Raw genomic sequence first — 70,104 nt, 5'->3', positions numbered from 1 at the left:
TCTTAGGTTGGGGTTCTAGGGGTCTTCAACTTCCTCGTTCTTGGTCCCCCTAAATGTGACTGGGCCTCCCAGGCAGTAGCTTTGGGGCACACCTAGAGGTTGCCTAGAGGTTCTCAGCCCTAGCAAGACACCCGTACCCAGTTGATGGAACCACAAGAATTGGATCTGAGCCCCTCCTGGGGTGCCTCTAGTGAGCAGGCAGCGTGGAAGGGTGACCTCAGTGCCCGGCTGGTCCTCTGGCCTTGGGAGTAGGGTCAGGAGCCCCAACAATGCCTCAGTCCAGTGTCATTGATTAAGTAAATAAACATAACGTTTCCTGTGCTTATGGGATAAGAGTCAAACTAGCACACATACACACATATCTCTTCTTATGCAGGGCAACTGTTTTAGTTTTTGATTTTTGGTTTTGGTTTTTTTTTGGTACAACCGGTTTCCAAACATTTCCTTCCATCACTGTTTTGTCTTTGAATCAAACAAACTTGATTTTCCAATTATATAAAATTAATTTAAACAAATTAAATACACTATAGTGTTCTACCTTAGAATATCAGTTACCCAGGCACTAGAGAAGAAAGAAGAACAGAAGAATTTTCTAGAAAAGCAGAGGGTAGGTACTCGTAGGACTGAGGGAGGAGGCTGTGATTGGGAAGGGGCATGGGGATGCTTCGGGGTGCTTCTAGGGCTGGCAAGTTTCTACCTCCATTCCTGGGAGGGGATTATGGTGCTGCTTAGAAGTCATCATGGACACAGGTCCAGACTGCCGCCTGGTGGTGCTTCCATCACCCTCCAAGATCTCCAAAGTGGGAGCTGACTCTTGAGTTGCCAAGTTCTCTCTCCCAGGCCCTTGGGTGCTCCCAGTGGAACCTACAGCCAAGAAGGAGAAGCAGAGGAGATGCAGAATCAAGGGAAGGAGGAAAAATGAAAGGTTCTCTGAGTTTCTCTGACTGTGTGTGGTAGTTCCTCTTGGCTGCCAGGCCAGAGGCTGGAGAGGTCTCCTTCTCCTTCTAGGCTACTGATGGTGGCATCCAGAAGGAGTCTCTGCAAGGGCTGCTATGGCATGGCATTGCATCCCTCTGTTGACCACTATGACTCTAGAATCCCCCCCAGTCACCTCCAAGGCCTGGTGGGCAGCCCATGGGGAGCCCACCTGAGCCCAGCCTCTCAGGGTTCCATGACTCCTCTTCTGGCTGGCTTCCTCCAAACCCATGGCCCCTATGCTCTCTCTAAAAAGAACCCCCAAGGGCATCTAAATTTGTGCCTTTTATATCTAATTCCTCTTGACATTATTTTCAAATCCTACTGCCAGATTTACTTATAATTAATGATGTTAAAACAGTGAAGTACCATTTTTGCCTATCAGATTGGCAAAGATTAAAGATCACAAACATCAAGTGGTGGTAACAATCCAAGAAGTACAAGTTGGTATAAACTTTTCAGTGGATGATTTGGCAATATCTTCCAACATTTAAACTACGCACGGCTTTTGACCCCTCCTTTCCCCTGCCATATATGGATGTGTCTATCTACATTATACCTTTATTAGGAGGAGATACTCAGCATAGCATTATTTGAAACAGCAAAAGCCCTGAAACCATCTAAATAACTACAAAAATAGGACATCTGTTAAATAGTGTGGGTCACATCCAAACAATGGAGTACATTGACTATTAAAAAGAATGAGGCTTTCCAGTGTTAATGACATGGAAAGGTGTCCGTGATTTATTGTGAAATTTACAAAAGCAAGTCACAGAATAGTGTAGTGAATTTTTTAAAAAATCAAACATATAAAAAATAGTGAAAGAGAGTAAAAGGGAAAGGAGAAAAAATGAATGGGAAATATCAGAAAGGGAGACAGAACATGAGAGACTCCTAACTCTGGGAAACGAACAAGGGGTGGTAGAAAGGGAGGTGGGCGGCGGTTGGAGTGACTGGGTGGCGGGCACTGAGAGAGGTACTTGATGGGATGAGCACTGGGTGTTATTCTATATGTTGGCAAATTGAACACCAATAAAAAATAAATTTAAATAAATAAATAAATAAATAATCAAACATCATGGATATGTATCTATCCTCCTAAATCCAAGTAGAATAGCATCTGGATGACACCAAATGATTCCAACAGCATTCCCTCTGGTGAGTGAAACAGGTAGGGATGCAGTAAGAACAAATGACTTCCATAAGACTGGAAATTATCTACAACACCTATGCATTGTGTTTATAACTTAAAAGGTAATGAGGACATTTATTTTTTTAAGTAGGCTCCACGCCCAATATAGAGCCCAAAGTGGGGCTTGAACTCACAACCCTGAGATCAAGATCTGAGCTGAGATCAAGAGCCAGACCTTCAACCGAGCTACCCAGGTGCTCCAACAATTTTTAAATTTCAATTCTGACAGTTAATAGATCTTCCCCTTCCCCATTGCCCACCCCCTTCCCAGCCCTCCAGAGCTTCCCACTTCCTGAAATATAAGGAAGTTCTCTCACCTCCCAGGTAGGGGTAAAGATTTAATTAACAGACTACTCAGCAAGCAGGAAGTGCACTGACAAGATGTAAACAAAGGGTGTGCCTCCTAAATAGCCATTGGTCCCTCTTCCCCTCCCCTGCTTTGCATTCACAACTTTGTGTCTCTCTTCAGCCCAACCATTCCCCTCAATGGAGAAATCTTTGAATTTGGTGACTACAGTTCCCTCTACAACCACCATCGGCTGCACATTCTCTGGGCTCTGTGTAGCTCACTCCTTCCTCAGCAATTCTGTGACATTTCCCATGTGTCAGGAGCCCCTTGAAGATTAATTTCACCTGAAATACAAGCTCTTCACCACAGCCACCCCATCCCTGGGTTTCCACACTTGGCCTGCTCCATCGCCTCCTTGGAAGACGTCCCTCCCGTGGGGCCCCATTTCTAGAGCTTCCCTTCCCTGTCAAGGCCCATCTCCTTTTCCTGAGACTCATTGTTGACTCTTCTCTCCCACAAGATGGTGCTTTCCTTGGGGAGACTTCAAGGAACTCTAGTGTTTCCAAGATTTACACAGCCTGGAACTGGAAGCATTCAAGATTTATTGATGAAGTTGAGAGAGAAAAAGCGAGGAAGAAAGGAAGGGAGGAAGGAAGGAAGGAAGGAAGGAAGGAAGGAAGGAAGGAAGGAAGGAAGGAAGGAAGGAAGGAAGGAAGGAAATGAATGAGTTAGGGAAGGAAATAGGAAGGGAACACTTTCCATTTTTGCCATGGGGTGGACAACTTATTTCATTTCAAATTTGGTCCTCAGTCTTGATTTTTCTTTTTTAACTTTTCCTTTCTTTTCTCATCCTTTGCCGCTCCCTTCAAGACTTTTTGTTTTTTCATTGGTCCCTGCCAAGGTCTCTTAGGGTCTATCTTTCCAGCCCATCTGTCTCAATAATAACAGCAGCCACGTATTAAGCTCTGTGCCAGTGAATACTGTTTACTACCTCGTAGGTCCTTGCCTGAATACTTTGCCATAGGTATTCTCCCCATTTTACAGAGAGAGAAGTTGAGGCTACTGAGGCGGAGCTGGGATTTGACCCTTAGGTTTATCTGGTACCAGAGCTCTGCCCACAACTCCAGTGCTCATATGTACTCTACTTCCCTACACAGCCCAGTGGGGCCACATTCACACCCATCACTGTGGCCTGACATCTGCTTGGACTTCTCCCAAGTCCTGGCATTTCCCAGGAATTTGGGAATTTGGTGGCTGCAGTCCCTCCCACAACCACCACCCCAAGCATGCAGGCTGACTTTTTATACTATTTGCCATACCTTCCTCTGACACCTGTGAACTCCATGCATATGGAGACTTAAACCACACACCTGTGCAGGTCTCACTGCACATGTCTTGGCTGTACCACTGGTGCCTGGCACAATGCCTAGTGCTTAGTAGGTGCTCAGTAAATATATTTGGAATGGATGAATGGATGTAAATATTCCTCTTGATCTTCCTGAACCAAAAGGAGAGGGGTCATAAATTTGGCTCTTCACTGTTAAAAGATTGCTGTTGTGGGTAGGATTGTGTCCCCCTCACCCAAATTATATGTTGAAGCCCTAACCCCCACCCCAGTACCTCAGAATGTGGCTCTATTTGGAAAAAGGGCCTTTAAAGAGGTGATTAAAGTAAAATGAAATCATATGGTGGGCTCTAATCCAACAGGCTAGTGAATAAGAAGAGATTAGGCCAGAGACATGCATGCACATAGAAGAAAGGCCATATGAGGCCACAGCAAGAAAGTGACCATCGACAAGCCCAGGAGAGAGACCTCAGAAGAAGAAGCCACACCTGCCAAAACTTTGATCTTGGACTTCCAGCATCCAAAAGCATGAGAAAATAAATTTGTTGTTTAAGCCACCCAGTCTGCAGTGTTTTGTTTTGGCAGCCCTAGCAAACTAATACAATTGCCAATCTCTGTCCCAAACCGTGGCAGAAGCGATGTCAAAGAAACATTTTTTTTTTTTATGGTTAGCATTTCCCATTCACATAAGCCAGAAAAAAAATTATACTGAGTATGCGTTTCATGGTGCTTTGAAATTCAAAGTGTATCTATGTGACAGACCTAGCTGTAAGAAAGCCCTTTGTGAGGTCATCATGCCACTCTTGCCAGATCTGCACAGATGGAGACATGCAGGCTTTTAAAATCACTTGAGGAGACACCATGCCTCACTTTACAAGTCCTCTTTTAAGAAACATCATTAGCAGAAATCCATTTGATAGCATCAGGAGGAAGCAATGTCTCCAATATTTGAAAAGCCTGAGATCACTGCAATATGATGGATTTAAGACCATATATTTTGGAGAAACTGATATTGCTGAAAGTCTTCTAACTGGAGAAGAAGATCTTAGTGATGGGTACTTCATGCACGCTCCAACTTGGTGTATTGTGCATGCTAGTAGTAGTCAAGGATGGGTGCCTTGGAAGTATCGGATGTTCCTAAGAGATGAGTTATGCATCAAACGGGAAGAGAGCCTCTTCTTTGAGTTTTGCGATGTGGTGAAGAAGGCCTATGGCAAGTGTGCCATTGTGGTCAAAGAGAGAAGGCAGCAGGACAAGATGAAGCCAAAAGAAGACACAGAGCTGGAGGCCCAGGTCCGTGTCCCATCAGTCATTAGCTTAATGAGCATTGTGTGTTGCCCTGAGGTAGCCAAGTCCTGTGGCCATGAACTACTCTCTTTGCCTTCCCCTTACAATTACCTAAACCCTCTAGACTCAGCCTGGTCTTCTCTGAAATGGTTTATCATCAATAACAGAAAGGAGTTTTGCTTGCAGTACATTGACAATGTCTATTCTTACCAGTATATACTTCTCAGCGATTTAATTAGCAAGGGGATTGGAAGGATAAACTCAAGCAAATGGAAAATACTAACCAACAAAGTACGTAGATGGGAAAACTACTATCTTGGCAAATTTTCTTAAGGGTGACTCCTCTAACAAGCAGTTGGGACCATGCTATGGGCATAGTCTTTACCAACTCTGCTGGGCTCGACTCTGGACCCAAAGATACTCCAACAGCGGCCTCATGGGGATGCTGTGAGGACCAAGGTTTCTAAGGCTGCTGGCAAAGTGCTGGAAAAATGCTGTAAGTTTACTGAGGGTTCCATTAAAGCCTGTTGGTAAATTAGGATCTCGACTCCCATCTTGTTGAGGCCACCTTGAGAGCTATGCTAATGGGAGGATGACAACTAGTCCAGCCCAAAGGAGTTCGATGGTGAGCAGGGGTGAGCAGAGCTAAAGGTTGTGTCATCAAAATTTAGGTCAGAAAGAAAAAGAGCCAAGTGTGTAGTCACCAAAGAGTTGGAAATGGCGTGCCAACTAGTTTTAGCCAACCAAAATAATCCACAGGGAGCCAGTTTGCCATGAGCAAGATAAGTGGTCCAGACAGCGGCTGAGCAGGCTCTTTGCTTCCCATTGCTTGGAGAAAACAGTGTCAAAGTTGAATGAGAGACATCCGAGGTGAAATCCCATCCAGATGCTCCAAGGCAAGTTTGTGGTCCCAATAAGGCAGCTGGAGAGCTGTAGTAGTTGATTGATTCACCTGGGACTTGGTGGGTGAACAGGTGAAGTGAGCGGGGTCTGTGGAGCCCATTTATCCAATCTTTCAGCCCAACACCTCGAATCCTACCAGGAGTTCGTTAGACTTTGCCATGGAGTTGCATCTTGGGGCCCCGAGAGCCAAGACACCTGTGGCCAGGCACAGCACACCTAACTCAGGTTTAAAGCTGCTGCCAATGTGGGCTGTAAGGATTTGTGGGTGGTATTTTTTTTAACTTTTATAGAAAAAGACCTGCCTCCAATTAACCATATCAGAAATGTCACTCCCACTGATATATGTTGAGGCAGTAATTTTACAACAGACATAACTATTCCAGAGGGTGTCAAAAACAACTCATGAAAATTTCTGCCTAACTCCTAACAGAATTGCCCATAGATAAGATTGTGAGGCCAGGTTCCTGATAGCCAGTTGCAGAAAGCCTCAGATGATTTGCTTGTCTTCCTGTCCTGTTTTCCTCCAGAGCCTCCCTGGATTTTTTTAGAACTATGTGGTCCGATGAATAGAGATGTTCAGTGATTTTCAGCAGTCAAGTGGTGGACGTATCTGCATCGTTTTGTTGTCGTGAGTTTTATCCGGGGAATGAACCAGTTGCAACTGCAACCACCAACCCCCCAGAACCCGGCAACCGCAGTTGTTACACACCTCACGTCACAGCCAGCCAGCTATCTTGTCTCCCGTGGCTGCTGTAACAGATTACCACAAACGTGGTGGCCCTAAACGACAGACCCTTACTGTCTCCCAGTTCTGGAAGCCAGAAGTCTGAAATCCGCTCCACTCAGCTGAAATCGAGGTGTGGGCAGGGCCGCACTCCCTCCCGAGGCTCTGAGAATCAATCATCCCTCGCTCTTCTGGCTTCTGGTGGCTGCTGGCATTCCTTGGCTTGTGGCCACACTGGTCCAATCCCTGCTTCTGTAGCCTCATTACTTTCTCCTAATTTCCCTCTGCCTCCCTCTTGTAAAGACACTCATGGTGCCACTCAGGTCCCATCTGGGTAATCCAGGATCCTCTCAAAATCATTAACTTAATCCCATCTGCAGGGATTCTTTCTCTACGTAAGGTAACGTTTCACAGGTTCCAGGGATTAGGAGCTGGATATCTTTGGGGACCATTATTCAGCTGACTGTAGATGCTAGAAAGTCTTCTGTCAACTGAAATACAGCGTTCTCCACTGGGATTAACCTGGTGAAACAGCTCTTACTGTGTGGTACGCTTCTGTGAATCTTTTTTGCTGCCTGTTTCACCTATGTTTTAGAATTTAGGTTCCTTGAGAGCAGGTAATAGGACTTAAACCTCCTTGGTGACTTCAGGACACTGGCACCGTGCAGGCCCCAGGGTAACTAGCCTGGGTTTGAGGGTATGAGTGTGCTTGGCCCCTATATCACGCTTATGACACATCTACCCAAGATCTACGTAGTAATAAGCACTCACAGCTATACCTCCTTAACTCATTTAGTCCTTCCAACAGACTGTGATGGAGGAGCCACTGTTCTGTGTTTTAGATGGGGTAAACTGAGGCGTGGGGAGATCATGTAACTCACTCCAATGTGGAGGAGCTAAGGTTCAAACCCAGTGTTCACACAAACAAGCATTATTCATGCTGCTTCTCTACTATAGGGCAGTTCATTTAATCCCATAACCTCCCCCCTTGGAGGCTCAGGCATTACAGGTGAGGAAGCCGAGATGTTTTGAGGTCACGCAAGCCAGTCAGACTCTAACACCCACGTACCTAAGCACCATGCTTGGCTTTGTTACTGGAGCCCAGCGTTTTGTTTTTCTCTCCCACACTTCACGTGGCAAAAGGCTCACCTCTGACAGCTGACAAGGCGCCCGCCTCCAAGTGGACAGCACAACAAAAAGATATTTCAACACAAAATTGAGCAAGAAGCAGGATACCTTGCAAGGACATTATTTTGCAATGAGGGGGAAAGAAATGGAAGGGTTTTAAGGGTCTCAGACAAATAAGATAAACCAAGAAGAGCTATTTTTTTTTTTTTTTTTGAAAACCAAAATGATCCAAAAAGTCAAGTTGAGGGTCCTATTCCCTTGGGACCTTGTTTACTCATTAGGAAGGCGAGGAGGGGAAAGACGTCAATACAAGGGAGATCAAAAGGACCTCCTTTAACGTGTGATTTAGTTACATAATACTGTATGCATAATTAAACGCTGCTTAATACTAAGCATGGAAACTTCCAGCAGGAAGTAATGGAAAGTACACTGGGCTTTGGGAAGTGGGTAAACCTCACTGGAATCTTAAGTTTCTAGCTTATTAACTATGAGGCTTTAGACAAGTTACTTCACTTCCCTGAGGCTCGGTTAACTCATTGGTAAAGTAGGGTTGAGGACTTTAAAACACCCAGCACAAGCCATGCCCCTACACCGTGACTGGCACCTCCTGAGTGCCCTGCATGTTGAAGCTCCTATTATTCTTTTTTTTTTCCTGGGATCTAATCTCACCTTTAGTTTTTTAATTTTTTTTTATTGGAGTTCAATTTTCCAACATAAAGCATAGCACCCAGTGCTCATCCCGCCAAGTGCCCCCCTCAGTGCCTGTCACCCAGTCACCCCCAACCCCTGCCCACCTCCCCTTCCACCACCCCTAGTTCGTTTCCCAGAGTTAGGAGTCTTCATGTTCTGTCTCCCTTTCTGATATTTCCTACCCATTTCTTCTCCCTTCCCTTCTATTCCCTTTCACTATTATTTATATTCCCCAAATGAATGAGACCATATAATGTTTGTCCTTCTCCGACTGACTTACTTCACTCAGCATAATACCCTCCAGTTCCATCCATGTCGAAGCAGATGGTGGGTATTTGTCGTTTCTAATGGCTGAGGAATATTCCATTGTATACATAGACCACATCTTCTTTATCCATTCATCTTTCGATGGACACCGAGGCTCCTTCCACAGTTGGGCTATTGTGGACATTGCTGCTAGAAACATCGGGGTGCAGGTGTCCCGGTGTTTCATTGCATCTGTATCTTTGGGGTAAATCCCCAGCAGTGCAATTGCTGGGTCGTAGGGCAGGTCTATTTTTAACTCTTCGAGGAACCTCCACACAGTTTTCCAGAGTGGCTGCACCAGTTCACATTCCCACCAACAGTGTAAGAGGGTCCCCCTTCCTCCGCATCCTCTCCAACATCTGTGGTTTCCTGCCTTGTTAATTTTCCCCATTCTCACTGGTGTGAGGTGGGATCTCATTGTGGTTTTGATTTGTATTTCCCTGATGGCCAGTGATGCGGAGCATTTTCTCATGTGCTTGTTGGCCATGTGTGGTCTTCTTTGGTGAAATTTCTGTTCATGTCTTTTGCCCATTTCATGATTGGATTATTTGTTTCTTTGCTTTTGAATTTAATAAGTTCTTTATAGATCTTGGATACTAGCCCTTTATCTGATAGGTCATTTGCAAATCTCTTCTCCCATTCTGTAGGGTGTCTTTTAGGTTTGTTGACTGTTTCTTTTGCTGTGCAGAAGCTTCTTATCTTGATGAAGTCCCAATAATTCATTTTTGCTTGTCTCCCTTGCCTTCATGGATGTATCTTGCAAGAAGTTGCTGTGGCCAAGTTCAAAAAGGGTGTTGCCTGGGTTCTCCAAGAAGCTCCTAGTATTCTAATCCAGGCTGAAGGGCCAGCTAGTGTGCCCGCAAGCAGACCTGATGTCACTGACCTCATCTCCTTTTCTCTCTCTGAGGGAAATTCTTGCTGCTTTTTATCACCACGACATGATGAGAGTAGACAAATCTTAAGACACTTTGATCAAAGGAACTTTGTTCTCTGGCATTTCTTTTAAGACCATCTGTGACAGGTCAGGCAGCTAATGATAATAAGAAGTTTCATCTGGTAGGGTGGACAGGGAGGGTGGTGAGCATAGCCAGGACTCCTCAAGAGCAACCATGTGCGGTGCTTACATGAAACCTAACAGTAGGTAACAAGGCACAGCAATCCTGCGTCTGTGGACAAGTCCTCTGGAAGAGGTTTCATGATGTTGGTGGCGCCGCTGTCCTTCTGAGGTTAGTTGATGAGTCATCCCATCCTCTCTGGACCTCACCTTCACCAACAACATCCCCACCCCCTCTCCATGGCACGGTGACTCCCAAAGAGGTGGTGTGTTGGAATGGGCTGTCCTAAAATGAGCCCAAACATAAAACAGGAAAATGCAGCTGGATGTCCAGTGGATCCTGTTTTGTTTACCCAAGGAAGGTCCAAGCTCAGCTGGGCTGATGGAGCCGCACCTGCCCAATCGGGGCTCAGTTGCCTACCCAGGCGGTACATGCTCCTTCCATTTGTGATTGTTTTCTACATACAAACCGTTTTTACACACTTGACCTCATTCAGTTTAGATGATCATCCTGTACATAGGCAGACCAGTGATCATTAAGGTCATTTATAAATGAAGACAAGTCCAGGCAGTAACTGACTCACCTAGGGGCATGCACCCCTGTAGTGATGGGAGGGTCAGAACAAGAATCCACGTCCTCTTATCAAGGATCACCTGTCTCTAGCAGGCTTCATGGGTTGGTTAGGATTAGGTCAGGTTGTGAGTAGTGGACACCTAACCACAGAGATAAGAAGGTACCCCACCTCCACCGCCAAAAATTAAGAAGTGCCAAGGTGCTAGTTGAAGGCTGATATGTTGGATCCATGAGCCTCAGGAATCCAGATCCCTATCTTGTTTACTCCACTGTCCTAACCTGGTTCCATCCTCACAGTCCCAAATGGCTGCTGAACAGGCCATTGCATTAGCATTTTGGGCAGCAAAGAAGGAGAAAGGGAGGAAGAAGAGTTCATCAGTTCCCTTTTTTAAGGGGCCTTCCTGGAAGTCCCGCATAACACTTCCACTTAAAGCTCATTGGCAAGACTTAGTTGCAAGGAAAACTGGGAAATGCAGTCTTTTATTTGGGGAGGCACTGCGGGCAGCTAAAATCAGGGTTCTGCTACTAGGAGAAGAGAAGGAATACTGAGGTAGGCAACTGGCAGTCTTGGCCACATTCCCTGCTCCCCTTCCTTTTGGTGTTACAGTCATCCACTCATCAACATTCCAGCACCTGCTATGTGTGGTGGGAAAAGGGGTCCCAGTGAAAACAAGCTCTGGCCCTCGAGGCAGTCAGAGTCTGGTGGTGGGAGTATCTCTCAGTCAGTGAGATGTTAGAGGTTTGGGTGGTGGGGGCTCCGAGGCCAGGGAGTGAGGTGCTGGGAATGTGGGACAGAGCTATAGAAGACACGGCGGGGACCTGAGACAGCGTGGGGGTCTCATCACAGGGAGAAAAGGCCAAGGCACGCGGGAGCTCGAACAAGTGTGTAGGATCTAACCCCCTCACACTCAGGGTGGGGGGGGGCGGTGAGAGTGAGTGTGTGAGTGTATGTGTGAGAAATGAGTGTGACCATGTGCGAGTTGTGCATACATGCGTGAGATTGTGTCTGAGAGAGGCGTGTGCGTGAGATGCGTGTGTGACCATGAGTATATGTCGTGCAACAGTTGTGTGTGTGACTGTGGGCGGGCTGTGAGTATGTGGGTGAGCTGTGAGGGTGTGACCATAGGAGAATTTTGTGCATGTGAGAGTCGTGTGTGAGAGAGATGCGTGGGGGGGTGTGAGACGCCTTGTGAGTGTGTAAGACTGTGAGAGAGAGTGGTGTGTGTGAGCCCATGTGAGAGTTGTGAGTTTATGTGTGAAATGTGAGTGCGTGAGCTGTGTGGCAGAGGCGTGCATGTCGTGTGAGGTGTGTGGGAGCGTGCGTGCGTGCGACACGTGGCTGTGTGACGGAGGTGCGTGTGTTGGGAGGAAGGGGAGCAGAATGGCAGGAAGGACGGGCGTGAGGCAGGGCCAGGAAGGGGGAGGACAGCCAGGCCGGGCTTCCTGCGGGGCGGGAAGACGCCCTTCCCCGTCTAAGCTGTGGGGTATCACTTGTCCCACTGAGGGCGTGTGGCCTTCCAGGGCCCACAGGGGAAGCCGCCCCCCCACACTGGACGTGGTGACAGCCGGGCCCCGGGGCCTCTGACGGGTCACCCATCCTCACCCCCAGCCTGGCGCCTTCGTTCCTGGGCTCCTGGGCCAGGCCTTCAGGCTGCTCTACTGAGATGTCCTCATGGGGAAGGCTTGGGGACACTGCCCCGCTCTGACCCAGTCCCCAGTCCTTCTCCGCTCCTGAACCTTCCTCCCCGCCTCTCTCCCTGCGGCCTAGGCTCCCTAAAACTGCTAGCACCTTCCCTTCAGGGAGCCCAGCGGCTGCTGGTCGGTGTGGACCCCACTGACCCCTGATGGGGGATCCTGAGGGGACACGGGGCAGGGCCAGCTGACCCTTCCTCGGGCTGAGACTCTTGCTTGTGCTCCCTCGGAACCTCCGAGAAAGCACTTAAAGGCTGAACCCTTCCATCTTGGGCTCGCTCCCTGGATCAGCTACTCTGGCACCCGACAGCTGGGCTCCCTCCCAGCTCGGCCGAGCTGCTGACACCCAGGCACCCCGAAGCGGGGAGACGCCACCGAGGTTCAGGGGCACAGGGAGGAAGGTGCGTCCACCTGAGCGGAGAAGGCGAGGAAGAGGGGATTGCGGAGCTTGGCCCCTGGGGACTCTGGTCACCACACTGGGTCCCCGCTGCCCCCGCAGCCCCCCCACATTGGGAACAGAAGGCCTTGTGCCAAACCAGAGGGGAAACCAAGGCCAGCAGCGGGGCTTCCAGGAGCCTCAGTGCCTGGTCCCCAGATGCCCCCATCCGTCCCCTTGCCCCCCTGCAGCCTTGATCATGCTCCTGCTTCCTCCCACCAGAGAAACCTCCCCTTCCGTCCTGCCCTCCCCTGGGCTCCCGGGGTCTCCCCCCCCAACCTCGGGAGGTTGTGGCCTGCTGGGGAGCTGGCCTCACAGGACACTTCTTCTACAGTGTTCCAGTTAGCAGCCGTGTTTTCTGGGAAAGTACCTCCAAATTTGAGCCAATGGAAAAAAAACAAAAACAAACAAACAAACAAAAACAAAACAAAAAACACAACAAATCTGAGCCAATGGGACAAAGTGAATTGGAAAAAAAGAATCCATACATCAGCGAGTGTCCCAAACACTGGGAAGCACAAGGAAAATACTCAACACATGATTTGAAAACTTGCCGGTTATTCTTAACCAGCACTTGGTTCAGTGACGTTTCTGCCCTGGCTTTGTAGACACCACCTCCCCCACACGCACACACACGCACACACTTGAAATAATAATGCAAGTGGCACCATTTCTACCCCTCCCAGCCCCGCAGCTCACCGCAGCCCGGCTTCTGCCCCCATCATGCCGCTCACGCTGCCCCCTGAACCCCGGCCCCCAGCCACTCCGAACCAGGACTCGTGCCCACACCCCCTTTCCATCCACAGGAGCGAAGGGTATGGGCCCCAGGGCTGATCTATGGAGCCTAACCTCTGTCTCTGCCTCCTGCCACCTGGGGGCCTTAGACGGGGCGATGCACCTGCGTGCCTCAGTTTCCTTATTTTGAGCAAGGGATAATGACAGCCGGTGGAGGTAACAGAAATAAAGCACGTGGGGGAGTAAGAGCCGAGAGAGGAGTCATGCCACCCTCCTGTCTCCTGATTGTCATCCTCCCACCCTGGATGTGCTTTCCCAGACTCAGCTTCCTGGGGCTCATCTCCCTCTGTTTAAAGCTCAAAAGAAGGGGCGCCTGGGTGGCTCAGTCAGTGAAGCATCTGCCTTCGGCTCCGGTCATGATCTCAGGGTCCTGGGATCAAGCCCCATATCGAGCTCCCTGCTCAGCAGGGGGTCTGCTTCTCCCTCTCTCCCCCTCCCCACTGCTTGTTCTCTCTCTCTCTCTCTCTCTCTCTCAAGTCAATCAACCAATCTTCAATAAAAAAAATATATAAAGCTCAAAAGAAGGTCCAAGGACCACCTCATTGGGACCCTCTGAGGCTGTTCACAGCACAGATTCCCACATGTTCTGAAGCGGGGGTGGGGGGGTCCTGGAGTCTGGCCCAGGAATGTGCATTTTAAACTGTCTCTCTCGTGTGTGCTCACAGGGGAGAACCCATCCTCAGTTCCCCTTTCGCTGCGGACTATCATCCCCCGACTTCCCTCTGACACACAGGCGACCACGGGACAGTGATGTCAAGCAGCATCCGTGTAATCAAGTCAGGGGAGACACTCTGCTGTCGAGGCCCAGGCATCTGGAATTCGTCGGGAGTGAGTCATTTAGACGGCTGCGTTTCCCTAGAGATGATGATTTGGACACTGTCTGGGGAGAGGTGACCTCTTTCTAAAGCACCCGGGATTTTTTTGTTGGAACTATTCGGTTCCTGAAATACATTACAGGTGTCTCGGCCTCGTGAAGCAGAGGACTTGAACACAGTAGAGCCTTTCCTTAGGCTCTACGATGACTAAGGTCATTGTTGTGAACATAACGTCCTCTTGTGTGGTGTTCCCGGTGTGGGGCGGGGGCGATCGTACGGTGAGTTCTCAGGACCCACCTGCTTGGGCAAGACCACTTCTCTTGCTCTAAGGTACTTCAATACATGGTAAGCTTGAAACCAATGAAAAGGTGTTAGGACGTGTCTAATTAGAGATTAAAGAGGATCTGTGTAAGGGATCGTGGGGCTTCCCTGTGGGTAGAGGACACAGATTTCGGTTTATGCTCTCTGAAACATCTCTCAGCTATGGGGTGGTGCTGGTGGTGGTGGTGGTGGAGGTGGTCTCCTTATGGATTTGCTCACAATTATGGTCCAGAGAGGTGCTAGCTCTCCATGGGGCGGGGGTGTCCCGGTTGTGGGCTTTCCCAATCTATCCACCGACATTCGCTCATGCATGCCTGCATCCAACCAACCGATTCTTTAAACTCAAACTATAAATCTACTGACGTCAAGTGTATGGAGTGGGAGCATCAGTAACTCCAAGTGGTGTTAATCGTCTCCTCCTAGTGGTAGAAGACAGTATATGAGAATGGGGACTGGAAAAACAACAACAAAAACTCGTGTGCACAAAAAAACAAAAACAAAAAAACCCACAGGTGCAGTCAATGTTAGGGTCAATCTTTACATCATCTTCTACCAAATTTTCCAAGATGACCCCACGTTCCACGATTTCCAAAACCAAGTTTTAAGTCCCTCTAGAAAAGCACCTGTGTTTAAAATAAACATGACCACCTACTGCTTAGGCATATTTAGATTCTCCAGGAAAACAGCCACCCTCCTCGGATTTATGAGCACACAGCAGGGAGTGCACGTGGGAGGGAGGGTGCCCAGAGGTACCAGGTGAGCTGCCTGGTATCCCGCCAGGCATGCTGGGAGCCAGTGATGCCTTAGACCTGCAGAGAGAGAAAGAAGCAGAGTTCCCAGACCAGGGTGGGTGGGTCGCCTGCAGGGCTGCAGAGGGCACTCCTGACAAAGGCAGGAGGGTTGGCCATGGAACCAGAGTCAGTTCTGGCTCCACCTGAGCAAGTCAGGGAAGTAGGGCAGGGGCAGGGTGCAGAAATGCTTGGGCATTACCCTTCTGTTCTGGCACCTGTTCACGTTCCATGAGACCCAGGCCACATTGACTATTTGGGGATTTGTAGCTTGTTGGGTCAAGATCAATTCTGTACTTAGAATTTGGTCCTATGTGAACTCTGCTTTCTAAATTGTGATTAAGAGTATCTAGCAATCACAGTAAAACTTAAGAAAAATAGAATTCCTTTTTTTTAATTTTTACTTATTTTTTTAAGATTTTGCTTATTTATTTATGAGAGACACACAGAGAGAGGCAGAGACATAAGCAGAGGGAGAAGCAGGCTCCCTGTGGGGAGCCTGATGCAAGATTTCATCCCAGGACCCCGGGATCATGACCTGAGCCAAAGCAGATGCTCAACCACTGTGCCACCCAGGGGCCCCTATTTATTTTTAGAGATTTTATTTATTTATTTGAGAGAGGGAATGAACCAGAGAGAATATGAACAGGGGGAGGGACAGAGGGAGAGGGAGAAGCAGACTCCCCACTGAGTAGGGAGCCCGATGTGGGGCTCGATCCCAGGACCCCAAGATCACCCCAGGATCATGACCAGAGCCGAAGGCACTCAACTGACTTAGGCACCCAGGCACCCCTAGAATTCCTTTTACGCCTCGTTTAAAATTCAAAGTTCCACCAATCTGGGCCACAGTGGGTTGAACATCTATTAATATACAGTTGGACCCTGAGCAACGCAGAGGTTAGAGGTGCCAAACCCCTGTGTAATAAAAAATCCACCTGTTTTAACTTTTGCCTCCTCAAAACAATAGCCTACTGTTAAACAGAAGTCTTACCAACTAATGTAAATAGTTGATTAGCACATGGTTTGCATATGTATTGCATAATGTATTCCTGAAGTAACCTAGAGGAAAAAACGTTAAGAAAATCATGGAAAATGCATTTACAGCGCTGTACTATATTTACTGAAAAAATAAAAGCTGCTTCTGAGCCCCCCCGTTCAAACCCATGTGGTTCAAGGGTCGGTTGTACACTCATGCAAATTTTCCATGGGGCCACCAGCAAAGGGACCAAATCACACATTGCACCGACCAGATGTACGGCTAGGGTTCCGGGTTCCTCATCCCACATGCACGCTGATCTCGAGGGAAGTGAGACAACACACATCTTTTAATAGAGGTCTCAGCCTGTTAGGTGCTGAGTTCAAAAATCTTAGTAGCGCTCCTCTTAAATCTGGGGGTCTCCTTGGCTCAGCCCCCCTTCAGCTCTTATCAGCAAATCCCAAAGAGCAAACCAGGGGAGAAGTTGGAGGACATTAGCTCTTACTCTTTCAGGACAGGACTTGGTGGCATGAGTTCTTCCCAGCCTCCCAGCCAGTGTGGCCAGAGGGCCTCACCCTGTAGCCTTCCCCACAAGGACCTTCAGGGGTCCGCCGAGGTGCCAATACTCTTTGGGCAAGCGAGCGCGCAGCTTCCCTCCACCCCAACCATGAAAACACAGCAGAAGGCAGGCAAGAGAGGAGCAGTGTGTGGGGCGGCCAGCAGGGCAGAGGGGGGCAGGCTGGGGAGGTCAGTGGGGCAGAGGGGGGCAGGCTGGGGAGGACAGACAGCTGAGCTTCCATCCCTAGAGCAGACGCCTCTTCTGTGGCCCAGGGTCCATCCCCTGTGACCTGGCACCCAGAGCTCAGAGAGGCTGGGAGGGGTGTGGGCTTGCTGAACGGCCTCCCCTCACAACACGGGGGTGGGGGGTGTCTGTGCGAGACAGAAAGCCTTTGGCTTATTCCAGAGACGGAGACATGCTTTTTACAAAGGTATTTTATTTCAGTAAATAAAATAGTGGTTCTTTTAAGAGCATAAAAAAATTGATATAATTTTAAGTTAACCGTACAGGCAGGGAGTTGATCCTGTGACACATCATCCAATAACCGTCTCCTCTGTCTTCTCAGCTGGAATCCACTCAAGCTGACATGTAAATTGCAAATTCTAGAAAGGAAGACCGAAAGGATGAGCAGGAAATGTCTGTCTTAGCTGCTTAGCATTAGCCCTCACGCTCAGCATCTCAATGTGGCAAACAGAAACCACTGAAGTTTTATTCACGAACATATTTTCAGCCTCACGATGTTCTGAACATCTACAAGTCCCCCTTGTTTAAAACCGGGCTCGAGGCTGGAGAGAAAAGGAAGTGGCAACCCTGCCGCCACCCTGAGGGCCTAGGTGGATGCCTGAGGGAGGGGAGAGCATGTAGGGCCCCTGCTCGATCTTTCCTTCCTCTTCTCTAAGGCACCACACAAGGACTCTGCCTGGGGCACAAATGCAACCTGCAACCTTTCAAAGAGAACTGCCCTCCCTGGCCTGGGTTACTCCTGCAGGGCTCCTTCTTTGCTCACCCTTGCTGACCCTGTAAGTTTCAGTCAGGGAAAGCACCTCTCCCAAAAAAAAACAAGGTTCCCTGACAGGAGCTTCTTGAGCCTGCCCGAAGCAGACAGCCTGCCAAGGACTGGCATGGGCTGATGGGCAGTGTCCTGGTGGGCAGTGGCAGAGGAGGGGGTAGGCAGTGTCCTGGTGGGCAGTGGCCAGGTGGGTGGTGAAGCAGTGGGAAGTGGCCTGGTGCACAGTGGTGCAGTGGGGAGTGGCTGGCGGGGCAGTGGCCAGGTGGGCAGTGGTTCCGTGTGCAGTGGTGTGGTCGGCAGTGCAGTGGAAAGTTGCGGGGTGGGCACTGGTTGGGTGAGCAGTACCCAGGTGGGCAATGGCGCAGTGGGAAGGTAGGCAGTGGTGCAGTGGGCAGTGGTGTGGTGTGCTTGGGTGCCTTAGGTGGTGGTGCAGTGGCCTGGTGGGCAGTGGTGCAGTGGCCTGGTGGGTAGTGGTGCAGTGGCTAGTGGCTTGGTATGCAGTGATTCAGTGTACAGTGGTTCAGTGGGCAGTGGACTAGTGGGTAGTGGTGCAGCATGAAGTGGTGCAATGGTGCAGTTGTGCAGTGGCCTGGTGGGCAGTGGTGCAGTGGCCTTGTGGATAGTGGTGAAGTGGGCAGTGGTGTGGTGGGTAGTTGTGGGGTGGGTGTGGTGCAGTGGGCAGTGGCCTGGTGGACAGTGATGCAGTGTGCAGTGGTGCACTGGCCAGTGGTGCAGTGGCTAGAGGCCTCATGTGCAGTGATTCATTGTGCGGTGGTGTGGTGGGCAGTGGTTCTGTGGTCAGTCATGCAGTGGTGCAGTTTGCAGTGCTGTGGTGGTCTTCAGTGCCTTGGGCAGTGGTGCAGTGGGTGGTGGGCAGTGGTTCAGTGACTCGGTGTGCAGTTTTGGGGTGGGGAGTGGTGTAATGCTAGTGGCCTTTGTGCAGTTATTTGGTGTACAGTGTCATGATATACAGTGATTCTAGGTGCAGTGGTGCACTGCTGCAGTGTACAGAGGGTGTTGGGCAGCAGTGCAGTGGTTCAGTGTGCAGTGGTGTGTTGGGCAGTGGTGCATTGCTAGTGGCCTGGTGTACAGTTATTCAGTGGGCTGTGGTGTGGTGGGCTTGAGGGCCATATAGAGTGGTGCAGTGGGTGGTGGGCAGTGATGCAGTGATTCAGTGGGCTGTGGTGCGGTGGGCTTGAGGGCCATGTAGAGTGGTGCAGTGGGTGGTGGGCAGTGGTGCAGTGACCCAGTGTGCAGTTTCGGGATAGACAGTGGTACAGTGCTAGTGGCCTTTGTGCGGTGATTCAGTGTGCAGTGGTGCACTGGTGCAGTGTACAGTGGCTGTTGGGCAGTAATGCAGTGACTTATTGTGCAATGGTGCGGTGGGCTTGGTTGCCTTGGGCAGTGGTGCAGTGGTGCATTGGCCTGTGGGCAGTGGTGCACTGCCTAGTGGCCTTGTGTGCAGTGATTCTGTGTGCGGTGGGCTTGTGGGGCGTGGACAGTGCTGCAGTGGCTGGTGGTCAGTGGGGCAGTGATTCAGTGTGCAGTTTAGGGGTGGGCAGTGATGCAGTGCCAGTTGCCTTTGTGCAGTTTTTCTGAGTGCAGTAGCGCAGTGGCGCATTGTACAGTGTGCAGTGCTACGGCAGGCTTGTGTGCCTTGGAAGTTATGCAGTGGCCTAGTGGGCAGTGGTGTAGTGCCTAGTGGCCTGGTGCAGTGGGGAGTGGTGCAGTGCTGCAGTGGCCTGGTGGGCAGTGGTGCAGTGCCTAGTGGCCTGATGTACATTACTCATTGTGCAATGGTGCGTTGGGTTTGTGGGCTGTGGAGAGTGGTTTAGTGCCTGTTGGGCAGTGGTGCAGTGATTCAGTGTGCAGTTTTGGGGTGGGCAGTGTTGCAGTTCTAGTGGCCTATGTGCAGTGATTTGGTGTGCAGTGGCATGATGTGCAGTGATTCAGGTGCATTGGTGCAGGGGTTAGTGTGCACTGGCTGGTGGGCAGTGGTGCAATGATTCAGTGTGCAGTGTGCAGTGGTGTGGTGGGCTTGGGTGCCTTGGGCAGTCGTGAAGTGGTGCAGTGGCCTGGTGGCCAGTGGTGCGGAGAGCTTTTGGGGCCATGGAGAGTGGTGCAGTGGCTGATGGGAAGTGGTCCACTGATTCAGTGTGCAGTGGTACAGTGGGCTTGGGTGCCTTGGGCAGTGGTGGTGGTGCAGTGGACTGGAGGGCAGTGGTGCAGTGACTCATTGTGCAGTGGTTTTTGGGCAGTGTTGCAGTGCTAGTGGCCTTTGTGCAGTTATTGGTGTGCAGTAGAACACTGCTGCAATGTACAGTGGCTGTTCAGCAGTGTTGCAGTGATTCAGTGTGCAGTGGTGGGTTGGGAAGTGGTGCGGTGGGCTTGGGTGCCTTGGGCAGTCATGCAGTGGCCTGGTGGCCAGTGGTGCAGTGCTAGTGGCCTTTGTGCAGTGATTCGGTATGCAGTGGTGCACTGGTGCAGTGATTCAGCAGGCAGTCATGTGGTGGGCAGTGGTGCAGTGGGCTTGGGTGCCTTGGGCAGTGCTGCAGTGGTGCAGTAGCCTGGTGGGCAGTGGTGTAGTGCCTAATGGCCTTGGGTGCAGTTATTCAGTGAGCAGTGGTGCGGTGTGCTTGGCGGCCATGGACAGTGGTGCAGTGTTAGCAGCCTTTGTGCAGTTATTTGGTGTGCAGTGGTGAATGTGCACTGGCTAGGGGGCAGTGGTGCAGGATTTAGTGATACAGTGTGCAGTTTCAGGGTGGCCAGTGGTGCAGTGCTAGTGGCCTTTGTGCAGTGACTTGGGGTTGCAGTGGCAGGGTGTGCAGTGATTCGGTGTGCAGTGGCCTACTTGGCAATGGTGCAGTGTGAAGTGGTGGGGTGGGCTTGGGGGCTGTGGACAGTGGTGCCGTGGCTGGTGGGCAGTGGTGTAGTGAGTCAGTGTGCAGTTTCTGGGTGGGCATGGTGCAGTGCTAGTGGCCTTTGTGCAGTTATTCGGTGTGCAGTGGCATGGTGTGCAGGTATTCAGTGTGCAGTCGTGCAGTGGGGCAGTGCCTGGAGGGTAGTGCCCTGGGGCGAAGTGGTGCAGTGTCTAGTGGCCTGGTGTGTAGTTATTCAGTGTGCAGTGGTGCAGTGGTCTTGGGGGCCATGGACAGTGGTGCAGTGGCTGGTGGGCAGTGGGGCAGTGATTCATTTTGCAGTCTCGGGGTGGGCAGTGGTGCAGTGCTAGTGACCTTTGTACAGTTATTCGGTGTGCAGTGGCAGGGTGTATAGTGATTTGGTGTGCAGTGGTGTAGTGGCTGGTGGGCAGTGGTGCAGTGATTCAGTGTGCAGTAGTGCGGTGGGCTTGGGTGCCTTGGGCAGTGGTGCAGTGGTTGGGTGGGCAGCGCCCTGGGGGAAAGTGCTACAATGTGCAGTGGCCTGTTCACCTGTGCTGCAATGTGCAGTGAAGCAGTCATGCAGTGGGCAGTGGTGCAGTGGGCAGTGTCCTGGTGTGCAGTGCATTGGTGGCAGTGGTGCAGTGGCCCATAGCAGGGTCAGCAGTGGCCTGGTGGTCAGTGCTGCAGTGGACTCATGGCCAGTGGTGCAATGGGATGTGGCCGGGTGGGCAATGGTTCCATGGTGCAGTGGCTAGTGGCCTGGTGTGCAGTGACTCAGTGTGCAGGGACTCAGTGTGCAGTGGTTCTGTGGTGCAGTGGCCTGGTGGATAGTGGTGCAGTGGTGCATTGTGCAGTGGTGTGTTGGGAAGTGGCCGAGTGGGCGGTGGCTTGGTGGGTGGTGGTGCAATGGGCAGTGGTGGAGTGGGCAGTGGCAGAGTAGGCGTAGGCAGTGGCCAGGTGGGTGGTGGTACAGTGGGCAGTGGCCTGGTGCACAGTGGTGCAGTGGGGAGTAGTTGGCAGGGCAATGGCCAGGTGGGCAGTGGTTCAGTGCAGTGGTGCGGTTGGCAGTGCAGTGGGAAGTTGCGGGGTGGGCATTGGTTGGGTGAGCAGTACCCAGGCGGGCAGTGGTGCAGTGGGCAATGGTGTGGTGTGCTTGGGTGCCTTAGGTGGTGGTGCAGTGGCCTGGTGGGCAGTGGCTGGGTGGGTAGTGGTGCAGTGGCTAGTGGCCTGGTATGCAGTGATTCAGTGTACAGTGGTTTAGTGTACAGTGGTTCAGTGGGTAGTGGTGCAATGGTGCAGTTGTGCAGTGGTCTGGTGGGCAGTGGTGCAGTGGCCTTATGGATAGTGGTGAAGTGGGCAGTGGGGCATGGTGGGCAGTGGTGCGGTGGGTAGTTGTGCGGTGGGTATGGTGCAGTGGGCAGTGGCCTGGTGGACAGTGATGCAGTGTGCAGTGGTACACTGGCCAGTGGTGTGGTCGTGCTGTGGATAGAGGCCTCATGTGCAGTGGTGCAGTGGGCAGTGGTTCTGTGGTCAGTCATGCAGTGGTGCAGTGGCCTGCTGGGCAGTGCTGCAGTGGCCTGGTTGGCAGTATACAGGTGGAGAGTGGTGCAATGGGCAGTGCTCTGGTGGGCAGTGCTGCAGTGCCTAGTGACCTGGTGGTAGTTATTCAGTGTGCAGTGGTGTGCTGGGCTTGGGTATGTTGGTCAGTCATGCAGTGGAATGGTGGGTAGTGTTGCAGTGTGCTGTGGTGGGGTGGGCTTGGGGGCCATGGACAGTTGTGCAGTGGCTGGTGGGCAATGGTGCAGTGCCTAGTGGCCTGGTGTGCAGTTATTCAGTGTGGAGTGGTACGGTTGGCTTGGGTGCCTTGAGCAGTGGTGCCGTGGCTGGTGGGGAGTGGTGCAGTGAATCAGTGTTCAGTGGTGTGTTAGGCAGTGGTGCAGTGATGGCGTCCTTTGTGCAATTATTGATGTGCAGTAGCGCACTGCTGCAGTGTACAGTGGATGTTGGGCAGTGTTGCAGTGACTCAGGTGCAGTGATGGGTTGGGCAGTGGTGTGGTGGCCTTGGGTGCCCTGGGCAGTGGTGCAGTGGCCTGGCGGGCAGTGGTGCAGTGACTCAGTGTGCAGCTTCAGCGTGGGCAGTGGTGCAGTGCTAGTGGCCTTTGTGCAGTGATTCTGCGTGCAGTGGTGCGCTGGTGCAGTGTACAGTGGCTGTTCAGCAGTGGTGCAGTGATTCAGTGTGCAGTTGTGTGGTGGGCAGTGGGCTTGGGTGCCTTGGGCAGTGCTGCAGTGACTCAGTGTGTAGTTTGGGGGTGGCAGTGTTGCAGTCCTAGTGACCTTTTTGCAGTGATTTTGTGTGCAGTGGCATGATGTGCAGTGATTCGGGGTGCAGTGGTAGTGTGCACTGGCTTGTGGGAAGTGGTGCAAAGATTTGGTGTGCAGTGGTGCAGTGGGCTTAGATGCCTTGGGCAGTGGTGCAGTGGACTTGTGTGCAGTTATTCAGTGTATAGTGGACTGGTCTTCTGTGCTGCAATGTGCAGAGATGCAGTGGTGCCGTGGCCTGGTGGACAGTGATGCAGTGACTCTGTGCAGTTTCAGGGTGGGCAGTGGTGCAGTGCTAGTGGCCTTTGTGCAGTGGTTTGGTGTGCAGTGTGCACTGGTGCAGTGTACAGAGGGTATTGGGCAGTGGTGCAGTGATTCATTGTGCAGTCATGCGGCGGGCAGTGGCGCGGTGGGCTTGGGTGCCTGGGGCAGAGCTGCAGTGGGCAGTGCCTGGTGGGTAGTGGTGCCGTGATTCATTGTGCAGTCATGCGGTGGCAGTGGCGTGGTGGGTTTGGGTGCCTGGAGCAGAGCTGCAGTGGGCAGTGCCTGGTGAGTAGTGGTGCCGTGTGCAGTGGCTGGTGGGCAGTGGTACGGTGGGCTTGGGTGGCTTGGGCAGAGGTGCAGTGTACTTGTGTGCAGTTCTGCAGTGTGCAGAGGACTGGTCTTCTGTGCTGCAGTGAGGCAGTGAGGCAGTGGTAAGTGGCCGGGTGGGCAGTATACAGGTGGAGAGTGGTGCAGTGGTCAGCACCCTGGTTGGCAGTGGTGCAGTGCTAGTGGCCTTTGTGCAATGATTTGGTGTGCAGTGGCAGGGTGTACAGTGGTTCAGTTGTTCAGTGTGCAGTGGATGGTGGGCAGTGGTGCAGTAATTCAGTGTGCAGTGCCCTGCTTGGCAGTGGTGCAGTGTGAAGTGGTGGGGTGGGCTTGGGGGCCGTGGCTGGTGGGCAGTGGTGCAGTGATTCAGTGTGTAGTTTCAGGGTGGGCGTGGTGCGGTGCGAGTGGCCTTTGTGCAATTATTCAGTGTGCAGTGGCATGGTGTGCAGTGATTAGCTGAGCAGTCGTGCAGTGTGCAGTGGTGCAGTGACTCAGTGTGCAGTGGTGCAGTGTGCAGTGGTGTGGTTGGCTTGGGCCCCTTGGGCAGTGGTGCGCTGATTCAGTGTGCAGTGGTGTGGTGGGCTTGGGGGCTATGAAGACTGGTGCCGTGGCTGGTGGCCAGTGGTGCATTGATTCAGGGTGCAGTTTCGGGGTGGACAGTGGTGCAGTGCTAGTGGCCTTTGCGCAGTTATTTGGTGTGCAGTGGTGCAGCAACTGGTGGGCACTGGTGCAGTGATTCGGTGTTTAGTGGTGCAGTGGGCAGTGGTGAAGGTGGGCTGGGGTACTTTGGGCAGTGGTGAAGTGGTACGTGGATGGGTGAGCAGCAGTGCAGTGGCCTGGTGGGCATTGCCCTAGTGGGTAGTGGTGCAGTGCCTAGTGGCCTGGCGTGCAGTGATTCAGTGTGCAGTGCTGTGGTGGGCTTGGGTGCCTTGGGCAGTGGCACAGTGTGCAGTGGTGCAGTGGTAGGTGGCCGGGTGGGCAGTGGCGCAGTGATAGGTGGCCAGGTGGGCAGGATACAGGTGGAGAGTGAGGCAGTGTGCAGTGGGGCATTGTGCAATGGTGCCATGGGCAGTTTTGCGGTGAGCAGTTCCCTCATGGGCACTGGTGCAGTGGGCCGTGGCCTTGTGTGCAGTTATTCCATGTGCAGTGCTGCAGTGTGCAGTGGATTGGTCATCTGTGCTGCAATGTGCAGTGAGGCAGTGCTGCAGTGGTCAGTGGTAGGTGGCCAGGTAGGCAGTATACGGGTGGAGAGTGGTGCAGTAGGCATTGCCCTGGTGGGCAGTGGTGCAGTGCTAGTGGTCTTTGTGCAATTATTTGGTGTGCAGTGATGCAGTGGCCTAGTCATCTGTCCTGCAATGTGCAGTGAAGCAGTCATGCAGTGTGCAGTGGTCGGTGGCCGGGTGGGCAGTTGTGCGGTGGAAAGTGGCCAGTTGGGCAGTATACAGGGGGAGAGTGGCACAGTGGGCAGTGCCCAGTGGCCTTGTGTGCAGTTATTCATTCTGCAGTGGTGAAGTGATTCAGTGTGCAGTGGGGAGTGGTGCAGTGGTGCAGTGGCCTGGTGGGTAGTGGTGCAGTGCCTAGTGGCCTGGTGTACATTATTCAGTGTGCAGTGGTGCAGTGGGCTTGGAGATGTGGAGAGTGGTGCAGTGGCCTGGTGGGCAGTGGTGCAGTGACTCAGTGTGCAGTTTCGGGGTGGGCAGTGGTGCAGCGCTAGTGGCCTTTGTGTAGTGATTCAGTGTGCAGTGGCATGATATTTAGTGATTCGGGGGTGCAGTGGTGCAGTGGTGAATGTGCGCTGGCTGGTGGATAGTGGTGCAGTGGAACAGTGGGTTTGGGTGCCTTGGGCCGTGGAGAGTGGTGCAGTGGCCTGGTGGGCAGTGGTGCAGTGACTAAGTGTGCAGTTTGGGGATGGCCAGTGGTGCAGTGCTAGTGGCCTTTGTGCAGTGATTTGGTGTGCAGTGTACAGTGGCTGTTGGGCAGTGATGCGGTGATTCATTGTGCAGTGGTGCGGTGGGCAGTGGTGTGGTGGGCTTGGTTGCCTTGGGCAGTGGTGCAGTGCCTAGTGGCCTGGTGTGCATTGATTCTGTGTGCGGTGGTGTGGTGGGCTTGTGGGACGTGGACAGTGCTGCAGTGCTGGTGGTCAGTGGGGCAGTGATTCAGTGTGCAGATTCAGTGGGCAGTGATGCAGTGACAGTTGCCTTTGTGCAGTTTCTCTGTGTGCAGTGGCACGGTGCATTGTACAGTGTGCAGTGCTATGGTGGACTTGTGTGCCTTGGAAGTTGTGCAGTGGCCTGGTGGGCAGTGGTGTAGTGCCTAGTGGCCTGGTGTGCAGTTATTCAGCGTGCAGTGGTGCAGTGGGCTTGGGTGCCTTGGGAAGTGGTGCAGTGGCCTGGTGGGCAGTGGTGGAGTGGGCAGTGGTGGAGTGGGCAGTGGCAGAGGAGAGCGTGGGCAGTGGCCTGGTGGGCAGTTTTGGGGTGGGCAGTTGTGCAGTGGGCAGTGGCCTGGTGTGCAGTGGTACACTGGACAGTGGTGCGGTGGGCAGTGGCCAGGTGGCAGTAGTGCGGCAGGCAGGGCCAGAGGAGAGTGTGGGCAGTGGCCTGGCAGCACGGTGTGCAGTGGTGTGGCAGGTAGGGCCAGAGGAGGGGGTTCTGGGCCTGCCGGAGGCCCAGACGGCTGCAGTGATTGTCACAGTGCACTTCCCTGCATTCAGCGTTGAGGCCCGGGGGCACATGCCTGCCCTGGGTTCAAATCGGACTCTGCTCTTCACCAGGTAGAGCGCTGGCCCTCTCTCAAGCCGGGCAGCTCTCCCAGAGCTGTCGAAGGAGTAACACCACCGTCCAAGAAATGCCGAGCAAAATGCTAGCACGCATCATGCGGCATGAGTACTGCCGTTATGACTGCTAAGCGCGCCTTTAACCCCACAGCGCTGAAAATTCTCTACGGGAATTCGGATGTTTCCAATGTTCGGAAGTGGCATCGCAGGGCGGAGAGGGTTCTGGAGATCACAGCTTCCCGAAGCCCAGGGAGACAGGGCTGTGTAAGATACTCCCCCCCCCCCCGCCCCCATCACTGGGTTTTCAAAACAACAGATGTCCTCACCCAACCAGACTTAACGGAATCCCTCGGGTCCAGGGCCTGGAAATCTGCACTTCTATCAATTCTGATCCATTAGCCAAGTTTGGGGACCGTGATCTAGAAACCCCTGCCACTGTATTTGAATCCTCTAATTTTTAGAGAAGCACAGATTTCAACCCGACAAATGAATTAGCTCAGCAAGTGAGAATTAAGGGATGTGCTGTCAGAGGCTTGGTCTGTAATGAGGGTTTAGCAACAACTTCCGCTGCCTTAACTCAACAGGCGGGGTCCCGGCACCTCCCGTGGGCTCTGTGATAGGCCCAGGACTGGTGATGAGCAAGACTTCATGCCCGGGGGAGAGGCTGTTGGGAAGGGCCCTCTGGGACTAACAGGCAAAGGCAGAGGGGGGAGGAAGTCAGGTCAAAGAATGGCCTGCGGGACTGTGGGGACGTGGAGTCCCGTGGGCCCTGGAGGGCACGCATGGGGCCTGGCTGAGGACAGGCGGGGAAGGGATTCTGATGCCATTCCTGGGAGTCAAACTTCATCCCGAAGATACAGCAGGGTCTCCTAACCTTAGGTGCAGGCATGGGTTGCAAAAGACCTGCGACCCCCTCCTCCTCCCAACTCCTGTCTGCAATTTTAGGTACAACTGTAGGGGTTTCTAGTATGTCTGCTTCTGTGGGGAGAAGGTCCACAGCTTTCAGGGAATTCTCAGGGGTCTGGAGACCCAGGGCTCATTAAGTACCACTGCCCCCCCATCCCCATAAGGGAGCAGCAATGCCCACCCTCCCATTCCCTCATAAGGAAGCAGCACTGCGCACCCCTCCCAACCCCCCTAAGACAGTAGCACTGCCCCCTGCCTCACTCCCCCCATAAGGGAGCAACAGGCTTGGAGCCGAGGCAGGGACAACCATCTGCGTGCCCTGGCTCCTCTGCACCCAGGGCGCAAGGGTCGGGGTCTGCGCACCTCACCTCCTACAGGTGGGTGTTCACATCGGACAGCAAGAGGGTCTCATGCAGCCTCAGACCCAAGGGACGAGCCCACCTGAGCCCACCATATCCTTCGACGGTGCAAAGTCCCCATACCTTTGATTCCCCTTCAGTTATCCTTCTTCTCTGACTGCTTCTTTTTCTCGGCTTCCAGTTTTTGCTGTTTGGCTTCCAACCTTTTCCTTTGGTATATTTTGACTCCGGCAAATGCCAGGCAGAGAATTAAGGTTTTCGCTGCCAAGATATACAGCAGCAGGGGCACATGTTCAAGGACCTTAAGGAAGAAAGCAAGCGACATAGAACATTCTAAACGCTCTATTATTGATAAGAAATGTTTCTTTCATGTTCCTTCATCTAACAAACCTTGACTGTACACCTGTTAGGTAACAGGCACCAGGCTAGGTGCTGGGGCTTCGCCAGGGACCAGGACAGACAAGGTCCCCGGCCCCACGCCAGCGTGCCCTCCGTCACTCCCTCGAGGCTGGCTTCGCCGGAGAGCCACCCGTGGACCGCAGACATAACTCTGGTCTCTCACAACAGGACCCTGCACTTTGCCAGGCCCCCAGGCCCTCTGCTGCTGAGGCAGCACCTTTATCCAGAGAAAGGAGCCGAGTCAGCGGGCCTGGGGGATGGCTCTGCTCTGCCACAGAGAGACCACACGACCTGGGTCAGTCGCTTCTTGACTTTCTGAGCTTCTGTCTCTTCAAGGGAGGCTGGACCAGACCTTCCTTCCGCAGTCTCCAACTTCAGCAGGCTTACAATTTCCTCTTGGTTGTGGCTACTCATTAGCACTGGGATTTGAAGGTAAAATAAATATAAAAGGACAATAAAATTCAAAACATGAGGGGTCCCTGGGTGGCTCAGTTGCCTCTTGATCTCAGCTCAGGTCTTGATCTCAGGGCTGTGAGTTCAAGCCCCGGGTTGGGCTCCACACTGGGTGTGGAAACTACTTAAAAAAAAAAAAATTCAAAACATTGGAATTACTATTTATTAACCGTTCTTATAATTTCCTGTTAGAGGGAAGCTTTAACCCATGGGCTAAAATGATGTCTGGGAAATAACTATGGATTTGAATTACTCTCTGTACCTGCAGGTGCACTATTATGACAGTCTGTATAGCACAACAGTATCTCAAGGCAAATACTATACTTGGTTTATTCTTTTATTTTTTAAAGATTTTATTTATCTATTCATGAGAGACACACAGAGAGAGAGAGAGAGAGAGGGAGAGGCAGAGACACAGGCAGAGGGAGAAGCGGGCCCTATGCAGGGAGCCCCATGTGGGACTCGATCCCAGGACTCCAGGATCACGCCCTGGGATGAAGGCAGGTGCTAAACCTCTGAGCCACCCAGGGATCCCCCAAATATATTAAACTATTGATTATACTTGGTTTATAAACATGATTAGCATGATCTGAATGATAATTTATGAGCTTTCTGTGATTAAAAGTTCGTTCTCAAAAAAAAGGTACGCTTTTTTTTTTTGAGTGATCACCATTCCAGAGAATAGGTAGGATTTATTCCAAAGAAATCATTAAACTGTCAAACGTATTCTAGGCAATTCCTATTTAATGAGATTCTGTGGGAAGCACATTGGTCTCTCCTTGTAACAGGTGAACTCAACTAGTCAGAAAAAAGTCTGGTCGGGTACCACATGCTCACGGCGCTGGAGGGCTGGGAGATTTCACAGATGACTTAGTCCACCTCCTTGCTTCATGGAGGAGAGTAGAGCTCATGGTGGGGAGACACCAGCCCCCGTCACACAGCTCCCTCACAATGAAGCCACACTCAGAGTGAAATGTTCTAACCTCTCTGCCACTCTTCTTTCCACTGCCCCCTGACTTCTCAGGAAGTGGAATTAGTGAAATCATAAATTATGTACGTAGGTGGTTGTTCAATTTTATTAAAATGCTCAGACCTAGATGTAGAGCTCACATGCAGGAGATGTAGCATCAGTTAGGCCTCCCAGGGTCCCTTCTGCGCTTTCAGCGCCTCCTATACATTTTCCCCTGGAACCCACATCGCATCCACATGAGGCAGGGAGTCTGTCCTAACTCTGTGGCTGAGAAAGTGCAAAGTCTGGAAAGGTTAAGGTCTGATCGAGCTAGGACTGGTCCAAAGCCTGAACTGTCTTCATCATTACACCACACTGTAATGTATACCATGCTCTCCCCAACCCTTACCAGATTTACAAGTAAATTATGCAAGTAAGTGGTGTCTTGGCTACTGAATTTACCAAAGGCAACTGGATTCACCACCTCTGAAGTTATTTAGCTGGTTACTTATGGATGTTTGAGGCAGGCTGCAATGTGATGCAGTAGCAATATGCCGGATATGAAAAGGAGGAACTCAAATATTTAAATGGCTTGAATTTAACTAAAACGGTAAGAACACAAGAACACTGAGTAACTGGATAGTAATTTTCACAGCGAAGTCATTTTAATGGTAAACGATAAAAAGAACATATATGCTTTAGAAAAGATCGCTCCAGCAAGAGTATAAAAGACTAAACAAATTGGCCCAGTGAAACTGTTTCTCCTAACAAATATAAGCAGCTTAGAACACAGACCCTCCTCACTCAGACTTACAGCTAACCTCCACTACTTGCCCCAAATAATCCCCTAATTCATCTATTTTCTTGAAGAGGCTTCAAGAAAGGAAGCTTGACTCCATGTTTATCATCCAGCTATGAAAGAAAAAAATGTTAAATGTTCTTTTATTTTACTTCGGTTGGAGGCAAAAATCAACAGTTTAGAGGTGGGGACCCCTTTTTATGATCACTAGGTTGATCGAGGCCAACTGAGCACTAATCCACATGAAAGAGTTACTCTTCCAGTTCTCTCCATCTCTACAGCTGGGCCTGTGGGTCCAATGATGAGGGTCATAGGGTCCCTATCACAGCCCATGGTTCCCTGTGATCTGAACATGAGACAGCTTTAGCTGTTACAGGAATGGAGATCTCAACCGGAAGTCAGAAAATGCACCGAATTGGAAACACATCAACACTGGACAGAGGTATGTGGTTTCAGGATTTACTTTCTTCCTGAAGGTAGAGGAGAGAAGGCAGCAAGAAGCAGAAGCTTGGGGCCTGGGAGAGGGCACAGAAGCGGCAGCAGAGGTCAAGGACACTATGCAGGCTTAAAGCACAGGGTTCAGGGCTCCACCCCTCACAGTACTAAGCTTCAGCTGTGCTCAATCGCTTTGATTTCTAACAAACCCTTATTTTAACTCTCAGAACAGACCAACGTTCAAGGGGGTAAATGAATAAAATATTGTGGGGGTCGACGAGATCTATACCAATTTTTAAAATACATCCCCAATACTTGGGTAATGAGAACAGCTATTTATTTATTTATTTGAGATTTTATTTATTTGACAGAGAGAAGGGAGAGAGAGCACAAGGTGGGTGGTGGCAGGCAGAGGGAGAGGGAGAAGCAGGTTCCATGCTGAGCAGGAAGCCCAATGCCGGGCTCAGTCCCAGGACCCCAGGATCATGACCTGAGCCAAAGGCAGACATTTAACTGAGGCCACCCGGGCGTCAGAGAATGGCTAATTTTTTGAGTAATGAGGTCACACTCCATTGCTAATGCAGGATGTTGACTGTCACTGACGGCCCCAGGCCACTGAGCCCGAAAAGGAAGCCCGAAGGCTCTACTGTGAGCTACAGAATCCTCCCGCCTTCCAGAGCTCTGTGTAGTCAGGCCACTTGTTTCTGACAGCACAGGGAAGGGCCCCCTTCTAAACATGAGGTTGCTCCCCGGCAGCCCCAGGGCTGTGTGTCTGCTCCAAGTTGGAAAGGTTTGGGCAGACTTTGTCCCTGACACACGAAAGAACTCCCTTTCTCACAAGCAGGATGGGCCAGGGTGGTCAAATGGGTTGTCCGTCACTCTGATTAAAAACTTTCTCTGCAGGGTGCCTGGCTGGCTCATGCAACTCTTGATCTCAGGGTTTTGAGTTTGAGCCCCATTTTGGGAGCAGAGATTATTTAAAAATAAAATCTTTAAGGGTGCCTGGGTGGCTCAGTCTGTTGAGCATCTGACTCTTGATTTTGGCTCAGGTTGTGGTCTCAGGGTTGTGAGATTGAGCCCGTGTTGGGCTCTGTGCTGGGTGTGGAGCCTGCTTGGGATTCTCTCTCTCCCTCTGCCTGCCCCTCCCCGCTCCATGGGCATGCTCTCTCTCTCTCTAAAAACAAAACAAAAAACAAACAAACAAAAAAACCCACAACCACGACAAAAACTTAAAAAAATAAATCAATAAAAACTATCTCTGTGCCCTGCCTTAGACCAGTGTTAACCCCACACCTAAGTGATCAGAAACTCTGGGGGTAGCCCCACCATCTGTTTTAACAAGTCCTCAGGCGGTTCTGATGCACCCTTAGGTGTGAGCGCTACTGTCTTGGTGCATGACGCGTAACACTGAACTTTGCTGACATGGCCTCTTGTCCCCACTGACTGTGGCCACCACAAAGAGGAAGAGCCCTTCCCTAAATCCCACCCCACACTTTCTGCTTCTTCCCCTTATATCCCCCAGTGTGCCTTGTCTTTCCTTCTCAGCCTTTCTGCTGTGAGCTCAATATACGCTAAACAAACACTCCTGTACTTTCAACACCTTCAAGAAACCCTCACTCTGCCCCTTGACTTCAGCCAGGCTCGTCCTAGACAAGAGTCCTCACAGTCCTCCTGCGTTGCGCCCAAACCCCTACTCAAAGATGCTGGGGAAGGAGAGGGGTTCTCCACCTTCTAGCTCCCTGGTCCTCCTTCCAGATCATTCCAGCCATCCTTGCAATGCAAAGCTGGTGGATGTTTTGAACAAGGAAATGCTCATAATTGAAAAAAAAATACATATGATGAGATTGCAAGTTTGAAAATACATACACACTACAGTTACATATACAGAAAAAGAATGGAAGAAAACACACCAAAATTGTTACTAGTAGCGATCTCCGGAGGGTGAGATGACACGGTTTTTACTGGATTTCACAGTGTCAAAGAATCTACAATAAGACACATTTTAGTGGCTGCTGTCTTAACCAATCTTTGCCACACCCCACGTACTTCAGGGGAGATCTGCTGACCGCTGCCCACAGCCCATCCAATGCTCACAGCTTGCAGGCTCGCGGCGGCTGAGTCTGTTCTACCCAGGACAGCTGTGTTTATTCCTCAACCAGTTTAAGTTGTACTTGATGGTATTATAATAGATCATTTAATTACACACAACACTGATGAGACATGGCTATATTATATAAAGAAAAAATTGTTTCTGTGAAAACTGAACTGAATGCTTTTGGTGCATTTTCAAATTTAGGTTGGAAAAAAAAACAAAACAAAACCAAGAACGGTTAGCAACACAAATGTAAAAGATTATCAAAGAAAGACAGAAAAACCTGGAAAGGTTTTGTGTGCTGTTTCATAAAATATTAACCCACTTTAAAGAAACCAAAATGTGAAACCGTAAGTAAAACTTTAAAGCCATGATTTTTGCAAGAGAAGTGAGGCAGATCCAAAGTCAGCGTACGCCCACTCAAAGAAAGGGCCTAGCCCTCCTCCAAGGGTCTTGGGAATAAATGTACTTCGAAATGTTTTAATTTAAAGTAGAATATTAAGTATCATTAGGATTCCTGCTTTAGCCCGATTTTTTCTTTTTAATCAACCTACATCTCCAGAATGAATTATTCTGAATGCTTACAGTGAGGGGAAAGAAAATAAAAGAAAACCCAAGTCATCATGTTTAAAACAATTCTCACCTTCCAGTTCATGTTGGACTGATTGTGAATTCACTCTGGGTCGATGCAGGCCCACGCAGAGCAGAGCATGAGGAGAGGAGCTGGCAGGGCAGGTCTTGCTGTTCTGGCGGGGAAGAGAAGACACGGGTCACTTGGGGTTTCCCGGAGCAGATCGTCTTAGGAAGACCTCTTTGATGGAGAGAAAGGGTGCATGAGCAAAGACAGCAAGGGTTGCAGAGAGGAGGGGTCAGTCTCCCCAACAGGGTGACCCAGAGCCTGGTGGGAAGCAGCCTGGCTCGGGGCTGACACAGGCTTGGGTCCCAGTGAGCAGAAAGGTCTCCTCAGCTGCTCTGGGCTGAGCGTAGGAGCACAGCCCCGAGCAAAGGTGGCAGCGCTGCTCCTAAGAGGACATGTGCTTCCCCCCATTCCTTTCATCTGTCCGCATGAGAGCTCAAGGCCAAAATCGACTTCTCCACCCATCTCCTGTCCTGAGCAAGAGCTGGCTTGTGGATGAGCGTCTTTCTGTTTTTCAGGTCCTCGGAGTGTTAACTAAGCTAATCTTGTTTTTTAAAAAATACCAAGGAGGGGAGTAAATGCTAGGGAAAATTGTCCTTTGAAAGCAATTCTTATCTAGAATTTCATCTAAAATGTGAGGGAGACCTAGGGGAAGGTGAAGCAGGGCGGGACAGGTCAGGGACACCGCCAGAGCACAGCCTTTGCTCACGGCCTCATATGTCACTATTTTTAGAATACAGCACATACCCCAAGAGTCAGAAGACTTGAGCTGTGGATGAAGAACCTACTACACTCTGGTAAGTGACTTCCCTCTCGGGGCCTTGGTCCCATCTGGAAATGAAGAAAGGGGGTGTCAACTAGCTGGACTCTAGGGCCCCAACTTTTTCTGAAATTTGGCAACTTACAGCATAATCATAGTTTCATTTCACATTGCCCACCTGCACGAGAGCGCACTAGCTGCATGAACTCATGCAGTCTTCCCATCGGCCCTAGGAGGTAGAGGTGACTGTTCCATTTCAGAGATGAGGAAACAAAGTCTATGTAACATGTCCAGGGGTCACATGGGGACCGGGATTGGAACCCGTCTAATGTGGTGTCTTAAGCTGATGTAGGCAGAAAGCTCTGCATTCCAGAATCAGGCAGACGCTTGTCTTTAAATGTACTTAGAATTAAGAAAAGCACAGGAAAATTTCACAGGCCTTTGGAATGGGGATAATAATGTTTTACTAAAACTTTTACCTACAAAAGCATAAATATAGAAAATTCGTACCTCATCTATTCAAGGTCATAGTATCTGGAAAACATGCTGGTAGGCTGGCACAAGATTACTAACTTTTCCCCATGACTTCTTTCAAAGCCAGATAAGTTAATGAAAGGAATGTACACCATAAATCTGTTTAAATCTGATGACAGTGATTGAAGGTGCTCGTTCTCTTCATGGATAAATGACCCGTTTGTCTTTTAGTAGCAGCAGATTCTGACTTGGACCAGAGAAATATCTTCCTAGCATGTCATAACCTGTTGCTAGAATTTTCACTTTCAGGAATCTCGGATAATCGCAGGGATTAGCCATACTGTAACTTGCAACGCTTAAGGTCATGTAAATTTTATTCTTACAACTCTTGCTCTAATTGAGTTGTGTATAAATATAATAGGTGAGCTTGGTGGTTCCTAATTCTCTGAGGTCATATTAATGTATGAATGTAATTAACATACTAATAACATGAATTAATAAAGGAACTGATGGATTAATGTAAGATACCTCAATGGATTAATATAAGATATTGATTCCCAAGGTCAAGGATAACAAGTAGATCCAAAAAGCTTATACAAGGAAATGAAAAAGAACACCTAGTGGGGCACCCGGCTGGGTCAGTCAGTAGAGCATGCAACTCTTGATCTTAGGGTGGTGAGATCGAGCCCCACATTGGGTGTGGAGATTATTTAAGGAAATTAAAAAAAAAAAAAAAAAGGAGTATTGCCTTAAAACATCACCACCACCCAATGATCTGGCCCTCTGGCAACTCAGGACTACGGTTACTACTGGTGTGACCTTGGACAAGTTGCTTGGCCTCTCTGAGCATCAGGTCCCTCATTTGTAAATTCTTCAGGGGTTGGATTGTAAACAGGAAGCAGCATGTTCAGCAAATGGAAAACATTACATAAATATCAACCGTTACTGTCATGGTAAATATCTCTCTTTCTGCTAATGGACATGCCATGCTTAAGAACTACTAACAAGAGACAATCAAGGCAAAATGCAGTCAATGCAAGACAGCAGGGACCAAGAGGACTGGAGAGCTGGACTCTAGTCGTGGTGGTGCCAACAGCAGGCATGTGACCTGAGGCAAACCATTCACCTCTCTGAACCAAAATATTCTCATTTTCGGGGATCCCTGGGTGGCTCCGCAGTTTAGCATCTGCGTTCTGCCCAGGGCATGATCCTAGAGTCCCGGGATCGAGTTCCACATCAGGCTCCCTGCATGGAGGCTGCTTCTCCCTCTGCCTGTGTCTCTGCCTCTCTCTCATGAAGAAATAAATAAAATCTTTTAAAACTAATAAAAAATTTAATTTAAAAAAATAAAAAAATAATTAATTCAAAATATTCTCATTTTAAAAATCAGAATTCAAAGAACTCTGCCACTCTGGAATTCCTAAGTCACCATTCTTTCTGATATCACAGCATCTGACTATGACACGTTACTGGCAGTGTCCCCAATTTCAAGTGGAGAGTGATGACTTGCAAGCTCTTTAGAAAGAGACATATTTAGTCAACCTACAAACAAAGTAGTGGAAGAGGTACAGTGAGAGGGCGGGAGACAAGCGGGTTGATCAATCCAGCTCATTCCCACCCCCTGCCTCCAACTGATGCCTTCCCCCCTCCCCCTGCAATTACAGCAGCCAACTCAGCCCTTTCTGTAGCACCCCAGCAGGACTTCAGCAAAGGAGAACTGAGAAAGCTAAAAACATCCGCAGGCTCTTAGCTCCGGCACCGCAGGTGCACACCTGCTGCAGTATTAGACACAGGCGCAGGTGGTATCTGAGGGCCGCACTGCAAAAGCCAACGAGACAGGGGCAATTCTGAGGTATAAAATCTAAGAAGTGCAGGGAGTTTTAGACTTTCTCTGGACTCATCCACAATCTTAGCTTAACATCTGAAAAATAGCAATGCCTTGGATAGAAATGGTTCTGTCTCCTTTACTGCAAAAAAAAAAAAAAAAAAAAAAGTCTCATTTTTTTCCTTTGCCAGTTTTCTCCCCCAAAACCAGAAGCCCCATCCACCGATGAAAGCAATCTGGGGGCGGGGGGGGGGGGGGGGTGGATTCCCGGGTGGCTCAGCGGTTTGGCACCTGCCTTTGGCCCAGGGTGTGACCCCGGGGACCTGGGATCAAGTCCCACATCGGGCTCCCTGCATGGGGCCTGCTTCTCCCTCTGCCTGTGTCCCTGCCTCTGTGTCTCTCATTGATAAATAAAATCTTAAAAGAAAAAAGAAAGCCATCTGAACAGAATATCGTCCACAATCTACGTTTCCTTCTTGGCACCCCTAACAACCTCCAGGGCCGTCTGTGTCTTGGTGCCTCCGCCACTAAGCGGGACCCTGAGCCTTGCGAGCGCGGGCGCATCCCCAGGCTCTCCCCGGGGCACCCCAACTCTTCCCCCGCTCGTTGGCAGTTGAGAGGTTGGGGGGTGGGGTGGCAGCTGCAGGTGCCCGGGCCGCGGACCCCGCGAGGCCTGGACGACCGGGCCGGGGCGACGACCCGCAGGTGGGGGCTGCGGCGGCTGGCACCCTCCCGCCCCCGCCCCCGCCCCGCCGACCCGGCGCCGGCCGGCGGGCATCCGCGACAGCAGGCGCAGACGCGGGGCGGCCACGCGACTCCCCAGCGCCCTAAAGAGCGGCCGGGCCTCGGGTCAGGCTCCGCTGACCGATGTCACCCACTTACAGCTGCAGGCCGCGGAGGAGCCGGCGCCAGGCCTGCACAGGAAGCGAGACTCCCAGCGTGCGGGGAGGAAACTACACATCCCGAAATGCACCGCAGCGCGCGCCGGCGCAGTGGGCCCGGGCTGCTGGGCGGGGGGGGGGGGGGGGGGCGGCGCGCAGGCGCAGCGCGGGGCGGGTCACGATTGGTGGTCCAGGCGCGGAGATGCGCGCGTCCTGCGCTCACCTGAGCTGCGGGCGCACGGAGGCGGGGAGTCCTGCGCCCCGAGGATCGAGTCTACAAACTTAGCGTTCATCTTGTTTGACAAAATGCGTGCATCTTCCCCAGGGACGGCGCCAGCCCGCGGTGCTGGCTTCCCCGGCTCCCGCTTCAGCGCGCGGTCCCTGCCCCACGGGAGGGCGCGCCCGACCCCAGATCGAGGCCGGGGCCACCCCCGGGCGTGTTCCCGGAGCTCGCTCTCCGGGCTCGGCTCCCCCTCGGGACTGAGGACCCCTGCAAGCGGAGACTGAGCGGCTGGCGCGAGAGAACGCGCGGCTTGGCAACGACGCGCTCCGCTGGATCCGAACCCGGGGGGCCGAACGCCAGATCGCATGGTGACGTGTGTGGTGATGAAGGACAGGATGCCGGGGTGCAGAGGAAGGGACAGCCCGAGCGGCGGAGGCTTTAGTTCTGCCCACAAGCCAAGTTTTCCGATAGAAAGTGACAAAGCTAGGGATGCTCTATGGCTCGGTGGTTGAGCGTCTGCCTTTGGCTCAGGTCTGACCCCGCCGGGTCATGAGATCGAGGCCCACATCTGGCTCTTCGGGGATGAGCCTCTCTTTCATCCCTCTTAGTCTCTGCCTCTCGCTGTCTCTGTGTCTCTCAAGAGTAAATAAATGAAATCCTTTTAAAAAGGGGGGGGGGGAGGATAAAACTAGCTTTGTCCTGAGCACTGTGAGGTCCCACTGAAGTCTCACAAGAAGACCATAGAGGAGGTAAAATAGCCAACTCGCAGGTGAGGAAGTGGAGGCACTAAGAGATTAAAGGGATTTGCTCAGGGTTGTTTTTACATTTTATTTATTTATTCATGAGACAAAGAGAGAGAGAGTCAGAGGCAGAGACACAGGCAGAGGGAGAAGCAGGCTCCATGCAGGGAGCCCTATGTGAGACTCAATCCTGGGTCTCCAGGATCACGCCCTGGGCTGAAGGTAGCGCTAAACCGCTGAGCCACTCGGGCTGCCCTCTGCCCAGGATCTTTTTTTTTTTTATTATTATTTTTTATTGGTGTTCAATTTGCCAACATATAGAGTAACACCCAGTGCTCATCCCATCAAGTGCCCCCTTCAGTGCCCCTCACCCAGTCACCCCCACCCCCCGCCCACCTCCCTTTCTACCACCCCTAGTTCCTTTCCCAGAGTTAGGAGTCTCTCATGTTCTGTCTCCCTCTCTGATAGTTCCCACTCATTTTTTCTCCTTTCCCCTTTATTGCCTTTCACTATTTTTTATATTCCCCAAATGAATGAGACCATATATTAGAAATGACAAATACCCACCATTTGCTTCGATGTGGCTGGAACTGGAGGGTATTATGCTGAGTGAAATAAGTCAATTGGAGAAGGACAAACATTATATGCCCAGGATTTTAAAGCCAACCAGTGCCACAGCTGGAAGCTGACGCTCAGTAGTCTGGATGTAGACTCCTATATGTAGACTCGTATCAGGGCAGCAAGTACCATGAGCTCCTTTTCCAACCTCTTCTGAACTCTGCTGTAAGAAGGAGGTGGGATTCAGGTCATGTGGAGCCAGTCATCCAAGCAAACCGAGCTCTAAAAGCAAAGGGGGTTGGGGCAAGGTGGGGAACCCAGCAAGTTGTTTGAATTGGCATCTTAGTTGCTGAGTTGAAAATAGCCAGCCTGGAATTTGGGGAATTGATGCTGAAAGTGGCAGACGGGGGGCATGGGGTTTCAACTACAGTATACCCAACATGCATCTAAGGATTCACCATTTCTCCCATCCCCTAAAAGTAAAGTTGGCTAATAACCATCTACTTTACCACTACACTTTCAGTGATGATAATAAAATAGACTTTCTTAGAAGAATCTAAATTTCTTTCCCTCCATTTGATTTCCTATGTCAAAGATAAAGCCAGAAACTAGTGAAAGCCTTAAGGATAGACTTTATTCAGTAACTTCTGCAGGAGAGAAGAGGGTCCAGTGTGAACTAAAGTCAACTTTGGTTTATGCAGCGGTAACTGGGCATTTTAAAGGAGAATGAGGGAGCGAGGTCAGTTGAGCAGAATCAGGAAAGTGGACATTTACAAAAACCGGGGGATTAGTCAGTCTGATCTGGTTTTGTTAATAGGCACTTATCTGAAAGACAGTGGGGTAGGTTAGGGCAATTGGGTCGAGAGAGTTACCTTTGTGAATGCTGGCATTTCAGGGACAAGACAGTTCTGGGTCTTGATATAAAAAGATTTATATCTAAAAGAGGGAGAGAAAAGATTTATAATTCCAAGTTTTCTAAAGTAACTGTTCTCAGAGGGGATTCAGGGAGCTGATCTGTTTATCTCCAGGTTTTGGCTGGAACCAACAGTAAATTTTTCTGGCAGCTTGTTGAACTTTCTCAGGCAGGCATTCCAAAGGGAGCTGGGGTCCTCTTAGTGATGAGGCCTTGAGCTGTTAGAAGCTATTCTAGTGTTTGTTCAAATCTCCTACTGTGGAGAGAGGGACAAAATCACTTACACCAAGTGTCTATAGGCCAAAGTTGAGGCCCACTTGAGAGCTCAGAAGAGCCTGACCAGAGCTTAGTGAAGAAGATAATCTTGGTCACCTGGTGGAAACCTTGGATCTTTGTCTGGGTCCAGACCCAAGGCCAGGATTTTGTAGCTGAAGTGGCCCCTCTGGGCACACTGGGATGAATGCTCTGTGTGCAATAGCATTTCTGGGTTTCTGATCTGAAGAAGGAGGCCACTCTTGCCACATCTGCTCTGGGAATGTAAGTGGCTTTCCATAACCCTGTACATAATGCTCATGTTAGCATAATTGCGCATCTGTTACCAAGAAACCCATATGTTGTAGCTACCCCACTCTGGAGATGTAATCCTTGTAATCAATGGAAGACATCCTACAAGCAAGCATGCCTTGAAGAAGGGCTTCTTTTTTGAATTTTGTCTTAGTACCCTGAGACTTGAGGCTCTACACGCAATTGCTGTGCCCCGGCTGATGGGGAGATGGTGGAGAAGAAAGGTAAGCTGGGAGGCCCAAAGCAATGGCCCCATACATGGGTCTTGGCTCTGACTTCCTACTCTCAGCTACTCAGAGAGTAGACTTTCACTAAGTTAGGCCTGCTCTCCTGTCCCTGTTCTAGCTCTGCCCACAGTGTTTCTTTTATAACCTGTCATTTCCTATCATCGTGATGTTTACGTACCTGACTCTCTCTAATGAGTAGACTGCTCCAGCTCAGAGTCTTGTTCACCTCCTGGGGTCTATTCTAGTGGCCCCAGTAGATAGGTGTTAAATATTGCTTGGTTTAATTAACAGATGAAGTCACCTAATCTGTGAGCTGGCATCTATAATACAAAATCTAGGTATCATCAACTGTCTACCTTTTCTTTAAAAAAAAAAGATATTTATTTATTCATGAGAGATACACACAGAGAGAGAAGCAGAGACATAGGCAGTGGGAGAAGCAGGCTCCATGCAGGAAGCCTAATGTGGGACTTGATCCCGGTACTACAGAATCACAACCTGAGCCGAAGGCAGACACTCAACCACTGAGCCATCTAGGCGTCCCTAACTGTCTAGCTAGTTTGCTAGCCTTGCTGATGCCACAACATCAGCAATTCAGATACTTTCTGTACCATCAGTCTCTTGAAACAGAAGTAAGAATAAATAATTATTATATATAAATAATATAAATAAATAATAAATAATTATAAATGGAAGAAGATAAATGAGATTGAAAGAATGCTATTTATAAAGCAATGTTACAACCTTTCCTTATTTTTTTCTATAATAACAAGAACTTCTAAGTTTTCTGGAAAACTTTAAATGTTAATTTAAAAATATGCTTCTGTTGTACTGGGTAGTTCTTAAAGATGCTACTTCTTTAAGTGAACTATTACCCTGGGTTATTTGTAAAGTTAATTTGTCACATAGGAAATAATGTTTCATTAGCGAGAAGGTTCAGTGATTTATTAGCCACCCCTCTATCCCCACTGCCAGGATACAGGCAATTTACTTCAAATTTGACTTTATTTTCACTAACTTGACAAAATTTGTCAAATCTGACATCGATTCAGATGACATTTGTATTGCCCAGAAAGTAAGAGAAGTCTTCAGCATAAAACATGGCTCTGATGAGCAAGTATAAATCACTGAGATTAAAATGTCATCAGTGTTAATGGAGCAGCCACATGATCTCCATGAAAATTCTCAACGGAAAGCAAGGAACTTAGTGTCTTCTAAGCAATGACAGCTTGGATTTTCTCCATGGCAGGGCCATGTCTTCATATCCGGATATCAGACGTTAGCCTTATGCCTTTCCCACTTATCAAGGACACATTTTGAACCCTGCTGCACCCATGTTCTCGTGGATGGTGGTCTTTGATTCTTCTAGATTCAAGATTTGACTCTTGTACTTCTCTTGCCAATCTTCTACGATGTACTGGTGGTAGGGGTCATTGGAGTGCTCTCGTCGCTTGGATTTCACCGTGCTCACCAGGATGGCTACAATGATGAAAGAGAACATTCCGATCATCACCATGAGGTACAAGATGACATAGTAGAAGTTCTCAGCATCAAGTTTGGTTTGCAGGGCCTCTTGCTCAGCTGTCGTGTTCCTGCGCCAATTGTCCATATAAGTAATAAAAATCTTTTTGAAGACATCTTCCAGGGTCTGTGTCAGATTGGCTAAAGTAGGCATATCTCCCTCCTGCTGCAATTTGAATAGTAAAATAGAACAAGATTAAGAACGCCGATTCTTTCTGCCTTTGGCTACTTGAAGGGATAAAGAGAGGGGAATGCAGAGGGGAGATAATATAATTTATTCTTTACATAGCTGGTGATTGATTGAGTGCATATTTTTTTTTATTCTTTAAGCTTTGCACATGCATCTTTTGCGTGCAGGATACCTGACAATAAAAAATTTGACAGAGGACATAAAGTTAAATATAGTATCCCCATTTCCATATGTGAATAAACATAAACATGCAAATGACGATGGGAAAAAGACAAGAAATAGTTCAAAATGTTGATGGTGGTATACCTAACGAAAATTTTTTCCTTCTTTATACTTTCCTCATGTTCCAAATTTTCATCAATCACTTTGCACTACTTTATTTTTAAACAGATGGGTCACCTCACAGTGGCTAGCATAATGCCTTGTTCATCACAGGCATTGGGCAGGCATCAGGGGAATGAAGAGGTGACTCATGCCTGACCCGCGTTTTCGGAGAATTTTGAGGCAGAGGATTGCAAGGGGCACTGACGGATTTTGCTGTCTGTTCCATCTCCTTTGTCTACACAGTGCTTTTTCCAGGACTCCCAAAGAGAGGAGTATGTACGCCTACTTTTGAAAGAAGTGTCTTAGGCAAGTGGCACAATGAAACAACCCGAGAGACCATTCATATTCCTCAAATCCAACTCTCCTCTCCCTCCTCGCTGGCACTGCCTGGCCACCAACATCTCTCACCTCAATGACACAACACAGTGCAATGCAGCCTCCCCAAAACCGTCTCCTAGGGGCATATGTGTCCCTCAGTGCCCTCCACAGCTGTCACTGTGCTCTTTTTAAGAAGGAAATTGAATCATATCCCCTTGCTTTTGAAACGATTCAGTACCTTCCTGTAGTACTTAAAATAAAATCCTAGTTTCTTCATAGGATTCACCTGGCTTGGCCTGAACTCACCCCTGACCACCTTCTCAATCCAACTACTCTATCCCCATGACAACTGGTCCTACTGGCCTTCCTTCCTCCAAGTCAGTAAACGTTCTGCCTCAGGACATTTACACATTCTCTTTCCTCACCCTGGAATAATTTTTCCTTTCTGTTTCCTCTTCTACCCCCTTTATCTTTTTGGTCCCAGCTTAACTGTCCCTTCTGAGAAAACTCCCTGGCCCTGCTCTAAATCAGTTCTGCCCCTCACCCCCTGCCACCACCACTTTTCTCCGATAGCATCTTATTTTTTTTTTTCTTCAAAGCTGTTGTCACAATATGCATTCATGATGTGTGTATATTGCTGGTGTGTGTGTGTGTGTGCGCGCGCGCGCATGATTATTGGCTTTTGGTGTCATCTCTCCTACTCAGCTGTCATCTCCTCAAGGACAGAATTCATATCACCTTTGCCTATCTTGGTACAGCAAATGTTGGCATAGAGCCTGATACATCAAAGGCGCATAGTGGATGTTTAATGAATAAATGGATGTGCCGGGCATAGGCAAGGCATTGGAAATGCAGAGATGATGAATATGAGATTTCTGTCTGGGGAAGCTCAGTGTAACAGGAGAACTGCAAGCAAATGGCAATGAGAAGTACAAAGAGTTGTAAGAGGTCTGAACAAAGTGATAAGGGAGCTCAGAGAATGAAGCTGAACATGGTGCATAGATGGAGCAAACAGGTGTGAACAGACTGGAAGGAATGCAGACAGGAAGTGTACCTGTGATTAGCCAGGACCTACAGGTCCACCCAGTCAATAAAAGCCCAAACAACCCGACAGGGAGTTTGCCTAATGCACTTGGAAAACAATGTCCCTTCTCTTTAACATATCTTTCATTTCCTATTAGGAGAGATGTTTCAATCTCCTCACCTGTGGAAGGGGCACAAGTACACGTCCAGGCCTTTCTCTGACACCTTCCCAACATTTCATTCATTGAGAATTACTATAACTAAGGTAACAGAATTTTTCAATCTGATGGTTTAAGTCCTACTATTCAAAGAGCTCTCAGGGATCCCTGGGTGGCGCAGCGGTTTGGCGCCTGCCTTTGGCCCAGGGCGTGATCCTGGAGACTCGGGATCGAATCCCACGTTGGGCTCCTGGTGCATGGAGCCTGCCTCTCTCTCTCTCTCTGTGTGTGACTATCATAAACAAAAAAAAATTTTTTTTAAATCCATATTAAAAAAAAAGAGCTCTCAGGACTTCCCCTCACTCTCCCATCCACACAAAGCCTAGAGCAACTTGAAAAGAAACTTGACAAATAAATAAGATTGCCCCGAAGTACATGCCAAGCACATTTTCCAAGCAATGTAACAGAGACATACTTTCTTCCCCCTAAAAATAATATAAGGCGAAGAGTATATGAAGCGTATATGAAAAAGTTTAGCTAAGCTGGCTTTGATTCTATGCAAGACATGACCACTGGCTCCTTAACTCTTCCAGAGACAAGATCTGCTCATTTGTGGGGAGGTCACACTTGTTTTATCAATTAAAAGACAACACCCACCCCTGTGTGCTATGTCAGGGCTAGTCTTACAGATATGGTTCCTTCACCTATGATAGTTGTCACCCTCTATTTCTGCCAACCCTCCTCCACGTCTTCATCCAATGAAGAAAATTGTGATTTTGCCAACTTGTACCTTCCCCCTTCTGCACCCTCTAGAGAGAATTCTATTTCCTTTTGTGAAGCCAAATGGAAAACTGCACAGAGCATAGAGATGAGAAAAAAAAAAAAAAAAAAAAAAAAAACGAAGCCGAAGAGCTAAGTGTATAAAACTAAGGGCTGGTGAGGGGGTAGAGAAGTCACAGGAGTGAGTGGTGTGGGAAATTTGGTCTGGGGGAGGATGCTGAGGAAAATTAGGGCAGCAGAGAACTAGCAAGGGGAAGGGGGGATCCCCTTCTGGGCAGAGAATTACAGAGTTTTTTTTCTAAGGTGCTCTCAAGATTGGAACTATTCTAGTTATTTTTGCATACCAGACAGCACTTTTCTTTTTTTTTTTTTACTACTACTCCAGTATGTACTGGGCAACACGAGGCCCTGCCTTGCATCTGAGTCTCCCCCAGAGAGGTGATACCACTGCAAGCTCCTAAATGCTTTGAACTCCTCTGTCCACCCTCCTCCCACATATCTCCTTTGTGGGCTGTGTCACTGTGCTTGGAATTCCACCAGGGATGCCTCTGAGCAGAGGAAGTAAAGGTCCCATCTTCAATGGGAAGTGCAGTAGGATAGGGCACGCTCACTGCCAACACCATTCTTTGAAGGTTTTCATCAAAGCAATGGCACCACCTGTGAAAAATCTAGGCCAGCGCCTGACTTACAAGAGTGTTCAATCGTTAGTCTGTTTTTTTTTTTTTTTTTTTTTCTTCAGGATTCTGAGAGAATGGGGACATAGGAGAATAGGAGAGCTATGTTTCGATGCCTGGTGAGACCATTAGGGACAGGGTGCCTCAAGGGAAGCTTCAAGACTGCACAGCTAAAATGGGAATGGGGCAATTTTAAGCAAGTATTGAGGGGGGAGAGGGGAGATGGAGCCCAAAGGAGAGAAGAGAGGGCATTGAAGCAATCTTGTTCTTCTGATGTTCCTGTGTCACCCTGCAGAGGAAGAAAGAAATATTTCTTTTTTTAAAAGCAGCTTATTGTTTTTTGAAAGATTTTATTTATTTATTCATGAGAGACACACAAAGAGAGGCAGAAATATAGGCAGGGAGGCAGGGGGAGAAGCAGGCTTCCCGCAGGGAGTCCGATGAGGAATTTGATCTCAGGACCCCGGGGATCACACCCTGAGCCGAAGGCAGACGCTCAACCATTGGGTCACCCAGCAGTCCCAAGAAATACAATCTCTATAGGACAAAGGAGCTGAGTATCTCCAGACTCACAAAAATGGCAGAAAGCTCTTATAGTTTAGAAACCCCCGTCTGTGGTCACCTCATCCACAAGCTTTTCCCTGGACCTCTGAGTTGGAGACCCCTGTCTGTGCTACTTCTGCAAACTGCCATGTTCGTCTGTTTGCTCATTTTCAATGACCCATGCATTGTGTGTTCATTCATGTCATACTCAGAACCACTCTATGACACTGGGATTATTGCCTCCACTTTACAGACAGGAAAATTGATGTTCAGAGAGCTTAAGTAACTTCAATCATAATTACATGAGAGCTTGAGCTGCTGGGGGGCAGGGATCTATTGCTTTACTCATCTTTGAATCCCAGGGCCCTACATCATGGTTGGTGCATTGCAGATCTCTACTAAATGTCTGGTGAATCAATGAATTGTTCCTCTCGCGTGCACTATGGATTTCAACTGGAAACTACTAGAATGGTGATTCTCAACTTACTTGCCGGAGAGGAAAGGATTCACAAACTCCTTGAAAAAAGAAACTAAACAATTTGATTTTACTCTTCCCCCCCAAAACATACATATGTTCATACAAAGCTATGCATTTAATTTCAGGGGACTCCTGGGCCCCCTAAAGCCCAGCCAAGTATCTCTGTGACAAAGTATCTTTGAGTTGAGGAACCTGGGTGCTGGATTCCACTGGAGTTGTTTGGGTTTGTTTCATGGTATGAGCATGGCAACATTCACCAACATGCTTCTGGAACTAATACTGATTATTTGTTCAGCTCTTCTAACATGGACAAAGGCTCACAGCAAAGCAGATCAAGGGAGGTGCTTCTTGGGGCACCTGGGTAGCTCAGTCGGTTGAACAACTCTTGATTTCAGCTCAGGTCATGATCTCAGGATCATGGCATGGGGCTCTGTGCTCATCAGGGAGTCTGTTAGAGATTCTCTTTCTCCCTCTGCCCCTACCTACCAGCCCCTCTCTAAAATAATAAATAAATCTTAAAAAAAAGAGGCAGATCGGGAGGTGCTTCTTCATAAAACTTAATCATAGGGTGAAAAGGGCTCAGGTAGATTAACTACCTGGCTCCTGGCCAGGCTGAAAAAAATTGAGTCTAAGGGGGATTCCTATTCTCAACCCTGTTGCATGAGACAAGGCTGAGTAATCCATTGTGTCTGTCAATTTTATTGATGGAGATTATGCTAGAACATTCAAATAGGTTTAAATTTATGATACCCAGAATGACTTCTTAACTGATAGACGTTGATCATATTCGGCATACATATCATCCTTTCTCTTAGTAGAACACCATAACAGGTGTTTAGCAATGCAAAGATGGTTATTTATGTTCTGTTGAACCATCTGAAATTGTTGAACCATATTATGTTCTGTTGAACCATATGAAATTGTCATTTCATATGTTAAATATGGTCAGTATTGGCAACTTCATATGGTCCAGCCTAACATATGTGGACCTATATTTTCAGGCATTTTCTATAAATAGTTCTTGCTCAAAAAACAGGATGGGCCTCTGGAGATGATTTAGGCTGGCCTGCACGTTTGGCAGGTGCAGTTACTATAGCCCACAGAGCTTAAATCACCTGTCCAGCATCACAAAACTTGCATGTTGGAACCAGAAACCCGAGTCACCCAGGCTAGCACCCAGCATCCAGTGTGCCCTAGCAGAGGTCACACATTCCAATAATGCCCTGTTTCCATCATTGACTGGGCAGCTCAGCTGGATTAAAAAAAAAAAGAAAGAAAATGAGACCAAGACTACGGTTTCAGCTCATACACACCAATTAGTTGTACCCTGTTTCAGGACACATAATGGTCCCCTAATTCCAACTGTGCTTGTCACAGGTGTGTGTAATTTGCAACAGAGACAATCTAGACACTATGAGGAAAGTAACACCCACTTGATCCCCCAAATCCGAAGTTCTGTTTTCTTGAAGGATGATGGTGGGGTACCTGGGTGGTGCAGTTGGTTAAAGGACCAACTCTTGGTTTTGACTTAGGTGGTGATCCCAGGGTAGTAAGATCAAGCCCTGTGTCTCAGGCTCCCTACTCAGCAGGGAGTCTGCTTAAGACTCTCTCTCTCCCTCTCCCTCTGCAGCCCCCCCAAATAAATAAATCTTCAAAATAAAAGAAAGAAAGATGGTGAATCATTAGCATCACCTGGGCCTAACACAAGAGTGAAGTTTTGTTTTTTGTTGTTGTTGTTGTTGTTGTTGTTTTTTGAGAGAGAGAGAGTGAGAGTGCACAGTGGCAGGGAGAGGCAGAGGAAAGAGAGAGAGGATCTTGTTTTTTTGTTTGTTTGTTTGTTTAAGATTTTTTATTTATTCAGGAGAGATACACAGAGAGAGGCAGAGACAGGCAGATATGGGACTCAATCCCCAGACCCTGGGATCACATCCTGAGTTGAAGGCAGACGCTCAACCACTGAGCCACTCAGGCGTCCCAAGGAGAGAGAGGATCTTAAGCAGGTTCCACGTTCAGCACAGAGCCAGACATGGGCTCGATCCCATGACCCCGAGATAACGACCTGAGCCAAGATCAAGAGTCAGGTACTTAACTGCCTGGGCTGCCCCAGGCACCCTGAAGTCATTTTTATATCAAGAATAGAAAAGAATATGATTATCTGCATTTACCATGAACATTCTGTAAAAACACTTTCAAAATTTTCATCTGATTATGAAGAAATGAGGAAGGAAAGCATTACCAAGAATTAGAATAAGAATGAGGGGGACCAGGAGAAAAAGAAGAGGAAGGAGAAGAAGGAGAAGAATAGAAAGAGAGGGAAAAAAAAAAAAAAAGAAGGAAAGGCCATCTTATACCAGGAATATCATTCCTTTTATAAATTTCTGGAAAAGGAAAATCACTTTGTTACTTAATTTCTCAAAAAATAAAGAATTTGCAATAGAAGCTTACCTAGGCAGTGCGTGAGCAGTAATTAAATCCCCTACTACAAAGCCAGGTGGATCTGAACCTCCTGGTTGGTGTTGGCAAGCTCTCCAGGACTATGCATAAATCTCAGCCCGCTGAGTACCCTCAATTTGCAGCCAACCAAGCCTTTGTTAGCTGCGGTCTACAATCTAGGCTTTTATGGACCCAAATGTTTAATCTAATCTTAGGTGGAAAGTTAAATACCGGCCAGCAGCTGGGAATTAACCTTGGTGCCTGATGGGGTGTGCCTGCTTGGGAGTCTGGCATTGGGTAGAGGCAACACAAGTGCCCTCTCGGGCCCCGTGATGCCAGCACCAGCCAGGACACTGCCTGAGCACGGTGAACCCCCCTTCTCAGGAAAAGGCTTAGTGGAAGCCCCATTCCTTGCGGAACTTATGCCGAGGGAAAACATCCCAGAGAGACTTGAGCTGAACGTGGCCATCTCTGCGTGGGTGTGGGTTGAGGAGAAGGTCAGTATGCTTCCAGGCAAGCAGCCCTATTCTAACCACCTCCTCATAAACCTAATTTTGTTTAAATACCCTCCCTTTGAGACAATTTTCAAGTGACTTTATAGCAACATTGTTATCTTGTACAGTAGAAACTGGCCACAATAAAGGTACTATACAGAGGACATGGAAGCAAGACCAGCAAATTATGTAAAGACCTCGAAAGAGCTGAACATGCTCATCTCACCAAAAGATCCTTTTCTATCTTGATAGGAGTCCTTGGAATTGGACAGAGTGGGGTTTGGAAAGAGCTGATACCTATTATCACGTTTTGGGTCTTACTCAAAGGCTTTTATTGTATTAGTCTCATGCAATCACTGTGACAACCTAATGTAAAGGTACTCTGAGGTTTACAGCTAAGGAGTCCTGGCACAGAGAGGTAAAGAGGTCAGGATGACATAGAAAGGTAGAGCCAGGATTTGAATCTAACCCCGAATGGTGGCTGTGGTAGTGACACACCGCCAAAATAATTTGAAAGTCATAGAGCTGCCCATTACTCAGCCCTATAGCTGTGCAAAGTAAAATTAACTTCGTTTCACCATTGAGTTTTCTCATCAAACGGTGCTCTGAGCAACGTGGCTTGAAGTGCACTGGGTGGCAAGGGGAAGGTGGCAAGGCTACAAAATTGTCTACAACTTGTAGTAGTTAACATAGCAGGTGTGACCTAAAGCAATACAAGGATCTCTGTAACTTCATGCCTCTCGTGACACCATTTGTCCTCATAGATTGTCTTCACTGAACAGGATTAGTCAACTGCAACCACACAAAAATGTTTTGATGGTCCAATTGGGCTGCAAGTGTCTCCATAGAAACGAAAGCCATTCAAATGGCTCCCAGGGAAATCCCACTGGGGCAACTGTGCCACCTGCTGGTGGAAATGAGGAGCAGAGACCAACGTCTCCCTAACTCCTGAAACGGCCTCCGTCATTTAATTTGGTGTCTTGCATTCTCCTAGTGTGAAGGTGAGGATACTCAGAACAGCATGCAAGTCTACACTTGAGTAATTTGAGGCTGAACTGGAAGGCAATGTACATCCTAGGGGCCCAAAGCTTGGCTTTGGAGGCTGACAAACCAGATGAGCAAATTACTTACGTTCCTGATCTCTGGAATTTTCATCTGTAAATCAGGGAGATTCAGAGCCCCTACCTCATTGGGTTGTCACAAAAATTAAGTGAGATAATGAATGTAAAGCACTTAGTACAGAACCAGACACATAGTAAGATAGGAAGTGTTTTTATATATAGTAGCTTTTGCTATTATTTTTAAGAGAGGTGAGCAAGAGGACATGGCAGTGAGAAGCAGTTTGACCGGATCTCATCAAGGGAAAGAACATTCTAGCACTGTGTGAAGAGTAGTTCCTTAGTGGTTTAATTTTCGATGGCTCTTACTCATGCCCTGATACACAATCCACACAACTGACCAAGATGAGGACCTGACAAAATAGATGCAGAAGCAGAGTATAAATATGATCCAAGCATCAGTTGCAGGGTGGAGAAGAAAATGGAAGGGGGCAGAGCTGCTTCATGTCCCCCCCTGACAGGCTTCAGCCCCCCTAGGCCCCTGCAAAAGGCTCTCTATCTATTGATTCACTCTGCATTGTCCCCAACAGGAGAGTAGAATGGTATCTGCTAGAAAGCAAGGTTCATAAAAGCAAATGTTCTCTTTGAAAATCAAATTGCAACCCACACCTTTACAGAGCTTCTCTGCCTACATATGGCATATGTTTTTAAAGCATGGGGAGTTGAGTCTGCTTTTGGATTTAAAATTGGATATTACTCAGTTCCACATCCAGCACTAACAAACCCAAAATTCCTTCGAAAGATAAGAACAGTGGAAGACTGTTTAGAATTGAGCCTGCCTTTCAAGCTACTAGTACTGTTTTTAGGGCATCACTATGACACAAACCAAAAGGCTGACAACTGCTAGTGGCAAGGAATGGGGAGTGCAGGAAGTTGGGTAATTGTCTTTGGAGAATTTCAAATCAGTTAGTGCCTCTCTACTCAAGGCAATCTTGCTAGGAGATATCCCATACAGGCTTTATCTAGGTAGCTCTAAGTCCACACCCTCTCTCCTTCTCCACAACCTCCTCAGTAGGTCACCATTTACAGTTAAATCCAAATTTAGACTTTGTATTTCTATGGTGATGGAAATATTGTTCTCTGATGATCCAATTATCCCTCTCCTATACAAATTTTGGTTTTCAAGGAGTAAGTTATGATTTTGGTTTTGTTTTGTTTTGTTTTGTTTTTTCATTTTCACTAAGCTATACCCTTCAATGGCTCAACATCATCACTCATTAGGGAAATGAACTTACAAGCACAATGAACTTACACACCTACTAGAATGGCCAAAGACCTTCTTAAAGAACCAACAACACCAAGTGTTGATGAGAGTATGGAGTAACTGAAACTTTCATACATTGCTGGTGGGAACATAAATGGTACCACCACTTGAAACAGCTTGGCACATTCTTAGAAGGTTACCATGGGGCCTTAGAAATCCCATTTCTAGGTATTTACCCAAAATAAATGGAAAAAAGTATGTCCACACAAAACTTACACGTGAATGTTCATAGCAGCTTTATTCAGAGTAGCTAAAAACTGGGAATAACTCAAATATCCCTCCACAGATAAATAGGTAAGCAAATTGCAGTATATCGATACAATAGAATATCGCTTGACAAGAAAAAGGAACAAACAAGCAACAACATGGATACATCTCAAAAAGATTATCTGAGCAAAAGATGTTGGATATGCAAAAAAAAAAAAAAAAAAAAAAAGCTGTTCTGTATTCCATCCAGAAAAGGCAAAAAAGGACTCTATAGTGATAGAAAGCAGATCAGTTGTTTCCTGGGGTCAGGTAAGGGGAAGACTGGCTGCAAATTATTGAGACAACTTTATGGGGTGACTTAATTGTATTATACCTTGATTGTGGTGGTAGTTACTGGGTGTACACATTTGTCAAGATTCATTGAACCATACCCTTAAAATGGATACATGTAATTTTATGTAAACTATACCACAATAAAGCTCATTTCTTAAAAATCCAAGTTTATGTAGTTGACTTGCAAATTTATATCCCAAGCCCAGTCTTCTACTCTGAACTTCAGACTCAGATGTCCAAATGATTGCTTGACATCGCCATGTGGATGTCTAATGGGTATCTCAACTTCAATGTCCAAACAGAACTTTTAATTCTCCCACCAAATCTGCTCCTACCTATGCTCCATCACAGCAAAGTGGCCCTACCATCCTCCCATCCCAGTTAGCTAGGCCCAAACCCTAAGAATTAGTGTTGATTCCTTTCTTTTCCTCATCTCCCTGTGGGGGCATGTCATAGGGAAGATGTGACCATTCACTGACCTCTGAGCTGGACAGGGACACTTGGAGGCAATTCAGACCCCACCCTGTCCTTGGAATGTGGGTTCTGCTCACCTCTTCTTCTCCCAGAGGCTGCTCCAAGAACATGGCCTTGAGATAATGATGTGGTGTTGAGAACACTTGCACATGTCCAGACCTGGTTAAGGCCTCTTTATAAACTTTTAAAATTTGGCAAGCAGGTATAGGGATCCATTCATCTTGATGCCACCCGAGGCAAGGCTCATATGGAGGTTCCCTTTGGAACTTTATAACTGCCACCTACCTGCCTAGAGTGACCACCTCCTCTTTGAGCTCTCCCCGCCTTCTGAGTACAGGGGCTAGTTTCAGGTTATATGAGCAAAGCCCCTGGAGGGTTGCAAACCAACACTCCCACATCCACTCCATTAGCAAATACTGTTGACTACCTCCCATCAGAGAAAACTCACTCCAAGCCTTGAGCATGGGTATATGAATTTGCCTCCTTGGTGACATTGAACCCCCCACCAAAACTTTAGCAGCCCATCCCAACCTCTTTGAAAAACAGGCTGAATTGTTATGTCAACTAATGTAACAGCCAAATGCAAAGAAGAATTATACCCCATTTTATGAGCCAACCAGATACCTGTTCTCAGAATCTTGACCTTTTTTGAGTTGTAATGTCTCCCTGTTGCCCTGAACCTACTTTTTCCCATTTTTGTACAGACATTTTGAACTTGTCTCCTCTGCCTGGAAAGCAATACATTCAGTTTTTTTGTTGTTATTTTGTTTTGTTTTTTGTTTTTATTTTTTGTTACTGCTCTAGTGGTTTTGTGTTTTAATTTGATACCTCAACACACATCCCAAGTCAGTTTACTTTCTTCAAACCTCCGCTGGCTCATGGCTGTGTCATGACTTAACTGTCTTCAACTTTCCACTCTTTGTACCCATTCATCCACTTCTAAAGAATGACCAGACCAGGGTGATCTTTTAGAAACATAAATAAGAACATGCTATTCTCTGAGTAAATCTCTCCACTGGTTTACCATCATCTTCAGAATAATGTCCAGAATGCCTGGTGCCATAAAGGACCTAGCCCTTGGTCTCTCTGACCTCTTCTTCCTCTTATACCTGATCCTGCCTCCCTGCTCTTCTCATTTCCACTGTAGCATCTGTATTAGTTTCCTATTGTTGCTGTAACAAAATACCATAAACGTAGTGACCTAAAACAGCACAGATCTATTATTTTGAAGTTCCGGAGGTCAAAAGTCCAAAGTGTGGGTAGGGTGGTTCCTTCTGGAGATTCTAGAGAGAGAAACCACTTCCTCTGGAGGCTGCCCTAACTCCTTGGAAGGAATGGTGGCCCTTCTTCATACCCTATCAACCTCTGTTCCTACCATCACATCTTCTGACCTCTAACTGACCCTCCTACCTTCCTCTTCTGAGGACCTTGGTGATTGTATCAGGCCTGCCCAGACAATCCAGGATAATCTTCTTATCTCAAGACTATTAATTCAATCACAACTGCAAAGTCCCTTTAACCACATAAGGTAACATATTCACAGGCCCCAGGGATTAGAGTGTGGAGGTCCTCAAGGGGCCATTATTCAGCTGACTGCAGCACATTTGCATCAGCTGTTCCCTCTATCTGGAATGCTCTTCCCCTGGATCTTAGCACAGCTCACTTCTTGTCACTTCAAATGACATCTTCTCAGGTTTTTTCCTGCTGTCCCAGCCTGTCACCCTGGCACGCACCCACCCTAGTCCCCAGTCACTCTACTTTATTTTCCTTGTAACATGTTTTATTGTCTGAGTTGTGCAGGGCTGCCACGTACTGTGGCATAGGTCAGGCAGTGCATGGTGGGAGGATGCCCTGACTTAGAGTGGGAATGGGGTCTGTGCACAGCTTGCACTCTGTGTGCGGAACATCTTTGAATTTTGAACTTCTCCTATTTTATTGCTTGCTATTTACTTTTCCTGCCTCTAACTAAAGCTTGAGCTCCATGACAGCAAGAGCTTGGTCTGTACTGCTTTTCCCAAGTCTGGCTGAACAAAAGCTCTCCGTGCTTCCCAAACTCGGAAAAGACTTCAATTCTCAATTCCAGAACCGATGAAACCCACCACCTCATCTATTTACAAGGTACCAAGATTATTCTCCCAATCAAAAAGATACTTGGAAAAGAAACTTTGCCTCATTGCAAGAGCATTAATTTCCAAAGTGAAGTTTCCAAATGGGACTTATAAAATAGGAAGTTTTCTTTGAGGTTTTAGCACGAGCCTAACGGTTTTATGAAAAGCTGGAGCTGGTTGTGCTGAGAAACCACTGGTACTTTCATGCAGCTGCACACTGATTTTCTAATTTCTCTGTGCCCAGCTTCAGAATATTAGAAGAGCTGACAATGTCCCTGAAAGCAGTGACACCATTTGACTGAGGAGTTACTCGAATGTTCTCTCTTCTTTAAGTCGAAAAGAAGCTTGATCATTTCCAACAAATATGGCTTCATCAAGGCTCCACTCCCCCAACATGTGGGGCTTCTTTTGTTTCACAATGAAGGAGGTAGGATGCTTTTGAGATGCTGCTTTTGATAGAGCAAACTAGGTGTTGTTAAAGTTTATCCTCTACAGATGGAGCCTTCACCCAGGAACTCCCCCAATTTTGTAGGCTTCCAGCTTCTGGGGATGAGACTCTGGCCAGCAAGAAACTGGAGGCCTGCTTCACAGTAGAATGCCAGAGGACACCTCAGCTTCATCATGCTCTACTTTCCTTGACATGACTCGACTTCAGGGAGGCCCAAAGTACACAAAGATAGATGACCTGGGCCCAAATGACAGGAGATACTATCTTCAACTTCTATTAGCGAAAATGAAGACAGAATGGAGTGCATGAGGGCAGGTGTCATCCCAGAATCACTAGTAGTGTCTTTCCCTGGGACATTAATCCAGAGTGAAATGACACTTTGCCATTATACTAGAGTTCCTTCACAAAGATCACTTCTTTTAAAAAGTTTTTATTTATTTATTTATTTATTTATTTATTTATTTATTTATTTATTTTAGAGAGAGAGACAGTAAGTAGCAGTGGAGGTAGTGGAGGGGGAAGGGGAAGGGCAGAGGGAGAAGCATGTTCCCCTCTGAGCAGGGAGTCCAACATGGGGCTCGATACCAGGACCCTGAGATCATGACCTGAGCCAAAGGCAGATGCCCAACCAACTGAGCCACCCAGGTGCCCCCCACAAAGATGATTTTCAGTGAGAAAGAGAATCAGAGCAAATAAGAATCCTCAGCGTGTGGGCCATAGGTATGTGGTAATTAAAACCAGGCAGAAGGGTGGGAGGGAAGCCTGGAACCCAAGGGACAGCCACGGGGGTTCACTCCCAGGAGCCGGGGAAAGCTTTCCCTTGTAGGGAAAAGCAGATCAACGTGAAGAAGAGGACAGAGGAAGGGGTCTTTTTTCTGGTTTTGCCAAGAATCAGGTCTATCTTTGCTTAGAAACCAGGTCCTGTTAGTGCATCCAATGAAACTCTTTCCAGATGTGTTATTGGCAACATCTCTCCTCATTCCTAAGTCATTCATTTGGGCACTAGTGTTGAGTGGGGTTTCTCTGGGGCTTCTATATCTAATTCAGACAGAAGCCCAGGCCAAAAAGTCTCCAGGGCAAGAAGAGAACCCCAGGCACTCCCTGGGAAGCACCTATTCCCATACAAAATCTTTTCTAAGAACTCTGTGTCCTTGAAAATTTAGAACAAACCCATGATTCCTTGCCTGGTCTTGGAGAAAACCATCTCTAGGCCTCTGCTGGTTTCCAAAGCTAGTAGTAGCTTTAGGAATTTGCTTCACCTCAGACCCGTCAGGATGGCCGCTATCAAAAAAAAGCAAAATGACAAATGTTGGTGCGAATATGAAGAAACGGGAACCCTCTCACACTGTTGGTGGGAATGCAAAATGGTACGGTCGCTACACAAGACAGTGTGGACATTCCTCCAAAAAAGTGAAAACTAGAACGAACCTATGATCCAACAATTCCAGGTCTGGGTATTTATGCAAAAGAAGCGAAATCAGGATCTCGAAGGGATGTCTGCATTCTCATATTCTTTGCAGCACTAGTCGCAACAGCCAAGACATGGAGAAAGCCTATGAGTTCATCAACAGATCAACAGATGAAGAAAGTGTGGTGGACACATACGACGGAACATTAGTCAGCCTCTAAAAAGAGGAAGCTTCTCTATGATAGCACAAATACACCCAGAGAACATTATACTGAGTGAAACAAGCCCGTCATAGAAAACAAACACTGCCTTGTTTCCACTTCTATGGAATGTCTAAAGTAGTCAGTGCAGAGAATCAAAGAGTAGAACGGTGGCTGCCAGGGACTGGAGGGAGGTGGAAATGGGGAGTTACCACCCGACGGGCATATAAAGTCTCCGCCAAGCAAGATGAGAAAGCTCCAGAGAACTTGCTGTTCAACTTGGTACCTGGAGTCAATAATGCTACATCATGCACTTAAAGATCATTGAGAAGGAAGAGCGCATGCAGAATGTTTTTACTACAGTAAAATAAAATTAAAAAAGAAAGACTCCGCTTTCAGTTAGCATCCTCAAGGAGAAAGCACAGCTTTACCAAGTATCCAGGAAAGGGATGGCTGGGGGGCACCTGCTGTCCACTCTGGTGAATTCCCAACATCCACTCTCTCTTTTATGGTCTTTCAAGCTTGACAGGCAGGGTGTTTATAATAGGTTCCCCTCTGCTAGGGCTAGAGAAACAAAGTCTAAATCGGAGGCTGCGGTGTTCAAAACAACCACACTGTGTCCCCACTGCGCCGTCAAGCGTGCATGACTCATAAAGCTACTGAGTCCGGAGGTGAGCAATTCTGTGTAGCTGATAAAAACGGCCACGTGCTGCTCTGGGCGGGAGAGCCCTCCTCCCCACCGGCCCTCCCTGCCAACAGCCCTCTGCAAGGCTTGGGGTTGATTTCTTTTTTTTTTTTTTTTAATTTTTATTTTAGAGAGTCATGAATACAACCATTCCATATACATCTTTTTGTGTTATTTTTATCCTGAAAGCATGATAGACTCAGAGGCAGTTGCAAAAATGCCGAGTCCCACCTACCCTTCACCCAGTTTCCCCCAATGGTGACATCATACATAGCTATAAAACAATACCAAAACCAGGAAACCAGGGGCGTGTGGGTGGCTCAGTCGGTTCCAGTCGGTGTCCAACTCTTAGATTTGGCTCGGGTCCTGATCTCAGGGTCGTGAGATGGAGCCCCATGAGGGGCTCAGTGCTCAGCACAGAGTCTGCTTAAGACTCTCTCCCCACTTCCTCCTCCCCTGTGAATAAATAAATCTTTTTTAAAAAAAACAGGAGACTGGTATTGATGGAGTGCTGTTTACTAGTCCACAGACCAAATTCAGATTTCACCATTTTTACCTGCACTCATCTGTGTTGGGGGGTGGGGTGGGGGAGTGGTTTGATGCAACCTCATCTGATACATAGATTTGTGGAAGCAGCACAAAAATCAGGGTAAGAACTGTCCCATCACCACTGAGGAACTAAACTTCACATGTTCCCCCCTTGTCCACGTGCACCCTTTTCTCCCATCCCTTATTCCCTGGTTGCTCTCTCCATAAATCCATCACTTCTGGGATGTTCTAGAAATAGGATTACACAGTACATAACCTCATGGAACTGGCTTTTTTCCCCCATTCAGTAGGATGCCTGTGCAATCCATGTGGGTTGTGTATGTCCATGGTTAGCTGCTGAATAGGACTCTAGAACATAAACAGATGTTCACCTGCTTACCTGCGGAAGGGTCTTTGAGTTGTTTTCAGTATTTTGCTATTGTGAATAGAGCTGCTATGAACACTTATGTGCAGATTTGGGCGTGCATTTAAGTTTTCATTTCTCGGAGATAAACATTCAAGAGTGCACCTGCTGGATCAGATCCCAGATGCATGTTTTAGTTTGATAAGAAACTGCCAAAATTAGTTTCCAGAGATGCTGTACCATTTTACATTCTGACCAGCAATGAGAGAAAATTCTAGTTGCTCCGTATCCTCCACCAGCAAACCTCTATGTTTTGTACCTGGAGTTATGAACCCTGAGGACTCTAGAAGATTAGAACTGTACAAGGCCTTATAGGTTATGGGGCCCAGCCGATTGATTCTGCATAGGAAGGGGCCAGATGCTAAGGAGGGACCTGACCATCCCTTGTCCCTTCATCCACTTCTTCTGTTATTCTCACCATCTCCTCTGTGTCCCCGTCTCAGGCAGAGCTGCCTCCGCTTTATCACACTTCTGGAAACTTGTCAAAGTTTGGGCAGGACTGAAGAGCCTTGTTCAAGCCTCAGGGGGTGGTGGTGGTAATATCTCACCCAGGAAACTTGACCTTGCGCTTTGCTGCCATTGAAGAAACCAGGCTCCAGCTGCACTTTCCAATTCTCACATGGCTCTTAATGCATTGTCTTCTCTCAGGAAATTACTAACAGCACCGAAGTTCAAATACAATCTGACGTTGCAGCCCACAGCCAACTTTCCCAGGCTCAGCCGGCCTCCCGCCCAGCAATACTGTCAACACTCATTGCCTCCAGCTCAGCTACTTCCAGTTATTGAGAACCTACTGTGTGCCAGGCAACGTGCGAGGCGCTTTACATCTCAGGGCCTCTGGTCTTTACCCCGGTCTGCAAAGCTGGCACAATACGCCCCGTCCGACAGATAAGGAAAGACGGCTGGGGAAGTCATGATCAAACCCAAAAGTGTCAGGATAAAAGACCAAGATGTAGGTCGCTATTTTACGCAGAGTGCATAAAATACTGTTTCGGGTGATCAAAGTGGCCTTTCCTGTCACTTTCTGAGCAATTATGCCTCTCCCTGGGTTTTATACCTGAAATTCGCATAGTGGACACCGAGTGGCGCCAATGCGGAGCCTTTCCCTCTGCGAGGACCAGCTAGACTTTTCACAGAAGCCCTCTGCTGATTCTCCTATCACCAGCCCAACTATAGCATTTCTAGCACATTAAACTCTTTAAAAAAAAAAAAAATAGCAGACATCCTTGCTTTCTTAAAAAGAAAATCCATCAATGTTAACATCTGCACATCTTACTGCAAGGGTTATACTCGACAGCAAAAAAGCAAGCAAATGCCACATCTAGGTAGGATGTAGAACCTTTGCACTAAACGTCGACTGTTTAAAATTGCTGGTTATCCTAACTTCAACTTTTCCAAATATGGACGTTCTTGAGAAACAGATAACTGTTCCAGGCCCTTACTGCATTTTGGATGCTTAAAACCCATGAATCTCTCTCTGCAGTTCTCTGCGGAGACGAAGTTCAAACATATCTGCAGTTGTGTTTACTACCGAGCTTGTTTAGGGCTATTTTAAGAACTGAAGTCCTCTTGTTTTGCTTGCGATGCCCAACTCCTTATAATCTCCTAATTGCCCTGTTTCTTCCTGTGTGGATGAATTATGTTCTGGTCCTTTGTTCTCCCGAATGAAAACATGAACGGGGGAAGGCAAGTGCTTCTTACACGCCTCTGCTCCCAGAGCCCTCTTATTTCCCTAATTCACATATTTCCTAGTCAGGTCTTCTCCTCCCTAATTCCCTTTTCTTTGAGGTTTCAACAAGCAGTCTGACTTATCCTCGTTTGTCTGGGAATTCTTTTCCATCCTGCATCCATGGGAATGCCCTCGACCCCAGGCAAAGTGGGATGGTTTGTGATCCTTGCCGTAAGTTTGAGCACAAGTTCACCTGCGTTGAATTTTAGATTGAGATTTGACTTCAGTCATTGAAGCAGGCTTCCTTCTCCACCCCCTTATTCATGATTCCCTCGGCAAATGTGTACCAAGTAAACTTCAACTCTCCCTGCCATCCCAGACCTATCGTGATGGATCTTGAAATTCCACCTTTGTTGGATTTTGATGCCAACGATTTGTGTCATACCCCTCCTAAGGCTTGCAGTACCAGATGCAGCATCTCATCCAAGCAGATGCTTCATTAATGGTTATTAAATGAAGAGAAAAAAAAATGAATGCCCCTCTCCCCCCTCGAGCTACTGCTTCTCTGTGGTTTCAAGAATGTCATTACTACAAGCTCCGGCTTGGAGCGAAAGATGGACGTCACGATGTCACACAGGGTCTTGGCTATGATAGGGACATCAGTGTCCAGGAGTTTTTAGAACCTGCCTCAAATTCAAAATTCCTGGTTACCCTTCTGGGAATCAGCTCTCCCCGAGTTTGTTTTCTGTGGGGTTTGGATTTATATTTATGAGAAGCTAGCATTTAGGAGGAACCCATAACTCAAGACCAGTTTTAATTTTGCACCAGACCTCAACATTTCAGAAGAGGAGGTAGTGGTTGCAGGAGTGGGAGAAAGGAATTTGCTGGAGAGATTGTCCTCGATTCCCAAATAAGTTCTGTCTCTCTTTCCCAGCCAGACTCTCTATAAAAGGGAAAAGTGGACAACAGGCAGTGGGAAAGGAGCGCGTCCTGGCAACTTGCTGCAAGCCTCGTACACCATGCTGTTTACAAATTCCTGCAGCCAGCCCCGGGATCCAAATGTAGACAACTCTGTTTATGTAACTAAAATAGATGCTTATACCGTGTGATTAAGGTGGCTCGGGGAGCCGGGCCACAATGAGGCGACATGTGCTACAGCCGGGGCCAGAGGGGAGCACAGAGCACAGGAACCCTGGGACCCTGGCAGGTCTAAGGTTTATTAGATTAGTTGTCTGGCCGAGAAATCTCCAAGGGTGGGCACATTGCAGATTCATGGGAGAACTGTGGGTCACTGAGGATGGAGCTCTTCATCTGCGAGGGACCAGCCCAGAGGGTCTCATGAGGGACCAGAGGACACAGCCCCTCCCGGCTGCATCCTCTCCTGCAGTGTTTGGAGTAAAGCCCCCCTCCTGCACCGCCAGGAGAGGAGTGGTTCCACTGCCTGCGTCAATAAAGAGGCTCGAGTGTCCTAGGGTCAGTAGACAGTGCAGCTCAGTGCAACATGCTCTCCACTCACCATGCCCTCGGGCACTCATCTCTGCACCCCTCTCTTCATGAGTGGAAGGTTTGTTCTTCTAGAAGCGGTCAGTGCACGTTTCCCCTCCAGATAGTCTCTCAGCCCTCCCCAGCTGGAAGTGATCATGACTCCCTCCTCTGGGCACTGAGGTCACCCATCCCTGGGTCCATCCACTGCACTCATAAGTGAGCTCTTTGGGCTCAGTATCTGCGTCTCATCATCTTTACACCAACCTTGGCCCTGGCATAGTGTCCAACATGGGCGGTCAAGTTGGCCAATGGCTTGTCTTTCTGAGTCATGGGAAGACAACATCCAGGGGCCATGGGACAAAAGACAGAGCAGCTGCAGAGGTGCCACACCACTGCTAATCACCCCCATAGACTCCCTGAGTCCCAAAGAGGAAGGCCCCCATTCACGCGGCTTCCAGGCTTGGAGGAGCCATGTACTTTGGGGCCCTTTACACACTCTATCTCCTCCTGAGACGTGCTGTCTGGCCCACCCAGATCTACTCTCCGACTCATCCTAATCACCACTCTGGTCTCCCCTGAAATGCCCAAGGAAGTTGAGGACAACATCCTTGATAGCACCTGCTCTGTCTGGATCAAGTCCTCTTCTTATATGTTTGCATCACACACCAGGTGCTGCTATAACGTCTTATGTGTTCTCACCCCCTTCTTGTGGGGTAGAGATGGGTTTTATCCCTGGGACTGTGCCATGGCTCCCCATGAATCCCCTCCTGGCATTACTAGGATGGTATTCAATAATTCTGTAATTATTTGCTTACTGTCTGTTTCCCTGCTTGAGTCTGGAGAACAAGAATTTGTCTTCTTTTCCACTGTCTTCCCAATGCCCAGTCCAGTTACTTGGCTTCACAGAAACAAATGAACTAATGAACAGATGAATTGATTAACCAACTGAAAGAGGCCTGGAAACACTTTAGGAGAGAGAGCCTGGAGCAGTCAGGTTCAAGGTCACCTTGAGGCAGGCAGGAACAAGCTAGAACCTGACAGTGGCCCACCACCAAACGAGCTTCCAGGGAACAAAGGGTGACTGTCCTCTGCCCAAATCAATGGGATCTCCTAAGCTGATGCATTAGAGGAGTAAAAGCAACAGAAAAAACCCCACAGTTTTAAGCTGAGTGTCTTTCTCTTTCTTTCTCTCTCTCTCTCTTTTTTTTTTTGGAAAAAATAAACAGAAGGGTTCTTCACAGAGTCCTTACAGGGGAAGCGGGTGGCTGAGGCATACAGCAGGAGGAAGAAAAGTTCTGGACCATCAACATCTCTGATCACAGACACAGTCAAGAAGGAGGCCCCACCGAAGTCACACTTGGATGCCAGGTGCCCAGTGCCAGGGAGGGCACGGTGGCTGCCAGGACCGGCTCGGGCACACACAGGGGCATTCACAGCCCATGGCCACAGCCACTCTTGCCTGCCCACCCTGCACACCCCCCTCACCCCCCGGCAGCAAACAGAACTCTCTGTCTCGGTTCCTGATTCAAGCCTGCATAGAATTAACTGTAATAATTGGCAGGTGTGCTGCTGGCTTCTGGGTTTCAATTCACCAGGGGCTCATGAAAACTGGATGTTGTGCGCAGCCAGTATTTAGCTTGGGCTCTGAGAAGCTTCAGCTTTCCATGACGAGAGGCGAAGTGTGTGGCTGCAGCTGCCCTGGGCAAACAAGAATTCCAGAACAGTCTTGGAGAAAGAGGCCCCTCTGGCCAACAATCAATTCGCTCCTTGGGGAAAGAGGAGGAAATAGCCCTTGACCCGTTGCCCTTCTCAGGAGCACAAAAAATGGAGAAGAAAGGAGTCTTTCTGGGAGTCCCTCCCCCCTCCACCCCTCAGGAATGGAAGAGAGTGGTCATCACTTCCAGAAATTTCCTAGGGCATGAATGCCCTTGGACTTCTTTCCAAGAATACCTATGATGATAAAGATGCTTATTGCAACCCAGAGTTGAGCCACCATCCACCTATACTGTGGACAGTAGAGGAGCCAGCCACCTCCACTGTGGCGCCTCTGCTGCTTGCCCATTGCAGACTTCACTAATCAAGAGCGGTCATCTTTTCTACAGAGCCTTAGACATGAGCTTGGAATCCTCAACCCTGTGCCCCAGGAAGCCATTACAATGAATAGGAGTTGGCATGAGAGATGAAAAAATATTTGCCACTTCTATTTTAGTAACTCAGAAGAGGCCAAAGTTAGAATCTCATCAGAAGGCTTTTTGCAAGGACAGGAGTCAAGTGATGTCCTACCACAGACTGTGGCTTTGATGCCAATTATTGCCCAAACAGAGAATCCTTATCACTGCCCTCCAAAGAGCCGGCTCTGACGATGATTCTCAGAGAAGGGAATGCTAGATGGGATTTCACTGGGGACCCAGGCACGGTGGCCCAGGGCTGGGACAGTCAATGCCAAGGTCATATCCTTTCTGCTCATCACACCCACACTCGAAGCTGTTCCCCGACTGGTGTTTTTGCCCCTGGTCTGCTATAGCAGGGACAGAGCTGGCCACCGACCTGACATCCTTTCAGGAGACAGCTGCCTATGCGTTGTGGCCTCCTACCATGTGTCACCCCACCGCTCTTTCTCAGAAGGTCTGATTGGGCCCTTTTTTTGTAGGAACTAATGTGTAGTGCTGGGGAAGGAGGACTCCAGCTTCCAGAGCTGAGAAACAAGAAAGAAGTGGCATCCTTTGGGTCAGGCCCACATTCTCCATGGAAGAGGCCCTTTGTTCACAATCCAGGTAACACCAGCTGCTCCTTCATGGACCATTGTCCTTGTGACCTTGGGCTTCCTTCCAACAGGCTTTGAGAAGGTGTCTCCTTCCAGATGCCCTTTCCTACCCCTGTTTTATGTTTCATCAGAGACCAGAGTCTGAATAGTACCTCCTGCTGCTCAGCCCAATGACATGGGGAGGATCTTCCTCTGCTATGACAAGTTGGTGCTGTGTCCAGAGCACTTACCTAATATCCTAAGGGAGGAGGGAGGACTTAGCAGCCCCTCACTCCTTACCTCACTGCTTGGGTTCCTGAGTCACACTCCCTGGGACTTGGGCAGTCACATTAGCTCTGTAGGTCTGTGCCCTCCCCTGCAAACAGGCAGAATGACACCACCTTCTAGGATTGCTATGAGGACCAAATGAGAGTGTCTGCACAAAATGCTAGAATGCAATTAAGCACCAAATGGGTACGAGCTTTATTAATATGAGGTAGATATATTCCAGCTATGACACCTCTCTTATGCATTTTTAAAAGTAAAAATGCTCATAACACAAATTTTATAATTTTGAAGTGTATAATTCAGTGGCATTAATTATCTTTACAATGTGCAACCATCACCATGATCTCGTCCCAGAACTTTCTATAACCCCAAATGAAACCCTGCACCCACTAAACAGTCCCTCTGTTTTTTTTCCCCTCCCTCCCAGCCCCCGACTAATCTGCTCTCTGTGTCTATGGATTTGCCTGTTCTGGACATTTCAAATAAATAGAATCATGCAGTATATGGTCTCTTGTGTCTGGTTTCTTCCACTTAGCATCATGTTTTCAAGGTTCATCCATGCTGTAAAATATATATCAGTACTTCATTCCTTTTTATGACTAAATAATACTCCATGGTATGGATAGACCATATTTTGTTGATCTATTCATCTGTTGATGAACAGTTGGGTTCTTTCGACTTTTGGCTATTGTGAAAAATGTGCTGTGAATAGTTGTGAGCAAGAATGTGTTTGGACACCTGTTTTCAGTTTTGGGGGTATACATCTAGGAGTGGCACTATTGGGTCAGATGGTAATTCTATGTTTAACTTATTGAGAAATCACCAACACTTTTGCACAGCGGCTCTACCATCTTATATTCCCATCAGCAATGTAGGAGGGTTTTAATTTTTCCACAGCCTCAACAACACTTGCTATTTCCCTCCCTTAAAAAAAAAAATCTGGCCATCCTAATCCTCTTACACTGTTGGTGGGAATGCAAACTGGTGCAGCCACTCTGGAAAACAGTATGGAGTTTCCTCAAAAAGTTTAAAGTAGAGCTACCCTGTGACCCAGCAATGGCACTACTAGGTTTTTACCCGAAAGATGCAAATGTTGTGATCCGAAGGGGCACCTGCACCCGAATATTCATAGCAGCCACGTCCACAAGAGCCAATCTGTGGAAAGAGTCCAGATGTCCATCAACAGATGAATGGATAAAGATGATGTGGTGTATATATATTCATATATATCACTCACATGCATATATATATATGAAATGCAATACGACTCAGTCATCAAAAAAGTGAAATCTTGCTGTTTGCAATGATGTGAATGGAACTAGAGGGTATTATGCTAAGCAAAATAAGTCAGTCAGAGAAAGACAATTCTAATATGATCTCACCCACATGTGGAATTTAAGAAAAAACAGGATCTTAGGGAAAGGAAGGGAAAAATAAAACAGGATGAAATCAGAAAGGGAGACAAATGTAAGAGACTCTTAATCATAGGAAACAAACTGAGGGTTGCTGGAGGAGAGGCGCGTGGGGGGATGGGGTGATTGGGTGATGGACTTTAAGGAGGGCACGTGATGTAATGAGCACTGGGTGTTGTATAAGACTAATGAATCACTGACCTCTACTTCTGAAACTAAAAATACATTATATGTTAATTAATTGAATTTAAATTTAAAAAAAAATCTGGCCATCCTAGTGGGTTTGAAGTGGTGTCTCATTGTGGGTTTGATTTGCATTCCTCTGATGACTAATGACATTGAGCATCTCTTCATGTGCTTGTTGGCCATTTGTGTATCTTCTTTGGAGAAATGGCTACTCAAGTCCTTTACTCATGCTTTAATTGGGTTGTTTGTCTTCTTGTGGTTTCTCCTATAAATTTTGGGTCATCTTCTAACCAGTGGGGTTAGAAAAAAGAATCAAAAGACATGAAAGTGTGTGTGTGTGTGTGTGTGTGTGTGTGTGTGTGTGTGTGTTTTCAAACTCCTTGTATAACCTGGAGGTGCAGGAAATAAAGCAAGTTCCTTTATGTTGTCTAGAACTTGTCTTCCTTCTGATCATTACTGCTCTGATCTGCTTTATTACCTAGATCCTAAATTTTAAAAGCCCTCTTAATTATGTTCAGTCTTTCTAAAAAGAAAAGAAAAGAAAAGAAAAGAAAAGAAAAGAAAAGAAAGAAAGAAAGAAAGAAAGAAAGAAAGAAAGAAAGAAAGAAAGAAAAACAAAATAAACCCAAATTCTAAGTCTCCAAGATTTTTCTTCCATGGCCTCTGAGAATATGGGGTGGTGGTGATTTTGTAACCTCAAGGCAAAAGGGGACATCTCAGCATTCTTGGTGTGGTGACTTTTGCCTTCTCTGGACTCCTGGGCCCTATCCCTTGTCTGCTGGCTGAGCCTCACACACTGGAAATGGTGGCCAAAAGCCGTGGCCATGTGGTCAGTCTCCTTGGCTCCATCAGAGCCCACCTGCTCCTGGTGACTTGGCCTTCCCTTTGAGGTCTGGCTGTGACTTCTCCTGGGCCTTCCTCTCAGAGATCCCACCTTATCCCAGCCAGCCTTTGGCTCCTCCTGAGTCTCACATTCACCACAGACAGGTAAACCAAGGACAGCTCAGGAATGCTATAGCCTCAGGCCTTCCTGCCACACTACCCTGCACCACCTTATCTGTGTGGATGATCTACCTTCCCCCCACCTCCCCTGCTAGGAAGCTGCAGAATCCTCCCTGAGACCTGAAGAGAGAACAAGTGGAATGACAGCATCCTTACGGCTCACAGGAGAGAGAATTCAGGATGTGGTAACTAAATAGGTCCTTGAAGGACAGGGAAGTGTCTTAGGGTGGGAACTCTTCCTTCTGAGTCTTTTTCACTCCTCAGAGCACCTGACAGCGTTAGACAAAGAAGAGGTGCTCAAGCCACCAGCTTGAGTTGACCATGACAAATGAAAACGTTGGGAGGTTGAAGGCAACAGCTCAGTGGCTATTTATTTTTGAGTTAGAGGAAACATTCACCTCTAACCACCCAAGTCCATCTCTATCATTGACCATGAACTCCCCTAACTTACTGCCCATGAAGTGACAAAGGTATAGGGTCAATATTTATATTGCTTCTCTGCCCATCTTGCAGGTCAGAAAAAGGAATATTCTCCTCCTCTAGGAAGCTAATTCTCCTACCTGTGCTCATAATTTCCCAATCCTCCATCCTCTTTGAGATCTAGACCCTAATCCCAGAAGCTCAAAGAGAGGATGCCCTTCTCAGATCTGTAGAGCAGTGGTTGACCAGTTGGTTTACTGCTGACAGCTAAAAGCAGAAACTGCTGAATCTTCCATTACTTGCTTCTTTTGCCACTGCTTGATAAATGTGCTTATCCTGATCTGCCTGCCAGTGGACTACAGAATCAGGAACATTTAAGGGTCTGTGATGAGAGGGAGAAAGATCAAGCTTTCAACCCAAGAGGCCCCTGTTGGAGCAGGATGGACAGAAGAGGCTTGAACAAAGGAGTAATGAGAATGCTCAAGAGGACACAGAGCTTAAGAAAAGGACTTCTAGGAACTAAAAGAACATTATTTTTTATTTTAAAAACTTGGGAAATAAACTGAAAGGAAGATGATCACTGCTTATCAGTGAATTAAAGGTCTAGGGGATCAAGCAGAAGAAAGGCTTATAATATGAAAACACAAACATTTGGAAATCAGGAGGAAACAGTAAGAGATTTAGAGGACAAAAAAGGAGATATGATGTTCAAATAATAGAAGTTCCAGAGGGAGAGAGAGAGAGAGAGAGAGAACGAAGAACAGATGAAGGAGAAGTAATATTTAAACAAATAACAGAAGAAAATTTCCATGGTCTGATATGAGACTTAAGACTGTAGGTTGAAAGGCCCAAGTCCCAGACAGGGTTATTTTTTTAAAGACACACACCTAGAAATAACTTGGGGAAATCTTGGAATTCCAAGGACAAAAAAAAAAAAAAAAAAAAAATCCTTACCAAGATGAAAGAGGATGAAGAGATATGAAGGGAGATACAACTTTTTCTTCCTATATCTTTGCATTGTTTCACTTGTAAAAATGAGTACTCATTTTAAAACTGACAAAGAAAAATATTTTAATGGGTTTCTAATGATTCTCATTTATCTATGGATCCTCTTGACCAATGTCTAAAGACATGCACAACTCTGGACCCAATGCCTAATTGTCCTATTTTTCTGGTTCAGCCTCTCACATCTAGGTCCTGGCCAGTCTGAGCTCCCTCAGACCAACAAGCACTTCTCACACTTTTACTTTGAGCCTGGGACAGTATTTGACATTGATACACAGAGGTGAAGAAGCATGGTTCCTACACTCAAGGAATGTAAGCTAAGAGTGTGCTGAATTTGCTCATTGGGGAAGGCCTCTGGGCCTTTGCTCCTGGCAGCTTTTCAGGGTAAGTGGTGACACCTAAAAGATCATGCCCATTGTTTCCATCAGCCTGCCTAGGAGCCCCCTCAAAGGAAGGAGGCCGGACCTTATAACCCTGTGGTCTCCATGACAACCTCAGGATGGCATTAGTGGTGACTTAGCCAAGGTTCTTCTGAGACAAGATGGGTGACTTGGACTTCCCCCACCCATCCCAGCTTCTTTCTTTTTTCCCTCCGTCCACCTTCCATATCATTCCAGTCATAATGTATGCTGAGATTCCTTTATTTCAGGAATACATTCTATATTTGAAAGTTGGCTCACCCTCTGGGTTTGCTTTCCAAAGGCAATGGAAAACAGTCCCCAAAGGCAGGCCACTGAAGCAGTGTCACCCAGGGGGGACAAGGAACTGGTCAAGGTTAAGAACCAAAGAGAATTAAAAGAGGAGACTCTGAATAGGAGGGTTCCTCCCTTCTTCTCTGATCTGAGGAACAAGATAGGGCTATAGGAAGCTTAAGGGAAGCTAGTAGGAGAAGCAGCAGGGAGGACTGTGGAGGTGGCCTCTATAGGAAGAATCATGGAAGGCCACCACCCAGGAGACTGTCCTGCCGAGCCAGGATCTGCCAGGGGCAGCTCAAGAGGTGGTAAATGATCCTCAGTGAGACAGGAACATTGTCACATTGGACAAAATAGGGTTTCCAAAAACCACGTGTGGCTGCAGAGCTAATGCATTTGCATATCTGGGGGTACCTGACTAGGTAAAGGGTTCAGCTTCCCAGGTGTTCAGTGAC

At 48.1% G+C, this 70,104-nt stretch overlaps 3 protein-coding genes across 8 annotated transcripts; 1 reads left to right on the top strand and 2 right to left on the bottom strand.

Moving 5' to 3' along the window:
- Nucleotides 1–4,598: 4,598 nt before the first annotated feature.
- FAM243A (family with sequence similarity 243 member A) lies at nucleotides 4,599–7,255 on the top strand. 2 transcript variants are annotated; one of them, XM_038581416.1, is made up of 2 exons: nucleotides 4,599–5,584; nucleotides 6,519–7,255. In XM_038581416.1, exon 1 carries the CDS (start codon nucleotides 4,663–4,665, stop codon nucleotides 5,419–5,421), a length of 759 nt encoding a protein of 252 aa, XP_038437344.1. In that variant the 5' UTR covers nucleotides 4,599–4,662; the 3' UTR covers nucleotides 5,422–5,584; nucleotides 6,519–7,255. The 2 variants fall into 2 exon arrangements, with proteins under 2 accessions (XP_038437344.1, XP_038437345.1); XM_038581417.1 differs by lacking the exon at nucleotides 6,519–7,255 and adding an exon at nucleotides 5,848–5,984.
- A 10,010-nt stretch (nucleotides 7,256–17,265) lies between these two features.
- SMIM11A (small integral membrane protein 11A) lies at nucleotides 17,266–37,756 on the bottom strand. Of its 5 annotated transcripts, none has more exons than XM_038581422.1 (5): nucleotides 37,613–37,750; nucleotides 34,197–34,280; nucleotides 33,456–33,553; nucleotides 27,809–27,986; nucleotides 17,266–17,451 (listed from the first exon to the last, which is right to left on the bottom strand). In XM_038581422.1, exons 3-4 carry the CDS (start codon nucleotides 33,465–33,467, stop codon nucleotides 27,822–27,824), a joined length of 177 nt encoding a protein of 58 aa, XP_038437350.1. In that variant the 5' UTR covers nucleotides 33,468–33,553; nucleotides 34,197–34,280; nucleotides 37,613–37,750; the 3' UTR covers nucleotides 17,266–17,451; nucleotides 27,809–27,821. The 5 variants fall into 5 exon arrangements, with proteins under 5 accessions (XP_038437350.1, XP_038437347.1, XP_038437349.1 ...); XM_038581419.1 differs by lacking the exon at nucleotides 37,613–37,750 and adding an exon at nucleotides 37,391–37,457 and having other exon boundaries at nucleotides 33,456–33,558; XM_038581421.1 differs by lacking the exon at nucleotides 34,197–34,280 and having other exon boundaries at nucleotides 33,456–33,558; nucleotides 37,613–37,756.
- Nucleotides 37,757–41,603: 3,847 nt separating this feature from the next.
- On the bottom strand, nucleotides 41,604–42,289 carry KCNE2 (potassium voltage-gated channel subfamily E regulatory subunit 2). The gene has a single exon (NM_001194963.1). The coding sequence runs from the start codon at nucleotides 42,287–42,289 to the stop codon at nucleotides 41,918–41,920; it is 372 nt and encodes a 123-aa protein (NP_001181892.1). The 3' UTR covers nucleotides 41,604–41,917.
- Between the last annotated feature and the right edge of the window lie 27,815 nt (nucleotides 42,290–70,104).

Source organism: Canis lupus, chromosome 31 (assembly GCF_011100685.1).
Source record: "Canis lupus familiaris isolate Mischka breed German Shepherd chromosome 31, alternate assembly UU_Cfam_GSD_1.0, whole genome shotgun sequence".
Lineage (NCBI taxonomy): Eukaryota > Metazoa > Chordata > Mammalia > Carnivora > Canidae > Canis > Canis lupus.
Note: the sequence above shows the minus strand (reverse complement) of the source record. Positions and strands in the feature narration are given on the sequence as shown.

Coding starts and splice junctions, on each gene's coding strand:
- KCNE2 (NM_001194963.1), bottom strand. CDS start 42,289: ATGCCTACTTTAGCCAATCTGACACAGACCCTGGAAGATGTCTTCAAA.
- FAM243A (XM_038581416.1), top strand. CDS start 4,663: ATGCCTCACTTTACAAGTCCTCTTTTAAGAAACATCATTAGCAGAAAT.